Source organism: Hydra vulgaris, chromosome 05 (genome assembly GCF_038396675.1).
Source record: "Hydra vulgaris chromosome 05, alternate assembly HydraT2T_AEP".
NCBI classification, from domain to species: Eukaryota; Metazoa; Cnidaria; class Hydrozoa; order Anthoathecata; family Hydridae; genus Hydra; species Hydra vulgaris.
Window position 1 is genome coordinate 6,338,947 of NC_088924.1, and position 72,089 is coordinate 6,411,035.

General features: G+C 27.1%; 3 protein-coding genes and 2 long non-coding RNA genes across 6 annotated transcripts; 2 read left to right on the forward strand and 3 right to left on the reverse strand.

Moving 5' to 3' along the window:
• The first annotated feature begins 2,484 nt into the window (after positions 1 to 2,484).
• LOC136080495 (uncharacterized) lies at positions 2,485 to 17,629 on the forward strand. Of its 2 annotated transcripts, none has more exons than XM_065797226.1 (2): positions 2,485 to 2,811; positions 10,040 to 17,629. In XM_065797226.1, exon 2 carries the CDS (start codon positions 10,183 to 10,185, stop codon positions 11,068 to 11,070), a length of 888 nt encoding a protein of 295 aa, XP_065653298.1. In that variant the 5' UTR covers positions 2,485 to 2,811; positions 10,040 to 10,182; the 3' UTR covers positions 11,071 to 17,629. The 2 variants fall into 2 exon arrangements, with proteins under 2 accessions (XP_065653298.1, XP_065653296.1); XM_065797224.1 differs by lacking the exon at positions 2,485 to 2,811 and adding an exon at positions 9,557 to 9,847.
• LOC136080494 (uncharacterized) lies at positions 11,117 to 14,495 on the reverse strand. The gene is made up of 3 exons (XM_065797223.1): positions 14,034 to 14,495; positions 12,283 to 13,904; positions 11,117 to 12,051 (listed from the first exon to the last, which is right to left on the reverse strand). Exons 1-2 carry the CDS (start codon positions 14,272 to 14,274, stop codon positions 12,904 to 12,906), a joined length of 1,242 nt encoding a protein of 413 aa, XP_065653295.1. The 5' UTR covers positions 14,275 to 14,495; the 3' UTR covers positions 11,117 to 12,051; positions 12,283 to 12,903.
• Positions 17,630 to 23,693: 6,064 nt separating the features above from the next.
• Positions 23,694 to 26,914, reverse strand: LOC136080496 (uncharacterized). Its single transcript, XR_010638494.1, has 2 exons — positions 24,061 to 26,914; positions 23,694 to 23,790 (listed from the first exon to the last, which is right to left on the reverse strand). It is a non-coding gene; the product is annotated as an uncharacterized LOC136080496 (long non-coding RNA).
• Positions 26,915 to 36,143: 9,229 nt separating this feature from the next.
• LOC136080497 (L-rhamnose-binding lectin CSL3-like) lies at positions 36,144 to 39,692 on the reverse strand. The gene is made up of 4 exons (XM_065797227.1): positions 39,389 to 39,692; positions 39,155 to 39,241; positions 38,538 to 38,621; positions 36,144 to 36,587 (listed from the first exon to the last, which is right to left on the reverse strand). The coding sequence occupies exons 1-4, from the start codon at positions 39,438 to 39,440 to the stop codon at positions 36,262 to 36,264; spliced, it is 549 nt and encodes a 182-aa protein (XP_065653299.1). The 5' UTR covers positions 39,441 to 39,692; the 3' UTR covers positions 36,144 to 36,261.
• Positions 39,693 to 67,977: 28,285 nt separating this feature from the next.
• On the forward strand, positions 67,978 to 71,600 carry LOC136079949 (uncharacterized). Its single transcript, XR_010638335.1, has 4 exons — positions 67,978 to 68,138; positions 69,727 to 69,813; positions 70,625 to 70,708; positions 71,164 to 71,600. It is a non-coding gene; the product is annotated as an uncharacterized LOC136079949 (long non-coding RNA).
• The last annotated feature ends 489 nt before the right edge of the window (positions 71,601 to 72,089 follow it).

Below are 72,089 nucleotides of genomic sequence, written 5' to 3' on the forward strand. Positions count from 1 at the left end.
TAAAAAATATTTTACATTCACGCATGCGTAAAAGTAGCTCACAGAGAAGGGAAATAACTCCTTTAGATGTGTATGTCCAATGGATGCCTCAGGACATACTATTTTGGACTTAGACGTTTTCGGACCCCCATTAGCTGTCCCAAGACGTACAGTTTTGGACTTTGACGAATAGATCTAAACGGTACGCCCTATGGGCGTTATGGACGTCCTGTGCCCATTGGGGTATAGTTACTATAAAAATAAATAATAAAAATAATAATAATAAAAAAAAAAATACTATTTATAGTTTATTTGTTCAAAATGGATTTCGAAATGGACGAGGCAAACGTAACTGTGAGGAGTTTCCTGACCATTAAAATGATTGCAAAATAATATACTCCATTATCACTTTTATATCACCTTCATAAAGTTGAAAATTTCAAAAATTTTAATTTTTCTTTAGGTTTTTTTAAGTGAAATAAGATGATCCGACTGTCTGGTTTTGTGACGTGACGAATGTGAAGAGAATTTGAAAAATGCGACATTATTGTTACTCCTAAATAACTTATAAATGTAATTAAGCATGTGATATAAACTAAGATTTTTCTTTTACATAACGCTTTAAACGCCTAATTTGAGCTGACAATAAACATCCTTTATAATGTGACAACAAACATCCTTGCCCGTTTATTTAGCACATCAAATTTCTAATATTTCGGCGTTTCTGATTTATGGACAACCACTTATAGAGAAAAAAAATGATTATTTGTTAAAAATACTCTATTTTAAATCACTTTTTCAATTGATATTTTCTAGAGATGATGATTTCTCTGTGATGGTTTTTAGAGATTTCTATTGACGCTTATACGCTTTTTTTTTTCAATTTGTCAATTTGTTTGTTTTATTGCTGAAATATTGTAGTTATTTAAATACTAATTTTTCTATTTTATTTTTACACAAACTTTTTAAATATATATAACAATTTAAATAAAAACTCTTAAATAGTTATAAATAACTTGCTGATAAGTGCAAAGTTTTAATACAAGACAAAAGAAATTTTGAAGAAAGTTTAAAATAATAGAGTGGGTTGTTAATTTCAGCCATTATTTTTGATTATGAGATGTCAAAAAAAAGCAATATAATTAGCACATTAAATAATATTTTTATGAATATCTATAATTATTTGAAAAAAAATAGGATGCTCATCAAATTACACTTTTTACATTTAAAGAGTCAAAAAATCATTGATTTAATATCAATCAATGTCGAATGATATTAAAAAAAAAACATGCTGGGTTCCCAGTAAACACACCAACATCTATGAAACGTCAAAACAACGTTTCGACAAAGCGTTTAGGTTTGGTCGATTATCCGTTTAGAATGAAATCCAGAATAACGTTCAGAACAAACGCCCATAAAACGTCTATATTTAAACGTTTTTTAGACGTCTATTATAGGATTATTATACGTATATAAAGCGTTTAGATTTTGTCTAATTTACGTTTAATACTAGTCTAATTAACTTATATAAAGCGTTTAGATTTAGTCTAAGTAAACGTATATTAAACTTTTAGATCTTGTCTAATGGTTTCTTTAATTTTTATGGTAATTTCAATTTATTTAAGTTTTAAAACTAATATAAATTAAAATTACGTTATAACTTTTTAACTTTATTAAGTAACAAGAGTTATATAAGTCTTGAAATTTATAAATAAGATATAGTTATAAAAGTTATGAAATTTACAAAGATGTAGTTATAAAAGACCTGGTCTTATTTTTTATATTTTTCATAACTATTATAATATGTTTGTGAACTTTTATACTGAACTACTTATACTAGACTTATATTTTATAAAACAATATATGAAAGTAGTATAAACAACGGGTCCCAAGCCAAATAAGTGGATTTTCAAAAAATATGTCTATGGCGTGGAAAGTATGGTATTATTTCAATCATTTTTAAAAAGTGTATGATCTCTACCTATTATGGAGATTAATCATACTTTCTAAGAAAGTATGATGAATCTCTAATATTTTTCAGCATGTATATTATGAGATCTCTTCAACTGGAATGACATGGTATTTATTTAAATATTATTTCAACGAAGAAACAATAATTGTAAGGTGCCCAGTAAACACAGATTGGTTCAGAATTGGTCAATATTTAATCGAAATCGGTTGAAATAAGGTTAGACGTTGAGCGACCTATTATTGACTAAAAATTGACGCTTGATTTGAAATGCATATTTTAAACTTTTTTATATATACGTTTACTAAACGTCGATCTAACGTCTAGAATATCGACTTACATTAGTCAATATGGTAAACATTTAATCGACCTTAATTAAACATAAACATTTATAGATTTAAAATCTACGCTTTAAATCCTTCAATTTACACGCTTATTAAACGCCAATCAAACGTTTACAATATTGACTAATATAAGTTGTTATTTTAAACGTTTGATTATAGCCATTGGTCAGAAGACTCACATTACAGCTTAAGTCACGCGGTTTAAATAGGCATAATTAAAACGAAATAAAAAAGATTATTAGAAAATTACTTTTTATTGGCTAAATAATAAAATTAAATGCGTTTGCAAGGTTCACTTCCTCACAACAACTGAAAGCAAAACGACTGATTAATAAATAATAAACGAGTGTCGGGAGCTAAAAAGTTAAAAGTCTCTTATCGCGACAATCTACCTTCCTAAATGCCAACAGCTTAATGGACTCAGATGTTTTAGAAATTATTGATTGCAACATTGACACAGTTAAAAAATATGAGTTGCTAGTCTCTCGTTATAAAAGTCCTGCTGCAAGAACTTTTTTTGTAAGTATATATATATAACTTTCATAAAACGAATTTAAACTGTTTATATATATAAACAGTTAAAATTCATTTTGTAAGCGCTAGTATGATAGTGTAACAGTAGGTATTCATCTTTGCATTAATCAAGAGGTTTAATAAATGAATTTTGTTATGTTTTTATTTTAAATGCATTTTATCTAAGTTTAGTTACATTTGCTAAAGAAAATTGGTAGAGCAGTGCTGGTAAAAGTCATTGCAATTAATATGGCGCAACTTACGAAACTTTCCATGTTTATTTTGTACAAAAATAAACATGGATGGTACAGGAATTTTTGAAAACTTCCATTCAGAAAATCCTCTATATGTAAAGTTATTCTGTGTAATTCCACTTTTAATTTATAAATGTACATTTAAATTACTTAAATTAGAATAGTTTTTTGCGGTTACAAATCAGGTTAAGAAATCAAACGATCAGGATAAGAATGCAGAAGATGATGTTGCACAAACAGGTGCATGATAAACAAGTGGGGTAGACGGTATTCTAGGAAGATTTTTGATAATGCATAAACCAGTGATCCAAAATATTTGTTTATGAGTTTATTGGTTTTATAAGTAATCTTTGGCTTAATCTTAATGTAAACTTTTATTTTCTGCTGAGATTATATTTATAAACATTTGATAGAAAATTTTTAATATGATATTTCCACTACCAAAAGCTTGATCATTTAATTTTTTTTAATTATCAAAACATAAACAAGCATAGTGCACAAACATTTTTTCTCTAAACCCCCACTATATGAAAATGTTTTATATAAGTTTATAACTTTATATATAGTTTTATAAAATAAAAGTCTAGTATAAGTAGTTCAGTATAAAAGTTTATAAACATATTATAATAGTTATGAAAAATATAAAAAATAGGACCAGGTCCTTTATAACTATATCTTATTTATAAATTTCATTACTTTTGCAACTATATCTTATTTATAAATTTCACGACCTATATTGCTCTTATTATTTATATAAGATTAAAAAGTTATAACGTAATTTTAACTTATATTATATTTAAAACTTAAATATATTACCTAAATCAAAGAAACAATTAGACAAGTTTAATATACGTTTATTTAGACTAAATCTAAACGCTTTATATACGTTCATTAGACTAGATTTAAATGTAAATTAGACAAAATCTAAACGCTTTTTAAACGTCTAATAATCCTATAATAGACGTCTAAAATACGTTTGAATATAGACGTTTTATGGACGTTTGTTCTAAACGTTAATCTGGATTTCATTCTAAACGGATAATTGACCAAATCTGAACGTTTTGTTGAAACGTTGTTTTGACGTTTAGTAGACTTTGTGTGTTTACTGGGTGAAATCTAGCTCATGCATAAAATAAAACATATTCTATTACAATTTTTTAAGACTTATCGATTCTTTATTATTAATCCATGAGTTGAACGAATCATGATTTTTATACCACTTTACTAATGATTTGTTTTTGAGTTTACAAATAACTTTTTCAATACTAAATATGTTTTGGTCAGTTTTTTGCAGTTCTTGTTCATAAAAAGTACCTTGTATTTCTTCACCATTATTTTCAGTTATTTTATACGTTGGTGGATCTGTGATCTGATCCTGTGACACTGTAAAAACCTCCTCAGTCCATCTCGGTGTGTAGGTGTGTATCCTTTATCAAACGTTCCCTTCTTTTTAGTTATCTTAACTCTATCACTAATTGAAAACTTTGGTATAACAGACTCCGATCGTACATTTCCATTTAGATTTAACCAAACAATATTTTCATTCTTTTTATCACTAGCTTCAACTGGTGTCATTTTAATTGAGGAATGCTTAGTGTTGTTGTATTTTTTACCATTTCATCTAAAACGTCGATATATCTTCGAGTAGAATTAGCTGAAAAGTACTTAAACATTTTATCTTTCATTGTTCTATTCCAACGTTCAACTACGCAACTTTTTTCTTCATTTTTAGTTGAATATAACTGATTACCTAGCGCTTTAACATGCTTATTATAAAATTTTAGGCTTTTATCCACCCATATTTTATCACACTTTCTTTCTTCAAAGATTTTATTTAATACATCAGCAATATCAACTCCAATTTTACTCCTGAAAGGAACAATTCATCCATACTTTGAAAAAACATCTATCACTATTAATAAGTATTTTATATCATCTTTGAATTTGGAAAAAGATTTCATTTCAACTAAATCAGCAGTTCATATTTCATCGATTCCATTTACAATAACTTTTCTTTTTCTGAAATGATTTAAAACTCGTCTTTAAAGTTCGTTTGCAAGTTTGTCAGTCCATTTCAATACATTATCTTTGTTTTTTTTACTTGATTGTTGGTAGGTTTATTTGACAACTAATTTATATGAGTTCAAAGAGCCTAATCCAAACTTTGCTTGAGATGATATAATAGGTTTTATAATACCTCGTTCAATTCTTTCACGTATTGTAGGATATTTTATAGCATCCATTTCATCGATCATAATTTTATCAGCTAAATTTCTTTATGAAGTATCATCGAAGTATTTATAAGCAAGTTTGTGATGGAAAGCTGCATTATCAACTCTATCTACAGGTTTACTCCATTCTTTATATGCGCCAATAGAAGTTAATCGTTCATCTAAATTAGTGCCAGGGCCTGCAAAGTTCATACCAAGTAAGTGCATTTCACCAGGAAAATGTGACCATGGTAGTTTTATTTTACTTGTTACTGAATTATTTGAGCTTACTAAATCACCTTCTTCTTTTGCTGATACGAGTTTAGTTTTTATTTTTCCGCAAACAACACAATTTCCACGTTGCATATTTTTATAGCTTTTACTAACAATATTTTGTAAGTTTAGTGTAGCAGTTTTGTTTCTACATTTGAGACAGTACATTTTTATATATATAGAAAATAAAATAAATAAATGTATTTTTTAGAAAAACTTTTAAATATATAAAAATAGATATTGTAGATTTGTCATGGAATGCGAATAACAATAAGAGAAATAATAATAAGTTGTTTCCTAAGAGTATAAGGGGAATTATAGTTGAAAGGTCAGGTTGCGGAAAAACTACTTTATTATTAAATTTACTTTTGAGACCTGGTTAGTTAGACTATAATAATTTACAAGTTTTTGGAAAATCTCTTTTTCAACCAGAATACAAAATATTAAAACAATCTTTTGAAAAAAGACAAAATAGAAAAATTTAATACAAACCCTGAGCTTTTAATTGAAGACATTTCAAACAATTTAAATGAGAAAACGGATATGGAGTGCAAGTTTTTTGAAACAGCAGAAGTTGAACCTCATCCTGAAAATCTTGATACTCATAAGAATAATTTGATGATACTTGATGGTTTACAATTAACAAAGCAAAATAAGTGAGAAAATATTATATAAGAAATTTATATTTATAAAAAATTTATATTTATATTTATATTTAATAATAATATTTATATTTATAATAATAATATTTTTTAATTATTTAATAATAATATAATATTTTATAATATTTATATTTATATTTAATAATAAAATTTATATTACATTAAAAAAATTATATTTATAAAAAAAATTATATAAGAAATGAGTTTGAAAATATTATATAAGAGGAAGACATAGTAATGTAGATTGTTTCTATCTTGCACAGAATTATTTACCTAGGCAAACTATACGAGATAATACAAATTTTATTGGTTTATTTCCACAAGACACAAAAAATTTAAATCACTTTTATAATGATCATATTGTAAGTGATATGCCAAAAGATGAGCTTAAAGATTTTTGTAAGAAAGCTTGGTCAGAGCCTCATAGATTTGTTATTATAGATCTATCTTCTAAAAAAGATTATGGAAAATATATAAGTGGATTAAACTGTTTTATATACCAACTTGTGAATTTAAAAAAATATAAAAAAACAAAATATTATCTTATATATAAAAAAACAAAAACGACATATTATTTATCAGTAAGCGGAAATAGCAATATCTTAAAAACTAAGTTTTCCTCAATCATTACACTTAGAGAAGATAGAGAATATGAAATGGCTCTAGTTAGATTAGAGACATATTACAGTTTTCCTAATATTAATTCTTTAAACAACGATTTTAGATATAGCGCAAATATTGTTTTTTAGATATAACTTGGAAGGATATAAACATTCCAGATGGATGTTATGAGATTAATGATATAAATAAATTTATTCATTTGATTATGATAGAAAACTGTGATGCAAGTTTAGGAGTTACAAATATTACAATTGATGGAAATATTAATACATTAAGAATAGCTTTAACTATTGCAACTAGTTTTTAAGTTGATTTTACAACTACAAATTCATTTAGAACTGTTTTTGGTTTTGACAGTGGAATATATTCACCAGGCTAAAATATATCAACTAATAAAGTAAACCTATTAAATGTTAACCCAGTGGGCACATGACCTAAAAATGACGTCTTTTGAACGTTTAAAAGACGTCCAAAACATTTAAAAAACGTTTAAAAGACGTCTTTTTTACGTACCGTGTCCGCGGGGAATAGTATACGAGTAATAAGTAATATAATAGGATCATCGTATGTAAACGGAGGAACTGATAACGTTGTATATTCATTTTTTGCAACTGTAGGTCCTGGTTATAAAATTGTTCAAGAGCCGTATAGCTTAATTTATTTACCAGTAACACTAAAAACATTATCAAAAATGAAAAATAAATTGCTTGATTAAAATGCAAATCTTTTGAATTTATGAGGAGAAGAAGTAACTATTACATTTTATATAAAAGAAGTAAAGTAGTATTTATTATTAAAATAAATCGTTAAAATTATATTTTTCTATTTTTTTTTAAATTATTTTAATTTATATATAAAAATAAGTAAATATACTAATATTAAATTAAATGTTTCGCAAGGGCAATTAGAAAAACTTAAAAAAGCAATTAAAGATGGTTATGGAGGTAGTATTAAGTTATCACATTCAGATCTTAATGGTGAGCATGTATTTGCTGTAACAGATTATCAATTGAATAGAATTAAAAGAGCATATGAAAAAGGTAAAGGCTTAATAGTTACTCTAAGTAAAGCACAACTAGCTCACAATTCTCAAATAGAGTAAAGATTTATTGGAGCACTGTTACCTTTCCTTGGTGCAGCTGGAAAATTTTTATTATGAGGCGTTGCTCCAGCACTTGCAATAGGATTATTACCAGGAGTAGATTCAGTAGCTGGATCAGCTATGGTTGATAAAATAGCTGGAAGGGGTGTTATGTACTTAAAAAAGAATGGAAAAGAAATTAAAATGACAGCTGCAGGAAATGGTTTATATTTGAGACCATGGAGTAAAGGAAGTTCTGTAGGTGATGGATTGTACTTACGTGACTGAAATGGATATACATCAACAGGATCATGTTTATTATTAGGACCAAATTCACCATTTGCTAATATTCCAACTTTGAATATGATTCTGTGATTTCTTGAAATTTTTTATATATTGCATATGAAAAGAAATGCTAAGAAATAATCCGCATACACATAAATTTATAAACAAATATGTACCAGATGAACCTCTAAAAATACTTCTACATTCTAAGGCACACAAAGATTTAAAGCACCCTTCAGTATTAATAAGTGAGAATAAATATGAAATATTTGCACAACATGACATTTCAATAAAATCTCTATCACATCAATAATTCTTTTAAAGTTTGGTGTAGTATTTAATGAAGGTGTTGCGTTAGTTTCACTAAAACAAGAACTTGAATTAAAAATGTTAAGTTTACAAAATTCTGTAATATCAGAGTCTGTTGATGATATTGTAGTAAACGTTGTTAATAACTCTGATTCTGATGTATTTGTTAAAAGAGGAGTTTATGTTTTTTGAATTTATTGTAAATATTAAAAAAAAATATTTTTACTTAATAAAATGTATAATATATATTCAAATATCCATGCAAAGAGTGAAAATGATGATAAAACTTTCAATAAAATATATCCAAATCTTTCAAGTGCACCTAATGAAGATAATAAGATTATTAGTGCTCATATATATCGCCTAAACACAATTTGTGAGATTCATAAAGAATAAGAGCGTAAGAGAGAGAAGAGAAATATGCTAAGTAAAAAGAGCTGTAAAAATAATTTCAGCAATTGATAATTCATTACTAGAAAGCACTATGGCACTTGGAACTATTGGAATTGGCTTTTTAGCAACAATAATTGCAGCACCAGTAGCTATTGCATTTGAAGGTGCAGTATTAGGAGCAGGTGTTTTATCATTATTAGGAGGGCAAGTTAATAAAAAATTGAGTTTAAAAGCAGAAAAGCATGAAAAAGTTAAAGTTCTTGCTGATTCAAAACTAAATACAATAAATGACTATATTTCTTAAGCTTTTGTCGATGAAAGTATAAATGACAATGAATTTAAACTAATACTTAGTGAACTTGAAAAATTTATAGCCATGCTTGAGCAAGTTAGGACAAATTCAAAAGAATTAATTAATAAACAAACTAAAGAATCATTAATTAAACAAGGAAGAGATGATGCAATTAATATACTTAAAAGCAAATTTAGATGTAAAAGCACAAAAAAAGTTATTAAAATAATTTAATCATAAAAAATAAAACATAAAATACAACATAAATTCTTATGTTGTATTTTTTTTATTTTTTTTATAAAAAAACGAAAGGTAATTTCTAAAAAATGAAGATCCTGAAAAAAGAGACAAAATTGTTAAAGATTTCTTAGATATTAAAAAAAAGAATACAAAATAATAGTTTACATGAAAAGATGGGTGAAACCATAGTCTATAGAAATAAACCCTAGTCTGGCAATCTATTGTTTTCCACTATTGTTATGTTTCTCCACTTAAAAAAATAAAAACATTAGTCACGTGATTAATGTAGATGCAAGAAAATTTTTTAAATGGCGAATTCTGAAGCGACTCAAGAGAATCTTAATTTAGTTAATCTTGATAATTTAGATGAAGATCTCTTAGATAAAATATTTGAAGTGGATATCAATAAAGCATTTGAAAAGGTGTACAATTCTTTCTTGTTATATAAATTTAATCGCAAAGTTTTTCAAAGAAAACAAATATCCAATATAATTGGTGTTAATATATATATATATATATATATATATATATATATATATATATATATATATATATATATATATATATATATATATATATATATATTTACTGATAAAATTACTTTTACTTTCCAGGTGATTTCTTCTGAGGAAATTTCATGTATTACATGTGGACAAATTTGCAAGTCTAAAGGAGGTTTAAAAAGACACATAAATTCATCACACCCTTGCCTATTAATGCACCAAAGGAGGAAAAATTTGATCATTTAACAACTATTATGTTTTCTGGTATTGTTAAGGAGGTGCAAAATACTTTATCTTATGACACTTGCTATCCAGAAAAGATGAGACAGGCAATTAAAGATTATAATTTTGAATTCAATGATAACCTGTACAATGAAGTAACCAAGTTAACAGCTGAATTCAGATCATCGGGAAATGCTGAGATTTTTTTATCAAAGTTTTATTCAAGCATTGTTCTATCTGCCCATAATTATATTTTAAATTTAGATAAACGTTTAGGTGCTTTACTAGTCCTTCAAATTGGAAACCATATTTTGAGTTTTTGTAAAAAACAGCAAAACACTGCTCATGAAGAAAACATAACAAAACCAATAAGTGCACAAGAGCTAGATGGATTGCAGTATTTAGCTGGTTATGTTGTACACAAATTTATAAAAAAAACAAGAAACAATAAATACTATAATTCAAAAATTAATCAGGACACAATGGAAATACTTAAAAAATTTACAACAGATGCATTCATTGATCAAAAATTAATTTGTACCCAGAATAGAGGGGGTTTAACTGTTGCAACAAAAGAATGTCAAAGTATTTTTATTTTAACTGAAGGTATGTTTCGGAGAGAAACTAGCCAAAGCAACCTTAAAAGAATTGATGTTGCTAAAATGGTTAGCTCATTGATGGAAGACAGAAAAATTATAAGTTTGTATAGTAACATTGTTGAAACATTTGAAAATGAAAACTCAGTTTCTTATAGTGATCTGGCTAATAACATTTTAGAAAATATGCTTAAGCTTTATTTTCGCATACGCTCATTTTCATTAACTAAAGATATTGTTCAGTTGCACAAAGAGAAGAAAAAAGTAAAATCTTTGCGCAAAACAATCAAAAAAGCATCTCAGAAACTTTGTTTACAAGAATAAAGAATATTTAACACGCAAAGTAAAGCAAGTTTTATAACAAAAAAAAAAGTTTTATGTATTTTTATTAAGAAAATCTCTTTATTTATTATAAATAAATTTATTTAATGTCCAAACACTACCTAAGAAGTCTTATAATAAAAAGTTTGTGTCAGTTTAATGTTCTTCAGAATTTTTCATACATGCAAAACAACTTATTTATCTTAACGTTTCTTAAGTGGAGTTTCATCAACAATTGTCCAAGATGGTACGCGTTTTGTTTTATGAGCACCTTTTGTGTTACCAGTAACAGGCACAACTGAGCGCTGCATTCTCAATGTATTTGACTGATAACCAAACTGATGTATGGTAGGATTATCATTTCTTCTTCCTAAACTACGATGTCTTCCAAAATGTTCCTCTAAAACATCTTGATTGAAACGCTCACTAAGAACATAAGGCATTCCAGTATTTAATAAGTATTTTGTTACCTCAATAAGAGAATATGAAGTAATTCTAAGGCCTTCATATGTTTGGGAAGACAAAAACATTCTCTCTCGTTCATCATTTGAGAAGTCACCAACACGTTTAGAAACATTTTCTTTTCAAAGTTTTAAATTAGAAAATTTTCTTTTAACCATGTAAATCGCTCATCGTTAACATTTTTATATGGTTCTAAAAATGGCTTACGCTTTGTTAAACATTCTGAATGGTTTCGTACATTCATACAATCAAAAAATTTATCAGCAAACTTGCACAACTCTGCAGTTTTATGCATATAAGCAGGGTAATAACTTTCAATGACATTAGACACTGTTTCACCTAATACTTGGGTAGCCAATCGAACATTCATTACAGAAAATGGTGTCAAGTTAAAATGATCAGACGTAAGTTTTGGAATAAGTTTTAAATTACGCTCAAGTTCATCGTTATATAGTTTTTTAAAATGATACCAAATAATATCATTTCCATTCCACATATGGCGTGTAAAAGTTCCACTTAAGCCTAATAAAGAAAAAAATAAAATCATTGTAAGTCTTCCAAATGATATTAATGATTCAGTATAAATATTTTAATAAATTTTTTTAAAAATTTTTACATTCTAATATGCGATTAATTCATGTATGCATTTATAAAAAAAAGTTTTGAAATATACTAACATAAACATTCTCACAAAAAAAATATTAACACAAGGACATATTTACACAAACATTTAAAAAATAGGCAAAATTTTACCTGAATGGTAAAGGCAATTTCTAAAAGTTTTATAAGGTAAGGTGCATCAGCAAAAAAGCAAATAAATCTATCATTTGCAAATAGATTTATTGTACGATATGTTACTTCATTATCAACCAACCCATCCATCATTTTATGCATTCGATAAAACTTTCGGTTGGTAGATGCCCCATCTGAAACTGCTGCAATGACATAAAGATCACATGTTAACTCAAGAATTGAAACAGCTTTCCAAAAGTTCATCATAAGCTGATTTGATGTAACACCTTTTGTAGCAAAATATGCTAGACTAAATTTTAAATCAGATGCTATGCCTCTTAGATAATAAATAAGAGCATGAGTTGCAAGTGCACTTGAATTTGGAAAAGTACTGTAGTTGATATTTGGATCGCCAAGGTCTACATATCCAATAAGTTCATTTGTAAATTTGTCAAAAACTAAGTCCTCTTGAATCTTGATTTCAGCAAAAGAAAGACAAACAAATCTCTGGTAACCAATTAGAGTAGAAGTTTTATGCAGAAGTTCATCTATGACTGAAGTATTAAAACCCACACAAGGTTTTATGGCATTTTTGTAATCTCTAAGTGTTCTGAGACTTGGAAATTTTAATATTTTGGCAGATCACAATTCATCGTAAGCAGATGCAGACTTCATTGCTAATGATAAACAAAACCTAATTATCATTGGATGATATCTCATCTTTGAAGTTGGATTAGAAAAAAATTTTTGTTGTTGTTTCCATAACATTTTCATAAATGGGGATACTTCATTATTATCTAATCTCATAATTTCAAAAACTTCATCACTAATGTTAGATGGCACAGCTATTGATTTTGATACAATTTCATTTTTTATTTTTTCTATTATTTTTGTTAATTCCTTGCATTCAAGTCTTTTTTCTTTTAAGGCTAATATAATTTTGTTTGGATGAGTGCTTTTTAAAGGAGCATTCTTTTTTGCAGGAACAGTTGAGGTTTTGTTTTTTTGTGCTAACTGTTTGTAAACCTTTTTTTCAAAGTTAGAACATTTGCTACAAATATTATTTTCTGACAATAAAGAACAAAGGATGTCACAATTTTTAGGTCTTAAATAATGCTTGTGGACTGAGAGTCCTGCTTGCAAGCCAGTTGAACTAATTTCAGTTGAAACATAATGACATATAAGTTCACTTGAGGTAATATTTGTTAATCCAAGGCATACTTTAAAATTCTCTATTTCAGTTATTAAGTCAGAGATAAAGACATTTTTTACACTTCCTAAATATTGTTTTATAAAATAATGGTCACTCTGAAGGACCCAACCAAGGACAACGCAACTATAAACTAAAGATTCATCAACAATGATTTCATAAGTAGGAACCAAGAAAGGCTTTGTAAATTTTTTGAATGATATTGTTTTCTCATGATGAGTTACCATCCAATTATCTGTTAATTTGAGTTTATTTGCTCTATTTTTAAATTCCAAGAAACTTTTGTAGCATTTTGAGTTTAAAATTTTATCACTTGCCCTGTCTTGTACAATGTGTTGATGTTTACGTCCTGGATGTTGTGATTTCTCGTGAGATTTTTTCGGTAAGTTTTTAGTTGGTATTGCAAGTAGCTTTAAAGTTTTTCTTTTGTTCTCTAAAATATAAAAAACCAAAGGTTTTGTTAATTGTGGATTTTTTTCTGTATGATAGGTAATGAAGATATTTGTATTAATTTTTAGACTTGTATTAATTGTGACAATTTTTTATTTATTTAAATGCTTACTTGTTAATTCAATATGATCTGTAGAAAAATGTCTTTCGCAAATGTAAATTTTTCCTAAAGCTACTCGATCTTTCAACTCTTTATCTGCAACACGATATTTAAACAAAACATTAACTATTTCTTTTCTCCAGTTTGAATGAAATTCATCATTTCTCATTGGAATTTGAAATATGCTAATTCCTTTATATTTACAAGAACAAAAAACTCCGCATCCAGGGAAAGCACAGTTCTTTGCTGGCATAATAATAGAGTTTTTAAAAAACTTTCTTTTGATACCATAAATAAATAGTAGTAAACACAACAAGGTCGAAGGTTTCAAGATTTTATTCTAAAATGTAAAAAGTTTTGTTTGTTTTGCATCTACATTGATCACGTGATGCAAATTTACGGAATTTTAAGTTCAAACAAAGACATTGCCAGACCAGGGTTTAATTCTATAGACTATGGTGAAACTAATTTACAGTTAGACTTAGAAAAATTGTATGAGGCATTAGTTGATATTCAAGATGGAATAACATAAAGAAATTGAAAGATCAAGCTAATAAAGTTGCACTCACTTTTTCAAATTCTTATCATGAAGCAAATAGAGAGATAATGATAACTGATTCTAAAGAACTATTGCGTTTTCATGAAGAATATAAAGGTATGAGGCTAGGAAAAGTTGCGGCAAATCATCTAAAAATGTATGCTACTAGTAAAAAATCTACAGATACTACATTTGGAATATATAAAAAAAGTGGTATATTCTATATTGGAAAAAAACTTATTATTTATGAAAACACATATTATTTATGATGATACAATTATTGATGATGAAACATATTATGGTACTCCTGGACTTTTGGAGTTGATGACAGAGTTTAATCCTGATAAAAGAATATATAATGAAGATGACCTTAAAAATTATAGAAGTATATTAATACAAAAAGATGCTATAACTACTGAAAACCCTAACAAACCAAAGTCATCTCGTAGTGGAAAATACAAAGAAATAATAGCCCCCATTTGAAAAGATTTAAAATAAAATATGAAGCGTGAATTGAGAGGAACAGGAGTAGGAACAGGAGGAGGAACAAAAATACAAACTATAATTCTTCCTAACGACCCTAATGCGTTAATTGAAATGCTTGAGTTACGTATAGCTGCATGGAAAGCAGGTAACACTGGAGCAAGAAATGAAGCTGTTGCAATTTGTGATGAATTATTATGACAAGGTATAATAGATAGTTTACAGTATAAAGCAATACAAAATAATTTATAATTATATATCAGCGCATATAAAAAAAATATATATAGCACATAAAAAATGATAGCTGTTCATAATAAAAGATATATAAAGAAACATGCTATTGGAGGAAGTGGTATATTCGAAAGTATAAGAGATTTATTTAAACGAATAAAAACGTCAAATGTAACAAGAGTATCATCAGCTATCTTGAAGAAGCTGGCTGCTAGTGATTAAGGAAAAACTGCAATAACTGCTGCTAAATCAGCAGGAAAAGAACTTTCAACATCAGCGATAGAAGCGATAGAAGAACTTTCAACATCAGCTGCTAGAAATGCTGCAGTTGAAAAAGGAAAACAAATAATTGATAAAGCATGTTCAAAAATATTTTCGCAACCTGTTATTGATAAAAGAATTGATGAAATAATTTCAAATTTGGTTGGATCTAATGATCAGATTAATAATGGATCTGAAAGATCTAAAAAATATAATGCAGATGCTATATCAACAAATATAAATAAAATGATGATGGGTTCTGCAATAAGATCATCAAAAAAATTATCAAATGAAAATGCTTTAAGAATAGAAGATCTAGTTAAAAAATGACGCGGCTTTCGACTTGCATAGTTTACTTGCTTAGTAGACTTGCATAGACTTGCTTAGTAGACTTTAGATTTAACTTGTTAAATCAATGAGCTACGCTTAGACTTGGGAAATTTTTTATGCACTTATTAGTTTTTTAAGAATTGTCAATCAAAAATTGTTTTTTTATATTGTATATAAAAAAAACAAAATGACGACTTCTGAAGTATTAAATTTTACAGAAATCCCAATTGTAGATAATGGAATTGGAAGAATTGAATTCCATGAATATGAGCCAGTGGCTCGTACAAATCTAAATATTGCTAGAGAGATAAGAATCAACATTGAACAACAACATTTGTTCACACTTCCATCTAAAGTTTATCTGTTATTTGAAGGACAACTTGTTAAACTTGCAGATGGAATAGCTTATGCTAATACAGATGCAGTGACGCTTTTACTAATGGTATTATGCATTTATTCAGTCAAATATCATACCAATTATCAAACCAAGATATAGAATCTATTTATCATCCAGGTCAAGCAACTACAATGTTAGGAATGCTTAAATACCCAATTGACTTTCAATTAGCGCAAGGATTAAATTATTTGTGATATAGAGATATTATAATAACAGCAGTACTTGCTGATAACTTAGGGTTTGCATTAAGAAAAGCATACATAACTCAGAAACCAACTACAAAAGGAAAATTTTCATTTTGCATACCTTTAAGACACATTTTTGGATTCTGTGATGATTATGACAAAGTTATTTATGGGTTTAACATACAATATTTCTTGTAAGAAAAAGTGATGATGACGCAATTTTTAAGATTGCTGCTGCAGCTTTAGGAAAAGTTAATCTTAATAAAGTATTATTGCTTATACCACATGTGATCCCATCACATGTAGAAAAGATTAGTCTTTATAAATCTATTGAATCAAAAGTGACACTTCCAGTAAGTTTTCGTCAGTGTGATAATATATCTGTTGCTAAATCTACTATATTTTCTTGGAGATTGAGCATAAAGACATCTCCTGAAAAACCAAGAAACATTATTGTCGCATTTCAAACAAGTAAGGATGGAGATCAAAATGATAATACTTCAATATTTGATCATTGCGAACTGAAAAATATGTACATTATGCTTAATCAAGAAAGATATCCTGCTGCTGATTAAAACTTGTCATTCCCAAATCAGCAATTTTCAAGAGCTTATAGAGATGCGTTTAATGAAAAATTTTATGGAATGTATGAATTGATCACACACAGCAATACAACTCCTTCTGACTATAAAGATTTATACCCAACTTTTGTTTTTGATGTTAGTAAACAATCAAAAAGATTAAAATCATCAACAATAGATGTACAAATTAAAGCAACAATTAATACGGCTGTTCCAGCAGATACTGAAGCTATTGCTGTTGTAATATCTGATAGAATGATAGAAGTTCAATCAGACGGGAATGAAATGAATGTTGTTTATTAAATTTTTTGAAAATTAATCAAAATTTTTTTTCATTATATATTAAAAAGAATGAAATACACAAAGAAAAGTTTGAAAAATCTATTAGAAGAAAATAGCATTTCAAAAACATCTGACAATATCGCTTCATTGCTAATGATTGCTATAGATAATGGGTTGTTAGATAAAGAATCAATTATAACTGAAGTGAAAGATGTAAATGATAAAAGACCAGTTAGGAGACCTAGAATACATCGAATGAAAGAATCAAATGAGAAAAAAACAATTAAGCTTAAAATAAATCCTAAAAAACAAGAAAAAAACGAAATAGATCCAAAATATGAAAGAATAAAAACGATTAAGAAAAAACCAGTCACTGTTAAAATTACAAACATGGAAACTGGAGAAGTTAAAATATATAAATCATTATATAGTGCTTTGCAAAATACTAAGCATGGACGGAGATATCTTGAATTACGTGATGGAAAAATTGATAATGAATTTAAGATTGAAATATTTAAATCTGAAAATTCTGAGAGAGAGCTAGAGGGTGGAGACGTATAGAATATTTATAATAGGTATATGCTTAAAAAATATTTGCATGTGCTTTGTAAATATTTTTAATAAATAACATCTTGTTATATAGAAAAATGGAAAATATACTAGATGAATCCCCAGTCGGCATATCTAGTATTGTAAATACTCGGAGTATTGATCACGTATAACATACCGCCGTTGAAAAAATACGCATTTAGTTTTAAGTTTCGAATTCGAGTTTAATACCACTTAATTATCAAAAATACGTATTATTTAATACTTGATCCAAATCGGATACGATATCGTACCCGATCTTGATCAAATATCAACATAAAACGGAAAAACGAAAATCTTTGCTTTAAAGCGCATGGTTAAACTGAGATTGTGAAAGCAAGATTTAAATTAAAAAGCTTTCTCTTAAGAAATTTAGTAAAAAGTTTGTCTGCAATGAAAAGGAATAGTCAGGAATACATGAAAAGTTGTGTAAAGAGATATCGTTCTGCTAAAGCAGTATCGCATATCTCCAATACAGTTACAGTACTTTTTTGTACTAAAAAATTTACTAAAACTTTATCATAAAAATATTTATTACTACTTTTAAATTTATTTAGTTTTATGAAGTCCTAAATTAATATAATTCAAATATATTTTGCATCCTATCATTTCATACCTTGCTTATTTTATTATGTTAATTATTATTTTATTGACATTTCTGTTATGCTATGACCTTTTTTTTGTTCTGATTTAGAAAATTTAAAAAAATAAATTTAAATTTCGAGCCAACACTGACATTTTATTGTTGCTAAACGTTAAATTTTGTTTTAAGGATTGCAGTTCTTCTATCTGTTTTTTGCTCTTTATTCAATAAGTATTTGATTTAAATTAAATATAATTATAATTTGATAATTTATTACGAGATATATGTTTTTATATATGAATATATATATGAATCTTTTTAGATTTTTTCATGTTATTTTTAAGTTTTTTGTTCGCGCAATTCAAGTTACATATGTTTATAGTTTGCATATATGTTTATATTATGTTCAAAGTTAAAAAGTTTTTGATAAATATATGTATGTGGTAATATGTGTTATGTAATTGTTTTATAAATGTGTCATTAAAATAGTATAAAATGTATCAATTGTGTATATAAATATTATATGAGGTGTTTATATATGTTATATAAAGTTAAATAAATGTATTGTGTTTTATAGTTATTATATATGTTTATATTATGTTGTTTCCATGTTTTCAAAGTGTGCAACTTGGCAAACGTGTTGAGCAAGATTTTGCGTAAAGTTGTTATTTATGTTACTAATGTTGTTACATTTGGCTTACCTTTATGTTGTTGTCTATTGTTAAAAATTATAAGTGGTTTTATCATTGAAACTCACTGCTTTTAATCATTCACTAAAAGCCTCTCAAGAAAAATCATTTTGCCGTATATGCATTTTGTTTATATCTCAACTTGAATATTTAGAACCATGAAGTACCAACATAATTTGTTTTCTAAAAGCTAACATGAAATAACAATATTTAACAACTACTACTCTCTTATTAATTTTCGATTCATATTTGATATTTTTCTTTGTATTTACTTATTAATTACATTTTTTCATTTCACATTTATCATATGATGGATTTATGCGATATAAAAGAACAAATGTATGTAAATTTTTATGAATTTTTTCTAGGCTTTTCTAAATGTGTTTCTTATTCACATGGTTTTACAAGCAAGGTCTGCAAGCAAATTTGAGCTGAAAATTTTTTTCAGCTTTTAAGGAGAATTGGCGTTATTCTTTGTTTTATTTAATTTGTTTGAATATAGTAGTTCTAACAAATAAAGGTTTGTTTGTTCTTGGTTTTTTACTTATCTATTTTCAGATTCTTATAAACTAGGCAACTCAGCTAAGCAAGTTTTGTTCTATTTTTTAGTGCTATTGGAACGAGCTGAAAGTTATTTTTTAGAGTGATTGAAAAGAACAGGATGAAATTAATTGTTGTTGAAATGTAAGAAATGTAACTCGAAGTGCAGAAAACTTACTTGACAGAATTCAGCAAGCAGTGTTAATGTCTGTTAATTTGATTTTACTTTAGACACTTCAGAACAAAGCAAAGTATGAGTTTAACTATTTATAGTAACAAATAACACTTTTAAATCTAAATAGTTTTATTTATTTTTTATAATTTCTATCATAATTATGTTCTTTTTTTTCTTTTTTTTTTTACTTTGTCTACCCTTTGTCATCTTTTGATTAGTTAGCTAACTGTTGAAACATGGTTTTAATTTTGTAAAATTAGTATGATGTGAAATTTACTCTATTAATCATTAGTCAACAGTTAGAGAGAAGCAGGAGCTTAATTAAGAAATGCTGGAAATAAGCTTTTAATCAAGGTAAAAATAATTTTGTTTACTGGTAACATAATTAAACCAGTTACTTCTATTTATTCCGTGCTTTTTTACATTTGTTAACATGCTGCTTTGGAAACACTTTCTCTCTCTCTCTCTTAGATGAGTGGGAGATTTAATAAAACTTATGTAATTACTGAGCTCTTACGTATTTCTTAATACCACAAATGATAATGACCATTTATAAGAAATATCTTACGAGTTGCTTGCTATTTTATGATATAGTTGCTCAAATTGTTTAACTATAATTTTCCTTTGATTGTTCAAATATTGTAATAAATAAAATCTTTTTAGTCCAAGTATTTAAGTTAATAAAATATCTTTTTAAGTTGTGGTGTTATTTGCCAGCGTTACTATAGTAAGAATGTATACATTGTGTTGTCTAACCTTTTTATAATCTTTTTTAATTATTCTGTAGACAGAATATATGAACCTGTCATTTCGAAAAGATCACAAGTCCAAAACTTTTAGCAGTTAGTTTATAAGCTTGAATTAAAAATTTCTGTATGATTTATGTTTTTTTATAAAAAATAAAAAATACATAAGTTATATACGTTCTTTATTTATCTACTTCTATGTTTAATTTCTTTAGCAACCTAGACATTATTTTAATAAAAATCATATTTTTGTTAATTTTGAAAAGTTTTTGTAATCGGACTTGTGCCCTTTTCGAAAAGACAGGTTCATATATTTTCTGTTATTATTATCCTAATTCTATTAACAATAAAATGCAAATAGTACTTTTGCTATTACCCAGTCGGCAAATTTAGTTGTAAATGCGCATTAGAAACTCGTTTAAATACGTATCGATGTGGTATGTATGTTAGCCATTTTATCGTGTCGAACACGCTTTAGAACTACGCATTAGTTGCGTATAAAGACAGGTATACAATACGACGCCCACTGAGTATCAGACTCGCATTTGAAACTCTTGTAAACACGTATAAAACAAGATAACCAGAGAATATTCAATACGATATTTTCCTGGTATTACATGCGCATTTAAAATTTCCAGAATAAGCATTATTTACGAATATATGTTAGCCATTTTATCGTATCAAACGCGAATTAAAAATAGACATTAGATGCGTATAAAGGTATACAATACGACGTCTACTGAGTATCAAACTCGGATTTAAACACGTATAAAACGCGATAACCAGAGAATATTCAATACAATTTTATTAACTAATATGAATTCATAACATAATGATAATGACTAGCAGTAAGCAACCCATAATACGGGTTATGAGTTATTAAATCATTAATAACAATAAAAACACATTATTAACTTAATATATTATCTAAAATATTAAATACAAATTTATCTAAAATATTTTAACTTTGACTCCGCATCAGCAACGTCATTGCTTATAGGTAATGACATAAAGACCACATTAACATCAGTTGAGATCTCTTTAAAATCTGTCACAACACAAGTACCAGAAAAGGAAAGTCAAGTAAAGCCCGCAAATACCTAAAAAAAGACATAAAAAAAAAATTACAATTTTCTATTACAAAAGCACTATTTGCATTTTATTGTTAGCAGAATTAGGATAACAATAACAGAAAATATATAAACCTGTCATTTCGAAAAGGGCACAAGTCCATTTACCAAAACTTTTCAAAATCAACAAAAATATGATTTTTATTAAAATAATGTCTAGGTTGCTAAAGAAATTAAACATAGAAGTAGATAAATAAAGAACGTATATAACTTATGTATTTTTTATTTTTTATAAAAAAAACATAAATCATACAGAAATTTTTAATTCAAACTTATAAACTAACTGCTAAAAGTTTTGGACTTATGTCCTTTTCGAAATGACAGGTTCATATATTCTGTCTACAGAATAATTATAAAAAGATTATAAAAAGGCTTGACAACACAATGTATACATTCTTACTATAGTAACGCTGGCAAATAACACCGCAACTTAACAAGATATTTTATTAACTTAAATACTTGGACTAAAAAGATTTTATTTATTACAAAATTTGAACAATCAAAGGAAAATTATAGTTAAGCAATTTGAGCAACTATATCATAAAATAGCAAGCAACTCGTAAAATATTTCTTATAAATGGTCATTATCATTTGTGGTATTAAGAAATACGTAAGAACTCAGTAATGACATAAGCTTTATTAAATCTCCCTCTTGTCTAAGAGAGAGAGAGAGAGAGAGAGAGAGAGAGAGAGAGAGAGAAAGAGAGAGAGAGAGAGAGAGAGAGAGAGAGAGAGAAATAAAGTGTTTCCAAAGCAGCATGTTAACAAATGTAAAAAAGCACGGAATAAATAGTAGAATCTGGTTTTATTATGTTACCAGTAAACAAAATTATTTTTACCTTGATTAAAAGCTTATTTCCAGCATTTCTTAATTAAGCTCCTGCTTCTCTCTAACTGTTGACTAATGATTAATAGAGTAAATTTCGCATCATACTAAATTTACAAAATTAAAACCATGTTTCAACAGTTAGCTAACTAATCAAATGACAAAGGGAAGACAAACTAAAAAAAAAAAATGAAAAAAAGAACATAATTATGATAGAAATTATAAAAAAAAAAAAAATTATTTAGATTTGAAAGTGTTAATTGTTACTATAAAAAGTTAAACTCATACTTTGCTTAGTTCTGAAGTGTCTAAAGTAAAATCAAACTAACAGACATTAACACTGCTTGACGCGGAATTCTGTCAAGTAAGTTTTCTGCACGTCGAGTTGCATTTCTTACATTTCAACAACAATTAATTTCATCCTGCCTAGATCTATTTTTTTCATTTGACAACTATTTTCAAGTTGCCTTTTAGCATTTTATATTAAAAACTTCGTTGAGCCTAATACTATCTATTTCAATTTCACTGTTATCATTAAACATATTACTAGTAATCTTACTATTGTTACTATTGAATAAATGAACGTAAAAGAATCTTACAAATTGTGATCTTTTCTCATCAAAGACTTTATTTAAACGTAAGATTTATTGAAATCCATATCTTTTTATATGTTTATATACTTAAGTCATTTATCAAAAATGTTAAACAATATTTATTTACATCAATTATTTTTAATTTAACAAAGAATCTACAATGCACAAAATTATTTTTACCTTAATGAACAAAAATAATAAATGCACAATCTTGTATAAAAAATTGAAGCAATGTCAGTCAGTATATTTACTCTAAAGTAATTATTATAATTATAATAATAATAATTATTATATATATATATATATATATATATATATATATATATATATATATATATGTATATATATATATATATAAATATACTGAAATATAGGCAGATTTAAGTTTATAAACTTTCGTGTCAACAAATTACAGTCAGTTTTCCATGTTAAATACACAAAATATATATCTAATATAATATATATCAAATATAAAATAAATCCAATATAAAATAAAACAAAATAGTAAACTTACTCAAACCAGTATCACTTACACCGTGTGAAGTAACTAAAAAACACTTCAGTTCTTTTCAATCACTCTAAAAAATAACTTTCAGCTCTTTCCAATAGCACTAAAAAATAGAACAAAACTTGCTTAGCTGAGTTGCCAAGTTTATAAGAATCTGAAAACAGATAAATAAAAAACCAAGAACAAACAAACATTTATTTGTTAGAACTACTATATTTAAACAAATTAAAATAAACAAAGAATAACGCCAATTCTCCTTAAAAGCTGAAAAAAATTTTCAGCTCAAATTTGCTTGCAGACCTTGCTTGTAAAACCATGTGAATAAGAAACACATTTAGAAAAGCCTAGAAAAAATTCATAAAAATTTACATACATTTGTTCTTTTATATCGCATAAATCCATCATATGATAAATCTGATATGAAAAAATGTAATTGATAAGTAAATACAAAGTAAAACATCAAATATGAATCGAAAATCATTATATCTGATAGAGATAAGATGTCATGATAAGAGAGTGGTAGTTGTTAAATATTGTTATTTCATGTTAGCTTTTGGAAAACAAATCATGTTGGTACTTCATGGTTCTAAATATTCAAGTTGAGATATAAACAAAATGCATATACGGCAAAATGATTTTTCTTGAGAGGCTTTTAGTGAATGATTAAAAGCAGTGAGTTTCAATGATAAAACCACTTATAATTTTTAACAATAGACAACAACATAAAGGTAAGCCAAATGTAACAACATTAGTAACATAAATAACAACTTTACGTAAAATCTTGCTCAACACTTTTGCCAAGTCGCACACTTTGAAAACATGGAAACAACATGATATAAACATATATAATAACTATAAAACACAATACATTTATTTAACTTTATATAACATATATAAATACCTCATATAATATTTATATACAGAATAGATACATTTTATACTATTTTAATGACACATTTATAAAACAATTACATAACACATATTACAACTTTTTAACTTTGAACATAATATAAACATATATGCAAACTGTAAACATATACAACTTGAATTGCAGGAACAAAAAACTTAAAAATAACATGAAAAAATCTAAAAAGATTCATATATATTCATATATAAAAACAAATATCTCGTAATAAAATATCAAATTATAATCATATTTAATTTAAATCAAATACTTATTGAATAAAGAGCAAAAAACAGATAAAAGCAATCCTTATAACAAAATTTAACGTTTAGCAACAATAAAATGTCAGTGTTGGCTCGAAATTTTAATTTATTTTTCTAAATTTTCTAAAACAGTACAAAAAAAAGGTAATAGCATAACAGAAATGTCAATAAAATAATAATCAACATAATAAAATAAGCAAGGTATGAAATGATAGGATTTATAATATATTTGAATTATATTAATTTAGGACTTCATAAAGCTAAATAAATTTAAAAGTAGTAATAAATATTTTTATGATAAAGTTTTAGTAACTTTTTAAGTATAAACAAGTACTGTAACTGTATTGGAGATATGTGATACTGCTTTAGCAGTACGATTTCTCTTCATACAACTTTTCATGTATTCCTGACTATTCCTTTTCATTCCAGACAAACTTTTTACTAAATTTCTCCAGAGAAAACTTTTTAATTTAAATCTTGCTTTCACAATTTCAGATTTAGCGTGCGCTTTAAAGCAAAGATTTTCGATTTTTCGTTACATGTTGATATTTGATCAAGCTCGGGTATGATATCGTATCGGATTTTGATCAAATATTAAATAATACGTATTTTTGATTAATAAGTGGTACAGAACTCGAATTCGAAACTTAAAACTAAATGCGTATTTTTTCGGTATCAACGGCGGTATGTTAAACGTGATCAATACTCCGAGTATTTACAATACTAGATATGCCGACTGGGTAAAAATTGTAATTTTTTATTTTTATGTCTTTTTTTAGGTATTTGCAGGCTTTCCTTGACTTTCCTTTTATGGTATTTGTGCTATGGCAGATTTTAAAAAGAACTCAACTGATCTTAATGCGATCTTTATGTCGTTAACTATAAGCAAAGACGTTGCTGATAGGGTGTCAAAGTTAAAATACTTATATATAAATTTGTATTTAATTTTTTAGATAATAGATAATCAAGTTACTAATGTGTTTTTATTGTTATTAATGATTTAATAACTCATAACCCGTATTACGGGTTGCTTACTGCTAGTCATTATCATTATATTATGAATTCATATTAGTTAATAAAATTGTATCGAATATTCTCTGGTTATCGTGTGTTAGACGTGTTTAAATGCGAGTTTGATTCTCAGTAGGCGTCGTATTGTATACCTGTCTTTATACGCATTTGATATCTATTTTTAATGCGCGTTTGGCTCGATAAAATGGCTAACATATATTCGTAAATAATGCGTATTCTGGAAAGTTTTTAATGCGCATGTAATACCAGGAAAATATCGTATTGAATATTCTCTGGTTATCGTGTTTTATACGTGTTTACAAGAGTTTCAAATGCGAGTCTGATACCCAGTAGGCCTCGTATTGTATACTTGTCTTTTTGCGCATCAAATGCGTATTTCTAATGCGTATTCGACACGATAAAATGGCTAACATACATACCACATCGATACCTATTTAAACGAGTTTCTAATGCGCATTTACAATTAAATTTGCCGACTGGGTCTATTCCAGATATAGTATCTTCAGAAGTTTTAACTCCTACACCGTTTGTATATAGAACATTGACAATTACAAAAGAGCAGGAGACTTCAAAATATAAAAATATTAATTATTATTGTAGAATACAAGGATTTGGATATGTTTGAAAATCAGGATAAAGGTAAAACAATAAAAAATATGACAAGATATTTTTTTGAAAAAATTATTTAAATAAAATAAAAATTAAAAAAAAATATCTTGTCATATAAAAATGGAAAATAAAAACGTAAAAGAACTAAAACAAACCACACAAGAGCAAAAAATTAAACATTGTTATAGGATGAGAAAAAGTGAATTATTAGAAGTGTTAGCGCACACACCTGTTGACCGCACACCTTTAATTATAGCACAATCTACATAAGTTAGGAACACACTGATTTAACAAATACCATTGCAATCTACAACAGGTTGGCTAATGTCATATGTGTCTGATGCAATTAAAAATACAGTGAATACATTGACAGCAAAAAAAGAATCAACTGAAAAAAGTAAATTTAATTCTATTGCAGATTGAATTGTGTCATACGTACCTGATACAATTAAGAATAAAGTCAATCAAAAAGTCAACACAATAACAAATTTATACAATAAATTGGAAGTTAAAAATAAAGTTGAACCTCAAAATAAAGTTGAACCTAAAAATAAAGTTGAAGAAATAAATGCAATAAAATTTAAATTAAATCAATCATCTATTTAAAATGTGACAAAACAATTTACAGCTAAAGGATTAGAAAGATATGATGCTTTATCATTCATAAATGCTGCTAAAAAAAGTGCAATTAAAATAATAAATGAAAATAAAAATTCAAAGTTTTATATCGCTCTCATTTGTGTAATGGAGCGTACTTCTATTCTAACAGGAGAAACTATAACCACAACTGCTATATTTAGAACTAATAATCAAGTTGTTTTAGAAACAACAGATTTGAATGAATTATACGAAAGTGTTAAGCATGAAATTTTGGAGTCATTATCATCTTTTCAACAGTTAGGATCAGGTTGGAGGTTTGTTTCTGTTAAAAAGACGGAAATAAATATTATTGAGTATAATCCTATTAAAGCTAAATACATTCCACTTGATAAAAATTTAGCAAATAAAAATGCGAAAATTAATATAAAATATGAAGATAATCAATGTTTCAAGTAGTGTGTTGCAAGCGCATTAAATCAAAAACATAATCATCCTGAAAGAGTAGATAAGGAGCTTAAAAATCAAGCAGAAAATATAAACTGGGATAAAATAGAATTTCCACTATCATTAAATCAAATCACACAATTTGGGAATAATAATCAAGATATCAGTGTTTATGTATTTGGTAATGAAAACTCAGAAGTTCATATTTTGTGCGTGTCAGATAATAATGAACGTAAACATCTAATAGATTTATTATTATTCTCAAATCGTGAAACTAATCACTATTGTTTAATAAAAAGTTTAAGCAGACTCTATCTTCACAAACATCTAAGAATAAATGTACTATACACTATTGTAGGAATTGTTTACTTGGGTTTAATTCTGAAGAATCTTTGTATAATCATAAACCGTATTGTGAAACACATGATTCAGTACGCATTGAACTTCCACCACCAAATTCAACAATGCAATTTACTAATCACAATAAATCAATGAGAGTTCCATTTGTAGTATATGCTGACTTTGAAAGTTTTATCAAACCAATTGACACTTATGAACCAAATCCAAATAAATCTTATACTAAACATTATTAAAAATATATTCCAAGTTCATTCTGTTTTAATATTAAATGTTTGGACGAAAGTATTTATCAAAGTAGTCCAGTCACATTTACTTCAACTAATGAAACTGATGATGTTGCACAAATTTTTGCTGATAGCTTAGAAAAAGATATTAGGAAAATTTATTATAAGATTAAATTTCAAAAAAGGATGATATTTACTGATGAGAAACAAGCATGATTTTAATGCAGCAATATCATGTCACATTTGTGGGAAAGATCTTGAAAATGATAAAGTACGTGACCATTGCCATATTACTGGAAAATATAGAGTTTATTTATAAAGAAACTATGAGGAGGAAAGTTGAATTGTATACCAAACAATGAAGAAAAGTAAATTAGCTTTTCTGGAGAAATTAAAGTTGATGAGTTTGTTTATAAAGAGGGTAAGAAAGTTGAAGTTAAACGTGAAATTCGTTTCTTAGATAATTATAAATTTATGTCTGATAGTTTAGATGCTTTATCAAAGAATTTAGCAAAAGACCAGTGCAAAAATATATGTGCTTTTACTCGCTGATAAATTTAAAAATTTTCGAGATATTTGTATTAGAAATTATGATTTAGATCCTGCTTGGTACTATACAGCTCCAGGATTAGCTTGGGATGTTGCATTGAAGATGACCGAAATAAAATTAGAATTGCCAAGTAATTAAAATGTAGTATTATTGATAAAGAAAGGTATAAGAGGTGGAATTAGTATGATATCTAATAGATTTTGAACTTCTAATAATAAGTATATGGGTGATGCGTATGATCAAAACAAACCATCAACCTATATACAGTATCTAGAGGCTAATAACTTATATGATTGGGCAATGACTAAACCACTTCCAACACATGGTTTTAAATAGAGGGATGAAAATGTAATAGAAAACTAGATATCAATTCCATGTGTACTAGAAGTCGATTTAGAATATTCTGAATATCTACATGATGAACATAATGATTATCCGCTCGCACCTAAAAGGATAACCATTAACTGTGTTGAAAAATTAGTTCCTAATTTAAATAATACAAAAAATTATGTCATTCATTATGAAAATCTTAAATTGTATAAAAGATTAGGATTAAAGATTACTAAAATTCATAGATGTGTAAAGTTTCAAGAAAGAGCGTGGTTAAGTGCCCAGTAAACACACAAACGTCTACTAAACGTCAAAACAACGTTTCAACAAAACGTTCAGATTTGGTCAATTATCCGTTTAGAATGAAATCCAGATTAACGTTTAGAACAAACGTCCATAAAACGTCTATATTCAAACGTATTTTAGACGTCTATTATAGGATTATTAGACGTTTAAAAAGCGTTTAGATTTTGTCTAATTTACATTTAAATCTAGTCTAATGAACGTATATAAAGCGTTTAGATTTAGTCTAAATAAACGTATATTAAACTTGTCTAATTGTTTCTTTGATTTAGGTAATATATTTAAGTTTTAAATATAATATAAGTTAAAATTACGTTATAACTTTTTAATCTTATATAAATAATAAGAGCAATATAGGTCGTGAAATTTATAAATAAGATATAGTTGCAAAAGTAATGAAATTTATAAATAAGATATAGTTATAAAGGACCTGGTCCTATTTTTTATATTTTTCATAACTATTATAATATGTTTATAAACTTTTATACTGAACTACTTATACTAGACTTTTATTTTATAAAACTATATATAAAGTTATAAACTTATATAAAACATTTTCATATAGTGGGGGTTTAGAGAAAAAATGTTTGTGCACTATGCTTGTTTATGTTTTGATAATTAAAAAAAATTAAATGATCAAGCTTTTGGTAGTGGAAATATCATATTAAAAATTTTCTATCAAATGTTTATAAATATAATCTCAGCAGAAAATAAAAGTTTACATTAAGATTAAGCCAAAGATTACTTATAAAACCAATAAACTCATAAACAAATATTTTGGATCACTGGTTTATGCATTATCAAAAATCTTCCTAGAATACCGTCTACCCCACTTGTTTATCATGCACCTGTTTGTGCAACATCATCTTCTGCATTCTTATCCTGATCGTTTGATTTCTTAACCTGATTTGTAACCGCAAAAAACTATTCTAATTTAAGTAATTTAAATGTACATTTATAAATTAAAAGTGGAATTACACAGAATAACTTTACATATAGAGGATTTTCTGAATGGAAGTTTTCAAAAATTCCTGTACCATCCATGTTTATTTTTGTACAAAATAAACATGGAAAGTTTCGTAAGTTGCGCCATATTAATTGCAATGACTTTTACCAGCACTGCTCTACCAATTTTCTTTAGCAAATGTAACTAAACTTAGATAAAATGCATTTAAAATAAAAACATAACAAAATTCATTTATTAAACCTCTTGATTAATGCAAAGATGAATACCTACTGTTACACTATCATACTAGCGCTTACAAAATGAATTTTAACTGTTTATATATATAAACAGTTTAAATTCGTTTTATGAAAGTTATATATATATACTTACAAAAAAAGTTCTTGCAGCAGGACTTTTATAACGAGAGACTAGCAACTCATATTTTTTAACTGTGTCAATGTTGCAATCAATAATTTCTAAAACATCTGAGTCCATTAAGCTGTTGGCATTTAGGAAGGTAGATTGTCGCGATAAGAGACTTTTAACTTTTTAGCTTCCGACACTCGTTTATTATTTATTAATCAGTCGTTTTGCTTTCAGTTGTTGTGAGGAAGTGAATCTTGCAAACGCATTTAATTTTATTATTTAGCCAATAAAAAGTAATTTTCTAATAATCTTTTTTATTTCGTTTTAATTATGCCTATTTAAACCGCGTGACTTAAGCTGTAATGTGAGTCTTCTGACCAATGGCTATAATCAAACGTTTAAAATAACAACTTATATTAGTCAATATTGTAAACGTTTGATTGGCGTTTAATAAGCGTGTAAATTGAAGGATTTAAAGCGTAGATTTTAAATCTATAAATGTTTATGTTTAATTAAGGTCGATTAAATGTTTACCATATTGACTAATGTAAGTCGATATTCTAGACGTTAGATCGACGTTTAGTAAACGTATATATAAAAAAGTTTAAAATATGCATTTCAAATCAAGCGTCAATTTTTAGTCAATAATAGGTCGCTCAACGTCTAACCTTATTTCAACCGATTTCGATTAAATATTGACCAATTCTGAACCAATCTGTGTTCACTGGGTAAATATATCAATATATATACAATTACTTAGAACTAAATTACCAATAGGTTTGAAAAAGATTTTTTAAACTCATGAACAATTTATTTTTTGGAAAAACAATGAAAAATATTGAAAACAGAGTTGATATCAGATTAGTAACAAACAGAAATGGAGCTATTTAATGTATATATAATATAAAATAATATTTTATATTATATATACATTAATAAAATATTTGATGAAAACTTAATAGCAGTACATATAAAAAAAACAAAATTAAAATATACTAAATCAATTTACTTTGGAATGTGCATATTAGATTTGAGCAAAGCACTAATATACGAATTTCAATATGATTACATAAAGAAAAAATATACTGATCGAGCAGAACTATTATTCACAGATAGAGATTCTTTAGCATACGAAATAAAAACAGAAGACGCTCATGCAGATATAGCCAGTGATATTGAAAGCGAATTTGATACAAGTGAATTTGATGAGAATCATCCAGCCATTATTAAAATAGGTCTTAAAATTGGAGTAAATGATAAAGTATTAGGAATGTTTAAAGATGAATCAAAAGGAGCACAAATTGAAGAATTTGTAGGACTTAGATCCAAGTTCTATTCTTACAAAGCGCTCGGAGAAGAGAAAAAAAAATGTAAAGGAGTAAAGACAAATGTTGTTAAAAAATATATAACACACGAATATTACAAAGATTGTTTATTAAATAAAAGGAACATATTAGGAAAATGAATATAATAAAATCCTATAAACATGAAGTTTGCTCAGAAGAGGTAAATAAAATAGCATTAAGCGCAAAAGATGATAAAAGAGTTATTTTAGAAGATGGTATACACACATTAGCATATGGGCACTACAAATTAAAATAAAATAATTTATAGGTCAAAGAGCCCAGAGCCCAAGAAGGTAAATAATCCCAGAGCCCAAATAGGTCAAATTATTTTTTTAAGAAAAAAAAACAAGTTATAAGTAAAAATGGAAAAAATTAATAGCAATTATCATAAATTTATTAATGTTGAAGGAATAATTTTACCAACTGAACCACTTACAAATTTTCAATTGATCAAAGCAGCAAAAAAACCAAAAATAAAACATTTTAAACGTGTATTTGTAAAAGATGAATCGCCTAAAAATACACAAATAGAAGAATGTGGAAACTTAAATACAGGAGATTCAAGTACTAACTATTTTCAAGCTACTTACTTGTTCCTTAGAAGAGATGGATATAATAATGCAACTAGTAATATTATTATGAACTCTAATAAAATAATAAATGTAGCATAGCCTACTAGATCACATGGTGCTGCTACAAAAAACTATGTTGATAATAAAACACTTAATCTTAATGAATTAGGGATAACACCAAATTCAAGTTTTACATGCTTTGGATTAAAGCAACAGACTATTCCACCAAATGCAGGTATTGATGCAAGAACAGTTTTTGTTCAACTTTCTGGTCCTGGTATTCTCAGAAAACTATGGTTAGCATTAGAAGGATTAGATCCTAATAATATGCCAGGTAGTGTGTATGTTAAAACATACGCATATCATTCAATTTGCTTAGGAGATTATTCTACTTCTACAGATAGTGTTGGAGATAATAATATTCCTTTAGTCTGTGATTTTTTATTTTTACAACTTGACCCACTTGGCCACTCATTTTATGCAAACTCTTTACAAGGTTGTAATGTACACATTGATAATGCATTAGGAGGATACTTTACACTAAATTTACCATTTACTACTAGTCTAGTAACTCAATTATACAATAAAACTAGTCAAAACGTTGCATATTGGATACAACCTTTTGTTACAAGAACTACCTCAATACCTCAATCATTGCCATTTATTAAATTATACTCAGAAACATTTAGATTTATTAACACAACTTATGGTAAAGAATATATATTATTAGACACTACAGACAACTCTGGTCAAAGTGTTTATCTTAAATATATTTTAATGCATGTTATTGGAGTATCTGGAAATTGGTGGGAATCTAGAGTACGTAGTTTGATGCATACAATTCTCCAGTAAATACTAACTCTGTTATACAACCTTGAACACCATATAACGATACTAATTATACTGTATTTCAAGGACTTGATTCGAATAGTGTATGTATATACCGCTCATCTTGTTTAGAAGACTTATATCTTCCTTCGTGGAACGGTGCTAATATTAGTTCATTTATTAATGAACCATCTGGAATATTGTATCCAACAAGTGCATTAATTGGTTCTACAACTACTATCTCATTTTACAGAATTTTTTCTGATTCGATGCCTAGTGTTGCTCCTGGAAGAAGATTAGTAGCTACATTAAACTCTGGGGATGCGCAAGTTGGACAATCGGGAAGTTTTACTGTAATAGGATATGCTTTATTTTATGCATGAGCTAGATTTCACCTTATAATCATTATTTCTTTGTTGAAATAATAATTTAATTATTACCATGTCAATCTAGTTGAAGAGATCTCATAATATACATGTTGAAAAATGTTAGAGATTCATCATACTTTCGCAGAAAGTATGATTCATCTCTATAATAGGTAGAGATCATACACTTTTTAGAAATGTTTGAAATAATACCATACTTTCCAAGCTATAGACTTATTGAAAATGGTTGAAATAATACCATACTTTCAGAGCCATAGACATACTTTTTGAAAAACCACTTATTTGGCTTGGAACCCGTAGTTTATTCTACTTATGACGTAATGAACTTATATAAAACGTTTTTATAAAGTAGAAATTTAGAGAAAAAAATGTTTGTGCACTATACTTGTTTATGCCTCGATAATTAAAAAAAAAATTTAATGATCAAGCTTTTTCCAGTTTTATAGTAACAATCTCTATCAAATATTTTTAAAATTTAATCTCATTAGCAGAAAACAAGTTTACATTAAGATTAAGTCAAAGATTTCTAATAAAATTAATAAACTCAATTAAAATTAATAAACTCGAACAAATATTTTGGATCACTGTTTTCTCTGGTTTATGCATTATCAAAAATTATCCTAGAATACTGACTACATCTTGTTCATAATGCACCTGTTTGTGCAACATCATCTTCTACATTCGTATTCTGATCGCCTGACTTCGTAACCTGATTTGTGACCGCAAAAAACTATGGTAAAATAGTTAGCATTTTAAATGTACATTTATAAATCAAAATTGGAATTACACAGAACAACTTTACTTATAGAGAGGTTTCCTAATGGAAGTTTCCGAAATTTTCTGTACTATCCATGTTTATTTTTGAAATTAAAAAATTAGTAACGTTGCGACATAAGATATGCAGTGGTTTTTACCAGCTCTGGTCCACCAATTTTCTTTAGTGTAACTAAATTAAGCTTAAATGCATTTAAAATAAAAAAATTTAGTTATTGAATCTCTTGATTATAGCAAAGATGCATACCTACTGTTACAAAATTATACTAGCGTTTACAAAATGAATTTAAACTGTTTATAAAACTTAAAAAAAAAAGTTCTTGCAGCAGGACTTTCATAACGAGAGACCAGCAGCTCATATTTTTTGACTGTGTCAATGTCACCATGAATAATTTTTGAAACATCGGAGTCCATAAATTTGTTGGCATTCAGGAAGGGAGATTGTTGCGATATGAGCTTTTTAAGTTCCATGAATTGCAATGGCGCACTGGACACTCGTTTATTACAAGTCGTTTTGCTTTCAGTTGTAGTAAGGAGGTGAATCTTGAAAACGCATTTAAGTCTAATTTAATTATTTAGCCTATAAAAAATAAAGTTTTAATACGTTTTTTATTTTGTTTTATTTATGCCTATTTAAACCGCGTGATTTAAGCTGTTATGTGACTCTTCTGACCAAATGGCTGTATTACTATATTATAATATAATAAACGTTTATTAAACGTTGATCAAACGTTTAGAATAACGACTTATAATAGTCAATATTGTAAACGTATATATTAAAAGATTTAAAGCATAGATTTTAAATCTATAAATGTTCACAAAATCTATAAATGTTTTATCAAACGTCGATTTTTATTCAATAATAGTTCGCTAAACGTTTATTCCACTTTTCGACCAATTTCGACTAAATATTGACCAATTCTGAACCAATCTGTTTTTCCTGAGTTATTATTAATGGCGAATACTGTAATATATAATTGTCCTTAAGTTGTTCAAAAATAGTCTTTATAAAAGTCCTAATACCTGTATAATTAAAAAAAACTCTTCTTTTGTTTTAATTTTTTTTTTTTAACAAAAGAAGAGGTTTTTATATTCAGGGCCTATTGTACAAGGTTGTGAGATATAACACCCCATACCCGAACCTTCCTATAAAGGTGGTTTTCAAGTTAAAGATTTTTAGTCACTTCTCTCGGTTTGATTATTAGTTTTAATATCTTATTTTTTCAGCAAGCAATCGTTACTTTTTAAGAATTCGTCTTCATTCCTTTCCCCTTCCACCTTGGTATATTCCTAAAATCGCCACTGGTTGTAAAACAAAAACAAATTTTTATTTAGTTTATTTTATTTAAAACCCAAACTATAGATTGTAAAAGATTAAGCTATTACAAAAAATGTTTTACTAATTTTACTAATTACGCCTTAAAAAAGTTGGGAAAAAAATACTTTACACGAGTTTTGCCAAACGAAAAACTCTAAATCATCCACTTAAATTAATTTGGTAAATATAAAAGGTAAATATTTAGGTATATATAAGGTACGCTTTAACTAGATAATATAATGGTAATATATGCTTTGTGGAAAGTTACAAAAGATTATTACAACACAAAAAACAACGTCAGTACTAGCGATAATAATTGTTTTAAAAGAATTATAAAATCATGTTTATATATAAGTAAAATAAATCATGAATTAATTAAATTTTTTTTCTACACTGTCAATAAAAAACGTTTTACTGGTTTAAGTATGAATAAAATGGTGTTTCTTTTGACAATAAAAACGCACTTCAAGATATTTATATGTTCCAAAACATGGGTCGCCAAATACTCCATTCGATGCTTCAACAACGCAAGATGACCTGCCTGAACACTTGTTACGAACTTCTTTCAGAGACCTTTTTTGATTGTTACATTTCTTAGACAAATCCGTATTAAAATCTTTAGAGCATATACGAGACGAGGTTCTTCCGTAGTTTGCATAAATTACTTTAATTTTTCTTCGACCGTAGCAATTGATTATCAGATTGTTTCCTTCGCATGCTCGTGCAGTTCGTTTTAACCATTTAGCTATATATATATTTTAATTATTTTTAACCATTTAGCTATATACGTATTAGAATTAGATTTTTAAAAATAACTTTTTTAAACACAAATCTGAAACTTTCATACTTTTTTAAACCATTAATGCTATTTTATAACGGAAAAAAAACAAAAACTTGTTGAACAATTGAGTAATGAAAACACCTCTAAAGAGCAATATAATATAACTTCTTTAAACACTAATCTGAAACTTTATCAAACCATTAATGCTATTTTATAGCAAAAAAAACAAAAACTTGTTGAATAGTTGAGTAATGAAGACACTTATAAAGAGCAATATAATATTGTTTTAATATGTAATACATAAATGCATATCTTTTGAAATATAAACTACGATATCAGCTGCAATCGTTGGGTCAAATAGTTATTTAATTTAAAAGGTAAAGATTTTATGAAAATCTTTAAAAATAGTTAGGCTTTATCACTTTGAGAATTAATAAAATCAGAGTTGTTCTTGTGAAAAGTACGAAAATCATGATTACGATTAAAAATAGCAGTTGCACAAGAAGAAGAAATATTGAAAACAGTGAAAAGGTTAAAAGTTTTCATGCTTGTCCAAATCTAATCAAAAATATATAAGTGCTTGAGTGGAAAAGCGTGATTAACGCAAAAATCAATCACGAAGAAAATCTCAAAATTGGAATCTTTAAAAATCTATAAAAATCTTATCACCATAGGGTAATAGCAAATTGTGCAATTTTAGATAATGGATATGAGATCTAATAAAAAAGAAGTTTGAGCTAAAACATTTCCTGAGATTATAGCATAGCCCGAACCACTTGAAGGAGAACAAGAAAAACAAGTTAAAAATGAACAAGGGACGCTGATAATGTTTAAATCAAAGTGAAAGTTAAATCAATCGAGTTGCCAACAAAATGACTGAAAAAGTTAACTATTTAAAAATTGTTTTGAACTTTAATGCCAGCAGGCTCAACGGTAATAGAGCAAAGCCATTTAGGGTTTTAAAATATTTAATAATTATTCAAGACTTAAGAAATGATTTTTAAATACTGTTTTATACTAGAAGTTTAAATGATTCTTTTCACATTTTAAAGACCAATTAATATTAGTTCAAGGTATAAATAATTTAATATATTCAACATATAAAATATGGAACTTTTGCATTAGTATGATATCGCATATGCTAAATGTAAGTATATGAAATATTGCTGCACCTTAAAATCTCCATAAACTTATAGAAAAATGGTCATTTTCAAAAATTTAAATTTCTTACATATCCTAAATATGTTATTTTTACAAATTCTAAATATGATAACAGGAAAAAAGTCATAAGGTTTTATCATAATTATTGCATATGCACAGTTTTATAAGATTTAATTGTTTTTTCTGTAATTCACGGACCCAATTAACCACTAACGTCATGAAGGCTATTTACGATTTACAAATTTTAATTTAAATATTTTTGTAATCATATAGTTACAAAAGAGTAACATAAGCAGATATTTTTTTGTGAAACTATTTCATGGGTAGCATCGATCTCGTTAGTCAACATGTTATTAATGAGGTTTCTTTACTTTTTTAATCTCAAGACATTTCAAGAGAAATTTCAAAACTAAGTAGAAAATATAAATAAAGCCTTTTTTGTTTTGAAAATTGTTTGAGATGCATACACAATTTAATTATCACTTTAAATTGCATTATCACTTTATATTGATATCATAAAACTCTACGTCATCATTTAGCACAGTTTGTTTAATGCTTAAAAATAAATTCTATGGAAAAATCTAGTGAAAATAAAAAAACGAGTTATGCATTTAATTTTCCATTAAAGGTTATAACTGTATCCAGCCTTCAAGTTTGTGTTATTTTAAATTACAAAGAATAACTAAAAATAGATATTAGTAATAATAATAAACGTGTTTTAATTTTGTTTAAAACTTAAAAAAACAATATTACTTTTAATATAGCTTTGTGAGGGATCATTATTTTCGTAATTTTCTGATTCTTCTTTGTCGTTGTCTTCATTATCATCCTTTGTCTCTACATAACAAATATTTGAAATTGAACATATAAACTTAAGAATTATCTTTTATGACGTTAAGTTCTAAGATCGGCTAATTATTTATTAGTCACAATTAAAAAAAAAAAAATTCTAAATTTTTTATATATGTAATAAGTATTAACTATAATAAAAAACAATTATATGGTAATTCAAGCATATGACATATCAGTATTTTAATACATTAAAATCTTATGAAGCAGTTTAAAAGTTTTTACTGATTTATTATTGCGATTACTTTTTGTACTTTAATCTAAGTTAAGTATTCAAATAAAAACGAGTTTTTTTTAGATATTAGGCTTTTCGACTGTATTTAAGCTAGCAATAAAAACTGTATTTGAACAAGTAAAAATAGGTTGTGTGTTGATATGTCTAGTTAAAGCGATGACTTTAATCATTATATACTCTACCTGACTTGATTAGCTCACTTGAATGTTAAAACTTTTATTATAATTTTTTTTTTCCTTAAATTGAAAATTTATATTAAAATATAAGTAATAACGTCAGTAATTACCTATGAAATCATTTAATTCGCTATCCTCAAGATTATCTAGAAAATCGTTTTCATAATCGTTGCTATTTTCTTCGTTAACTTCGTAGCCTATATAATAATTACTATAATTAAGATTTATTGCTAAAAATAAAAAGTATTTAATATTAAAAGAAGTAGATACTTTGTATTTAAAAAAAGTAGATATTTAAAAAAGTAGATATTTTGTATAAAAAAGTAGATATAATATATACTAACTTATTGCAAATGTCAAAGCAAACAACGCGAACAGAATTCCGAGTTTTGACATAATAGCAGATTTCCCAAAAAATGTGTTGACTTGTTGATGATGAATAAAGTAACAACTGCAACAGCTTGAGTTATTTTTTGATTTGAACTAGCTTTTATAGTTGAAAGTAACTCTGTTTATTTTGCAGATCATCTTACTTTCAGTTTCAAAATTTATTGTTTCACCATTAAATATATTTATAAAAGCATTCCTGTTTTAAACATAAAATGTTTTTCTTAATTTATGTGTGGGTGTAAAAAATTTTGAAAGTATGAAAGTATGTCAAAGTTTGGTTATTTTTGTATTTAAAAAATAATTTTTTAAATGGGTTGGTTCACAATCCTAACAAAAATATTATTCAACCCACACAAAACATTTGCTTAAGGATTGTTTGACAGCCCAAACAAAAAATATTTTTCATTAAGCATATTTAAAAAACTTCTACCATATTAAATGAAATATACAAAAGGCCAAAATATTTTTAATAAAATGTTTTGTAAGGGTCGACGTGTGCAGACTTTCGATATAATGAATATGGATTTACTGGTTCGCGCGCAATATCTAAAAATAAATATACATACAAATTATGTAATGTAAAAACCAGATTCTCAAGAGGAAATGGATTCAGTATTGGCACGTTTGAAGGTTTTTTTTCTCTAACCATACCACATTTTGAATATTTTAAATACCAACATATAAAAACGTACCGTAGGAATAATATCCACAAAAACAACATTGAGTTCTGTGTAAAACCGTGGTATGTTAAAACATTGAAAGAACACGCTATTACAGCCAAATATCCTATACTTGTCGCATTAGAATGTAATCACTAAAATATTTTTAACTAAAAACAATAGTAAATACTGCCAATAAGATAAATTTAAAAGCCTAATCAGGAAATTTAAATCATTATGCATAAGACCTTTGTTCATCTTGCACGTATGCATGATGCATAATGATCTCTTATTAATAATTATTTATGCGCCTGAATTATCATAGAAGTTTTAAATTAAATTAATAGTAAATACTGTCTAAAAGGTAAACTTAAAAACTGAAACGGGAAAGCTTAATCTAGCACGTGTGCACAATGCATAACAATCTCATAATAATAAAAAGTTTTATATGCGCCCAAATCTTCATACAAATTTTGTGAATTAATGTTATGATTACATTTAAAAAAAAGTGTAGTATAAAGGAATAATGCTGTTAAAGAATGTTTATCAACTAAAAGGTACTTTAAAAGTGTATTCTTTGAATCAAAATATATAGCCATTAAGTCCGGGATACTTCTTGTAAAGTATTCTAGGGTTTAATGAAAGCTATATTTGTCATTCTAAATTAAAAATAAAAACATGCATTAAATGAGGCAGTGTTCATAATAAATTGATTAAGTTCATCCATTGCACCAAGTGCGTCTAACTTGACTTGACTCCTTCCATACGTACCCTGTAGATATACATGTTTATACATGATTTAAATACAAAAGTTCTTTTCTTTGAATTAAATGCTTTCGAACCAGGCATATGTCTAATATTTTTAGTAAATTCTCACTGAACACTTTTTTAAATATAATCTAGTAAAGTTTGCTCTTTTTCCTTGAGAGTTTACGGCTTGCAGGCGTATTCACTTCTCTTTGTTATTTTATTTGAGTTTCTCCTAAAAAATTGTTGACGGAACAACAAAACAAAAGGAAATAAAAGACAAGCTGATTATTTTGTTAATTGAGCGTTTATATATAGTTTTGTTAATTTTTTTTTTTAGTAACCTTTTTATTGTAAGCATACTCTCTAAATATCTTTCATGCTTTTTATTACACCGATTTACAGCATTTTTGTATGGCAAATATAAAACTGTATGTAACCTCTTGTAAACTGTGTTTCCTATAAAGGAGGATAAACTTTAAAGCTTTACCCATAAAATATTTTCATTGAGCTTGGTGAAGTTTTAATATGTTTTTAGGATTTTATAAGAGAGTAAAAAAATTTTTTTTTTCCATGTTACTTTTATTTTCTAAATCTAAATTGTCTGTCGTTATTTTTTATTAAGAGCATTATACATAAAAATTAATGTTATATAAAATATAAGCTTTATGAAAAAACAACGCTCAGTGGATTTTTATTGTTAATGAAGTTTTCTATAATCTCTTTTTTTTTATAAGAAACTTCATTTTTGTTGAAATCATTTTATTCGATATACTCTCTTCAATGATATATTAATATTCTGAGAGAGTATTTCAATTTATACTTAATCTATTCTATAAACTACATAAAGAACTGAGCAGTAAAATGACACCTAAAGAAAAAAGTGATCAGTTTTTTCTTAAAAATTTACATAGATATTTAATGTAAAAAAAGCAAACAAACAACAATTATGAAATTTAAGTTTATATAGCTTTATATTATATAATTTTTTAATATAGTTATATAACTTCGATGAAATTGATGGATGTGTTTTTTTTACGTATATAAAAACAATAACGATTGTAAACAAAAAATCTACAACTTAAATAAACAAACACGGTCAGTATCAGATAACTTTAATTTTTTAGGGATTTTCTTTAGGCTGAAAGTTTCCATCATCATATGTGGCTTTTAATCTAATCAAAACAATAAGTATTTTGTTTGTTTTTACATCATGTCAAGGATTTTGCAACTCTCATCCCATTGCGAGGAAATATAATAAAATTTTTAGGATAATTATTCGTTCTGATACATGAATAATCTTTTTCCTCAGCTCTAGTACTATATACATATATTATGTTCTAAGTGATGGCTCTAAAAAATAAAGCACAAATATCTTACAAGTTATGCGAATAAAATTATATTAAAGCTAAAATTTACATCGAAGCCACTACGGTTTCTATCACAGCTAGATGACCCCAATTGTGAAGTATAATAATCAGAAACAATATCAAAACGCCTGCAAACATAAATAATTTTAAATCAAAACTTAAAGAATTTTAATAAATCAAATCATAGGAGACTTCTAGAGCTATATCTATATTGTTGGTCTTTAAAATATTAAAATGTATTTTCATTTTCTTTGCAACAATTTGAAAAATTCGGTTCTTTAAAAAACTTTGGTTTTTTAATTTGTACCTTCTCTTTATATACAGATACAAATTGTTTTAAAATAAAATTCTTTTTTCTGTATTAATTAATAACTGCATTATATAATTTTGAATATTTTTTTGTTTGTTTTTATATTGTGTTAATTTATTATTAAAAATAAATTTTGGAATTTATTATTTTCATTTTCTTTCAACCTTTTTGTATTATTTTTGATAACATTTTTAAAGACAAGTTTTTAATCACTATATATTTTTTACGAATTATTAGGGACTTGGTGATAAGACTATTTTGTCCTCTCCTTTCCCCCGCTATTTGTATATTTTGCAAATACGAAAACTTTAATTATCATTAATGGCAAACTTATAAAAAAAATAATAAAATATAAAATAAAAAAAAAAGATCAATAAATGCATATTAAACAGCTACATTTTAATACTCCCATTATAGCACTTGAATAATTTTTTACTCTCGCTTTAACACAATTTAAAATATTTATGTTCTGACTTGTGACTCTATAGTAATCCATATTAGACAGCTGCCTAAGGAGAGTTATTTTTTTACTATTAATAGGTATCTTGCTTTACATTTCAAAAATGACAAGATCCTGGCAGGTTTTTTAATAACTTTGCTGCAGTAGAACAGAAGGTAACTTAATTGCAATAAGGAGATAAACACTTGAAGTTTGCTTTGTTCAATCTGATCGTGGTACTAGATGGTGAATAAAATAATTTTTGATAAAAGAGTTTTTTAAAAAAAAAAAAAATCTTACTATTTATTTACCTTCAAAAAATAAATTTTTATAAAAGTTATTGCTTTGAAATTGAAAGATTGCCTGCCCAAACCAATACCCTTAGTCAATGTAGCGGCACTCTAATTGTCGATGTTTGTACACTCCTTGCATTTTCTACCTATTTGTCAGTTGATATATGTAGACTCCTTGTATAATCTACCTATTTGTTAGTCGATTTAAGAAAAATGAAGGATTAATGTTCTGTTTGTATTATAGTATGTATGTATAAAATGTTTATATTATAAACAACTATTATATTGATATATCGTTTATTTTATGCGGTGTTTTCCGGGTTTTTTTTCCTGCAGCCATAAAATTGCTGTTTTTTTTGTTAAATATTTTTTTAAAAGCAATTAAAACATAAAATATTAGGGCTTAAAAACCATTTTTATTTATTTATTCAACTTCATTGCTAATTTGAAGCAAAAGTTATAAAGTTATGATTAATTGAACTTGGTAAATTAAAATTTATTACATATAGTGCTAAAGATATTAGTTCAACAAGAGTTTTAAACTTTTAACGATAATATTACAAAAGTTATCTAATTTTAAAGCATAGAGCAATTTTTTTTTATTTCAAACTTTTTTACTTACAAAAACTATTATAAAGATAAAAATTAACACACAAAAAGGTAAATGACAATTTAGAATTGGCAATTTTACTTCAATATAATAGTTTTATATTTTAGTTTAAATGCTACCAATAATAATAAACATTATTAAACAAAGATACTAGTTTTAACTTTACATTACTTTATATTTAAATTTTCGGAACAAATACTTTTTATAAAATTAAAGGTGACCTAAATAGTACCTAATTGCTACTCACTTGCAAAGTAAAAAATCCTTTATGGGGTTATCTCAAAGTGAGTCATGAAGTGTTGGCAAAGAAATTTGGATACTTTTTAAAAAGACATTGTCTGGAGGCAGAAAAGACACATACAAAATGTTCACAACAATCTTACAAAACCATTTCAAAAAAGTGTCTCACAATGTCCATAGCATGATAATTCTTTGGCTAAGATTGTTAACAGTAAAGCTACAACAGATCCGAGTCAAATCTATGTCAGACAGTTTTGCACTACTCAAACAATATGCTCAGAAAAGAGAAGTTCTGTTAAATTAGTGCAAATTAGAAGTGGCAGAGCAACAGAGGAAACTCAAGAAAGGTTGCATGTGTTTATTAACTCTATTGCTTCTATTAAAGGCTCATTAAGGCAGGTAAGTGAGTAACTCAAACTAAATGTAGTTAGTATTAAATATCAGCTTATTAGTAATCGTTAATTAAAAATTTAGCAAATTAGTACAAGTTAGTTAGTAGTTAATAATTTTTTGTGGCAAATACAAAGAGGGTTACAAGTAGAAGGGATAAGGAGTAAAGGAGTTGTTACTCCCTAAGAAATAACAAATTTTTTAAAAATAATTAGTTAATATTATATTTTTTATTTTAATTCTAAATAGTAATTGTTTAGAATTTGATAATGGATTCCCTCCTCTTTTAAGAACAATGATCTGGATCCATCAATAGTTTTATTAGTTTATTGCATTTAGTTTATTGCTTGAATTTGTTTTAGGCATCTCTTAACCAGAAGGCTCAAGAACTTATTGGTCAGTAGACTTATTGATGTTTTACCAGACTATTTTGGTATTACCAGACTTATTGATAAGACGATATGTTTGTGGGGTATAAAAGTTTTACTAGACTTTTAAACAATTTTTTTAAACAAGTTATACAATCCCTTGTCGAAAGCGTTTCTCCACAAAAGTGATTACACTGATGTATGAAACAGTGAAAGTCATAATAAATTACGAGTTAGATAGAGCAGATATTTTCAGATTAACTTGTGATGGCTGGAAATGCCAGCACACAACCCAATTGATTCATATTTTTATTGCTAGATTTGTGGCATCTGATTATGAAATTAGATATGTCGTCTTACAAGTCACACATTTCCCAGAGTCTCACACAGAGCCTAATATAAGCGAATTCCTTAATGAATCGATTCTTAAAGAATCCAACAGAATATCAATAGAAATGAATAAAAATTTGTTGAAAGCTTGTATGCATTCTGAAACACAGTTGCTCCAAAAGATATGAGTGCAAACACTGCACATACAAAAAAAAATTATACCATTTGTTTATGCAAAGGTTTCCAGACACAGTGCTTATCACACAGCGACTGTAATTAGACTGTTGTTCATAAACTTAAAAAATATTTTAATAGTCGTTTTCAAAATTTAAGAATGTATTGCTCTAAAAATTGATGCTTGATCAACGTTTAAAATTAAAAGTTGTTGAAAAAACGAATAATTATATGTAAAAATAAAATCTCCATCAAGAGTATTAACGTTTTTATTAGTGTTCTTATCAACTTCGATTAAATTGACTAAAAGTCGACTAGTCGAAAGTCGAAATTAGTCGACTAGTCGAAATTAGTCGAAAAATCGAATTCAATTTAAACGACAACGGACTTTCTACTAATCAACTAATTTCAATTTTCTTTCCAATCAACTAATTTTGATTTTTTTACTTATCGACTAATTTCGATTTTTACTTGACTGAATCAAAAAAGTCGATTTAGTCAAGTAAAAATCTTAAAATAATTTTATCTTTTCATTCGATTAAACTTTTTAACTTTAACTTTTGTTTCTTCATTTAATACCAATAATATATACTATTATAACGATTACCTAGTTTTTTTTTACTCTCTTTAAGTTTTATCTAAATCATGGCATGTTAGCATTATTTCGTGGAGAGGGGGAATGAGCCATTTGGATTAAAAGTTGTGGAACAACCTCTAAATGGTATCTCTACAATCATATATATACATTTATAAATGTATATAAATAAATAAATATATATATATATATATTATTTATTTATAACAGAATAATATGTGTGTATATATATATATATATATATATATATATATATATATATATATATATATATATATATATATATATATATATATATATATATATATATATATATATATATATATACATATTATTTTGCTATTTGTAAAAATGACAAAAAATATGTAGCTAATATTGTGGAAGCCATTTCTAATTAGGGCAAAAGAGGCTTCACTATTCGGATTGAAGTTAGGCATCCAATGTATATAATCTAATGTATAATATATCAATTTAGCAAGTATTTAACGCGGTCCCATTGTTATTGGGGTGTGGGAATAGATTATTCCGTTATCTGAAAGGCCCTTCTCTCATATTGTCTTGCTTCATTATTATTTAAATAATATGATATTAGAAAATAGAAAACAAATATGAATTACTTTATTAATTTAATTACAATTTATATCAAAAAAGCAGTTTGTTCCCATTCTTTGACTAAATGGACTTTTAGTTGATTTCAAAAATATATCTGTCAATTTTTATCGACTTTAGGAAATATATTATTCAAATTAATTAACAGTTGAATTATATATTAGTCGTAACAACACTACTTTTTTTATTTAGAGTTTCATTTACAATAAGCAATAGAAGTAGACAGTACTGATTTAGATGGCAATAAATCAGACATAGAAGAATCATGTAATTCTTAACCAGGTTTACATCTTCAAAAGTCCGACTCTGACCTTGATGTTTATGATAATCAAGTTAAAAAGATGAAAATAATGAAAACTTCTCATTAATTATTGCTTGTCACAAATTTTTGTCAATTATCGATCTTTAATATTTAGAGTTTAAAAGTCAAATAAAAGATGTAGTTAAATTAGATTAATGATTCAAAACTTCAATTTAAATTTTAAATTATGATTTATAATTTGTTATAGCATGAATAAAGTAAACTTTTATTATTCCATAATTTATTTAGTATAGATTAATAGCTTGTATCATAAAACTCACTCATTTATGCTATGTTTTTTTACCATACTTTAAAGTTCAAATTTATGTTTTGTTTATAGTTTTGTACAAACTAAAAATTTTTTACCTAATGGTTGGATATGTGATTTACTCTTGAAAAAGTATAATTATATATTAAACTAATGGGATGAAGTTTAACGGATTCAATGTTCAAATAAAAAAACCAATAAATAAATACAAGTTAAAGGAAAGGTTCAAAACGAAGTCTGGATACATATTCGTGTCACGGTAAAGAAGGAGGCGTGAACTTCCTAGTTAAATGCACTACCTAGGTGCTCTGTGACAAGACCGTTAGGTCTTCTTGGGGCACCTAAATAACAAAATTAAAAAAAAATAATAATAACTGATAAGTTTCCAATTAGTAATCAATTTAAGTAGTAAATTAGTTCCAAGTAATTTCTAACTACTTACATAAACAATTGATGTTCATATGCAACTGTTTTCTTAATTGTTTTCTTTATATAACTATAATTTTGTATCTTTTTTTAAAAAAAAAATTATATAAAAAAATAAATAGCAAAAATGTAAAACCTAAAACCCTTTTACGACACAAAGCGATTATAAAATATATTGTGCATTTGATATAAGTGTAAATGTAATATCACAATTAATACTTAATACTTATTTAGCGTGCATTTGGTGTGAAAAAAACTACTTTTGAACTTTCGAAAGATGTTCAGAGCGTTCTAAAAACGTTTAATAGTTGTAAATTTGGGACCAAATGCAGGTTGGGTAGAAATATTGTTTATCAAAAATTAGTACTATAAAATTTAGGTACGCAAGTTAGTAAACTTTAGCACTTTAAATAAAAAACTTTGACTTCGGTAAAGTGGCTTTGGTAAATTCTTGGCTTCATTAAAATCTTAATATTTACTCTTAATACTTTTGCCGAAAAATTTTTCATATTCCTGAATAAATTCTGAAAATTCATTGATTCGTAAAGTTTGACAAAATAGCCACAAAATAGAAAATTTTCGGAAATGCAGTCACTACAGTTCCAATTAGTTAGCTGCCGTAGCGCATTGGTCAAGCGGCTGCAACGCTGTGACTAGGGCGCTTGTCTCAAAAGCTAGAGATCTGTGGTTCAACGCCATTTCTGGGAAAGTTTTATAACATTGGTAAGGAAGTAAGCTTCTTTTCAAAGACTCTTCCGTGGTTCTCTGTGATAAAACTGTAAAGAATTCTTGGGGCTCCTAATATAAAAATAAATAAAAAAGTCAGTCGAGACTTTGATGATAAGTGTGTTTGCTGAAATCGTTACATTTAGCATGTATTCAAGAAAAGCAACAAGTACATAGAATTCCTTCATGGTTATCAAGTACAGTTTTATTGCAGAATTTATAAAACTTTCTTATTACCATGACCTATTATTCTCAAACATAGTACATATAAAAAATAAATATAAATACATTGTATGTATAAAAAAAAGTATATATAAAGTAATACAAACATAGTATATATAAAAATTATTTATAGATGCGTCAGTTATATTTATAACAAAACGGATAAATTAATACTGAGAATTGTTGATTTAAAAACTGATTGATGATTTAATAAACGAGTAATTATTTAAAAACTGATAACAAAACACAGAGTTTACTCTGTGTTTTGTTATCATAAAGCTACATGATATAAATTAAAATTACTAATAACTTAATTAAAATTAAAATTTTTATATAATAATACCCCTAACTGTTTTAGATTAACTTGATAATTATGTTGAATTTTTATTTAGCTTGACTTGATAATTATGATAAAGTAGTTGATGAAATAACTAATTCTAAGAAAATATAATTTAAGTAAAATAAAGTATATAATTAAACTACTTAATATAAAGTATGTAATAACTAAAATAAATATTAACATGAATTAGTTTTATAAAAAGTATTTGTACTAATTTGATTTGTACTAAAGTACTAGAAGTCTTTCTGTATTTTCATCAATAGCACTATTGCAAATGTTATTATTATAATTTTGATGTATATAAAAAGTTATTTTATATAAATATTTATTGCAGTATTGAGTTACAACACTGCAATAAACCTGTAATTAACCAAAAAACACTGTACCGTTTGTTAGTCTCATATAAAGATTTTCAATAACCGAAATATTCGTAAAGACTATTCTTGCTACTTTATAATATGTATATTTTTATTCGTTATTTATAAATATTTCACAATGTTCTAGTTTTACAATTTTCATCAAAAAAATTTAGATCAAAATTAATAACGACGGGAGCAAGTAGAAGACTTGGTCTTGTCATCAAGCCCCTATACCGGTTTTTACATCCATTTAAAACAAACATGACATCCATTTAAAACGACCATGACATTCAAAACGTCGTGCCGATTAATTAAAACGATCGTGATTTTCAATTAAAACATTTAACGCATGCGCAATCTCAACATTCTCATGCGCAATTCGCAGCAGGGTTTATTTATTTAAATTTATTTTTTTATTAATTTTATATTAATTTATTTTAATTTCATGGAGTTTATTTTAATTTCATGGAGTTTATTTTAAATTTAAATGGATGTCATGTTTGTTTTAAATGGATGCAAAACCATATTTTTTTACATACTTTTTATACACATACTGTATTGGCAAAACAACCATGAAACTTTGATTAATTAATTGGACATCAGTTCAATTAAAGCATGTATGATGATAATTAAAACAACCATGATTTCCTAATAAAATATTTAGCGCATGTGGATATTAGATTTCTATTAAAACATGCAGCGAAAATCTGTTTGCCAAAATACGCGAAAATTTGTTTTGAGATTCGTCGTTGATCAAAGAAAGGTTCAATCTGAAACTTCATTGCCGCGAAAAATTCAATCTGAATCTTCATGCCGCGAAATTCCGTTTCCCAAAACATGCGAGACCTTGTTGTAAATCTAGTCCACGGTGCATAGGAACATCCTCTAAGACCTTGCAACAAATCCCCAGAGATTTTATTTTTGATTATTATTAGAAAACATTTCCTCGTTCAAAAAATGTAAACGACAACTTTTTTTAGTGGTGGCCTGGGGAGAAAACACACATTTTAGGGCAGTGCCCAGGAATTTTGTTGTTCAAGATAGGTAGCTAATAAGCATGGGGCATACTTAAATTTTTAGTATGTTGATACTGGTAGCAAATGAGGATGACTTGCAAAAAATTAAGGTAATTGAAGCTAAACCAACCCTGCCCCGATCCCTAACTGCCCCCTTCCTAGAACTACGTCTCCTTTAATCGTAAATTTTCTTTTTGTTCTATCATAAAGTAGATCAAAATTCATCGACAGATTTCAAATTTTATCAAAAAATCTGTTTTCGTTTAAGATTTATAATAATGCAGAGCCTAAAATTACCCCCTGAAATAACCTTGAATGGTGTCAACTTTTAAACAAAAAAAATTTTTTTGATGTTATTTGAAATCTGTCGATGAAGTTTGATCTAGTTTAATATAAAACAAGCAAAAAGTTGAAAAGTGTTTTTTGGAACCATACCCTGGGGAGGGCTATAAGCGGTCGAGGAGGATTTGCTACAATTATTTATTACAGTAAAAAAAATAACTCTGATTTTTATGGTTACATTATGATTGATATTTTACATTTCAAAGTCATACTAAACGTTTGTTCATAGGAGATTTAACACTTTACTTTTTACATACTACATTCCTGCAAATAGAAAGCTACTTTAAAAGTGCTTGTAGTTGTAAGCAACAACCGCGTTTTTTAGCGCCTCTATATAGTTTGGGCTGTGCTCTCCAACTTTTTTCATTCGCCAAAACTGATTGAAATCCTGATGAATGGATTCGAGAGCTTGTTCAGTCCAGTAACCTAAGCCTATAGAACAGTATAAGTACAAAAGAAATGCAAGTTTATTTAATAAATATTCGTCGAAAATTATGCAAATTTTATGAATCAACTGTTGAAATAGAGTATTTAATTACTAAGATTATAAATTATTTTTAATCAAATTTAAAAGTTATTTATCATACCAAAGGCTCCACCTTTCATGTTGATAGATTCAATAACATGTTGCTCAATTATGTGTACCTTCAAAGGAATTGTAGCCCTTAGATTTCTACAGCTTGTAGAGAACTCCTCTAGATCTTTAACATACATGGAGCTTAATGATTTTCCAAAACAACCATGGACTATTTTTTCAAAATCTCTAAGTACCTTAATATATTTGGCAGCGGAAACTCCAAGACTAAACTCTTGAAAAAACAGTTCAAAGCTATCTATGTTTTTAAGCAATTTATGACAAGCATTGCCTTCCAAACGATGCCGCCCTTGGTAGGACACTCTGCAGATGTTTATTTTAGACAGATATTGATTAACAAACTGTAACCCACACTCCTTGTTTTCAAATAAATTTTTTTCAATCTCTTTTAAAATTTTGTCTACAACACCTAGCAGTATATGTAGTCCAGGAATATTTACAAGTTCTTGTATTTTTTTGTTTTTGTTGCCTGATAATAAAGGGGAGTTAACAACATTAGTGTATTTTTTAGCTTTTTTTAAATTTGCACCATCAGCCATCCATTGGTCGTACAATGTACACAAAGACTCTAGAGTATAATGATCAGCTTTTTGAAAGTCAGGAGATGACGTCATGCAATACGGACAAGGGTGTTTTGATGTTGCAGTTTGTTTTCCAACCATTTGAAGCAAAATCTTTAGATCTTCAGATACTGTGTAATCTAAGGATGAAATGTTTAGCTTCTCCAATATTAACCGCAATTTATGGTATTTTTCGTTCAATGAAGGCAAAATGGCCAATATAATAGTTTTGTGGACGCTTGAATCTTTTAAATCTTTGCACGCATATCCGTCACTCTTGCTCAGTTTCTCTGGAATTTTATTATTTTTTATCTCTGGTTTTAGGGTTATTGACAGTGTAACTTTTAGGAATCCCTGCCCTCAATCTACACCTAATTTGATATCAACATCATTTGTTTCTTGACTTCTGTGATGAAGTACCATTGCTACGAGTTCTTCAATGTCATTGCAATACACAATAGGAGTATCTTTTTCTACCAACTATACATTCATAAAAAATCAAAATGAATAATACAAATTGCAACCTAGCTATAAAATAATTTTTTTGGAAATAGTTTACTTACCTCTTCGCTTTCTTTTAATTTTAATAGCAATGGGAGTTTATCACAATTGAATAAATTTCCAATTATTTCGTTGTTCTCAATCAGATTAATATTGAAACCGGATTCCACACTTTTTCGTCCTGCCTCACTTCTTAGAAATCGTGCAACTTCAATCATGTTGCGATTACTTATAAATCATAATAAAGTTATTACAAAAATTGGCTTTAAACTCATAACAAATTTATTTTTAAAAGAATTTTTAAGCAACAAAAATTTACCTGGAATGTAGTTTTAATTGAAGGTTGTTCAATTTATCTAAAGAAAAGAAAGGTTTCTTAACCTCAGTCTTTCCGAAAGAGACAGTGAGTTGCTTCGGACCAAAGGTTTTCAAAACTAAGGTGTTCTCTGAGTCATTTGTGCTGAAATCTTTGATAGAGCTGGACAAAACTTTTCCTTGCGTTGTTGGGGATGTTGATTTTACAATGGCAGTCAAATTCTTTTGTCTTTCTAATTTCGTACAGGGATGTGGAATTCCCTGTCCCACTTGGGCATAACAATGTTGACAAACTAGTCTTTCTGCAGGTTTATTTGAAACATCTTCAGCGCCTTCATAAACAAGCTTTCCCGAAACACAATCAACCATTGGGGCCAATATTTTTTCCATTTTTGATTTGCGCCCATTTTCACAAATAAAACATTTACATTTTTTCCCTCTAATAACTCTGGTATTCAGGTCTAAATTTTATAGCACTTGTATGACAACTATAATAACTAGCGAAACTAAATTTTAAATGAAGTGAATTAAACATCAATATAGTTATAATTACCTTCATAACACGGCCGCATAATGAAGTAAGGATCAGTCCCTGCAAGCTTTTTTTTACATTTTGAGCAAAGCATGGTAGGAAGGTCAGGATTATCCGCTAAATAATCTTTCCAGAATATAGTTTTGATAACGTTTGAGTAGTCATTTTTCTTTTTATTTAGATTTAAATAAGTTGTTTCAGGGTTATTTATTGGTCTCAAATCCGTGCCTTTCCTGAAGCAGCAAATGCAAAATTTTTTTACAAAATCACTATGTTCGTTTGCATGTTTAGGCATTTTAAATGAATGCTTCAAATAAAAACTTCTGATATGGATTGGTAATATTGGCATGATATATCGGTTATATCAATCAAATGTCAATATAATGCCTATAAACACATGTCAATATAATGGCTAAAAACATGCTTTCAGTTCGTATATCAACGCGTGCAAAGAGTTATTATGCAACTGTTAACAATTAGCAACTGCTAACTTTTACTAATCGTTAATAATTAAAGGTTGCTTTGCTTTGTTTTTATTTTAATAAAAATGTAAATAGAAAGTAATAAAAATTACTTATCCGTCTGTAAATTTTAATGTGAAACAAAAATTTTTAAAAACTTTAAAAAATAAAATTGATAAATCTATCACAAATATTTCTGAAAATCTAAATATGGGGCGTGGGCATGATTTTGTGGTGTTCGAGAAGATTCCCCAAATCCCCTTAGGGTATGGTTCCAAAAAACACTTTTCAACTTTTTGCTTGTTTTATATTAAACTAGATCAAAGTTCATCGACAGATTTCAAATTACATCAAAAAAGTTTTTTTTGTTTAAAAGTTGACACCATTCAAGGTTATTTCAGGGGGTAATTTTAGGCTTTGCATTGTTATAAATCTTAAACGAAAAGAGATTTTTTGATGAAATTTGAAATCTGTCGATGAATTTTGATCTACTTTATGATAGAACAAAAAAAAAATTTACGATTAAAGGAGACGTAGTTCTAGGAAGGGGGCAGTTAGGGATCGGGGCAGGGTTGGTTTAGCTTCAATTACCTTAATTTTTTGCAAGTCATCCTCATTTGCTACCAGTATCAACATACTAAAAATTTAAGTATGCCCCATGCGTATTAGCTACCTATCTTGAACAACAAAATTCCTGGGCACTGCCCTAAAATGTGTGTTTTCTTACCAGGCCCCCACTAAAAAAAGTTGTCGTTTACATTTTTTGAATGAGGAAATGTTTTCTAATGATAATCAAAAATAAAATCTCTGGGGATGTGTTGCAAGGTCTTAGAGTATGTTCCTATGCACCGTGTGTTACTTATCTTTTACTTAAAGTTTTGTTTACTTAGATTAATTAATAAAAAAGTTATCCAAATATGAAGTCGACTACATTAATTGAACAAGTGTACAACTATTGTAATTTGCATCCTAACGCTAAAACGAAGAGCACCGTAGAGTATTTTGTTGCCTCTAATCACCCCGAAAGAACCATTAAACGTTATATGGCAAAGTGGAAGAACAATGAGCCAAAGTCTCGTAAGCCTGGATCAGGCAGAAAACCAAAAATTATGACTACTGGGAACATCAATCGCCTGAAAGGTCTTTTGAACAACCGGTCTGAAACTTCAACAAGAAAAATTGCAAATGAATTTAAGTATGATCATTCCTACATTGTAAAAACAATAAAAAACAAAACAAACATTTGTTATTTTCAGAAAAAACAAATCCCTGATCGCACTGAGAACAGTTAAAGCAGTTGCAACTGAAGTGTGGAAGAATTTGTCGCAAATTCAGAAACCGCGACTTTGTCATTGACGATGAGTCTTATTTTACATTTAAACATACAAATAAAAATTCGGATGTTGGATTTTACTCAGATGACGCAAAAAATTCACCAAAAAATGTAAAATATAAGCGCAAAAGCAAATTTGCAAAAAAAAATTCTTGTGTGGATTACCATATCCCCTCGTGGAATCTCGAAACCATTAATTGTTCCTGCGAGACAGGCAATTAACCAAACAGTGTACAAAAATGATTGCATCATCAAACGATTGATTCCTTTTATCAACAAACATCACAGTGATGATAATTATGTATTCTGGCCTGACTTGGCCTCTTCACATTATGCTAGAAGTGTGACCAATTACCTCGATGAGAAAAATATCCGCTATGTAACAACATTTGATAATCCAGCATGTGTCCCAGAATTACGACCTATTGAAGATTTCTGGTCAATCCCTAAAGGCTACGTGTATGAAAACAATAGGGAAGCTGAAAGTGAAGATCAGCTGCCAAAAAAAATCCATTCTTGTTTAAAAAAAATTGATAAAAAACTTGTACAAGACATGTGTGAACATGTATACAAAAAAGTTGATGCCGTACGTCGTAATGGCGAGAAATCATTATTGCAGTCCCGAAAATAAAAAACTAATACATTGTTTAATATTCTGTATAATATTTTTTGATCATTAATCTTTTAGTTGTACTATTACTGTCTGTGTTTATTTTGTGCCAAATTTTTGTCACCAGGGGTTATACAACTATTTATCTTTACCAACAACTTCAATTTCTCAACAAACTCCAATATCTTTATTTGACATAGAGTGTATAAAATAAATAGAGGATTTTTTCCTGTTTTAAGAAAATATGATATTGAATTCATTTCTAGAAGAAAAAGTAAGAGTAATATATCAATATTATTTAAATTTTGGTACACATGTGTGTGTGTGTGTGTGTGTGTGTGTGTGTGTGTGTGTGTGTGTGTGTGTGTGTGTGTGTGTGTGAGTGTGTGTTAGGGCACTTAAATCTGCTATTTAATGTGACTTTTACTTCATAGATTATAAAACGAAAGTCTATAGGAGGGCTTGATTACAAAGGTATGAGCAAGAACATAATCAAACAATTTTTCACCAATTTTTTTATGCATGAAATGAACATCAATAGTATTGGAAGCCAAAACGAATTAGCTCAATTTGGCGGAACCAAGACGTACAAAACAATATACAAAGTAACCCATGACGCTCAAGTACCTAAAGATGATGGAAAAAGATTTTATCAAGACGTTCAGAGCATCTTTAGAAATTCCCCTAAAAGAGCAAAGAAGATAGCAGTCATGTTAAAAATAATATTGATATTGTATGTTTTTTGCAGATATATTGTTCTTTTTACATTTTGGTTACTAATTATCTTAAACGTAGAAAAATATAAAACATGATTTTAAATATGAGTTAAGTGTGGAATCTGTTTTATTAGTCAATTCGGTATGTAATACTAAAAATGCTTAAAGAACGCCTAATGGACGTCTTGACTGGACGTTTTAATGGTGTTAGCAAATAGACGTCTAGAGACGTTCTTTAGACGCTCAGGCGAGTTTTCAAAGAGACGTCTATGAGACATCTACTAATAGACTTCTTACAGACGTCTGTCGCAATACGTCTTACAGACGTGTATACAAGACGTCTCAAAAGTGTTAACAGATAGACGTCTCAAGACGTACTTCAGACGCTTACTTAAGTTAACGTTAGACGTCTTATAGACGTCTTTGTGCCGGCAGGGAAGAAGAAACAAATAAAATCTGGTCGGAGATTAAAACAAAGAGCAAAACATTATCCGAATTAAATGTTGAAGTTGAAAAAAATTGAAAGAGCTGAAACAAATTGAACTCCGAAATAAAGTTGGTATTTTATCTTACTAGACAAAATTACCGAACCTTTTAGCGAATACACCAAAAAAGCGTGCGGTTGAATCTAAAATCACTTTTGATGGCGTGACTGACGCGATCCCATCATTTACAAAAAGGGAAAAAAGGGAAAAAAAAACTCTAATTTTTTAAACGTTTTAACAAAACAAGCCCCGAAACAAGATCAGTTAAAAAATGAAATTTTTATTTTACAAAAAGATATTGCATATTTTACTAAAAGAAGAAGTTGCAACTTGTTGTCACATGAAGATTACCAAATATTCGGATAAAAGCAAAAAACTTTAGGTAGAAAAAAACTGCAATCTTGTACTTTGTCAAAAAGCCACTGAACGTCAAACAGCAACCAGACTAAAAAGAAATAAAAGCATTAGATCCAGGTATTAGAAATAAGTTGTGTGAAATTTAAAATTCAGCATCAAAAGGTCGACCGCTAGCCTTTGATCAGTTTAATAAAAGCAATTGTAAATATTGCCATGAAAGAGTCTGCTTTTGATAAAAGGAGAAGAACTGAAGTGGTTCAAACTGTAAAAACATTAAATGACTTGAAAAATTGAAGAAAAAAAAGTTGAAGAATTGAAAAATCATGGTTACAACCTCTCCAGATCAGGAGTTTATTTAAGATTACTTCCAAGCAGATTATTGAGCACAGAAAGAAAAATACATGTTGAATCTGCACCTGTCCAGTTAATAAGAGCACAAAATTCTGAGCATAAATATCATGCAGACACAAAATTTGCTAATCATCTATTAGTGTCCTTGCGGCAGTCTTGGCAAACAAACTAGTACCAATGATAATACATATAGAGTACAAGGTGAAGTTAGCTGATCATGATTTTGTAATTGCTCCTCAACACAAATTTATTCTTTCAGTAATTGCAGCCATAGAAATTAAAAAAGATTGTATGAAAAAATAAGCAGTCATATACACTGACCCAAAAAACATAGTAATCAGAAGGGCAAAACAAAAGGGCAATTTATCAAAAGTACTTAATCACTTGAAAAAATGAACAGAATAAACAATTTACCTGCATTTAAAATCAGCTTATTTACTGAAGATGGAACTAGCAAACTAGTCATTATTATAACTGTTGATGGTGGGTCAGATGAAAATCCAAGATATGAAAAAACATTTCATTTGGCCAAGACTTATTTTAAAAAGCATGACCTTGATGGAATGTTTCTGGCAACTAATGGTCGTGGCAGAAGTACCTTTATCAGGGTAGAGAGAAGAATGACTCCGCTTAGCCGTGACTTAGCAAGAATTATACTTCCATTTGATCATTTTTAAAGCCATCTTAATTCAAGAGGAGAAGCAACAGACAAAGTTATGGGGGAGGCAAATTTTGCCAAAGCGGGTGAGGTTCTTGCACAAATTTGGTCTAGCACAGTCATTAATGCATTTGAAACAAAACCCGAATACATAAAACCAAACAACGAAAAATGTGTACAATTAAAACATTTTGGAGCAGAGTGGAATGCTAAAAATGTCAGAGATAGTTAATGTTTCCTTTAAATTGTAAAATGTAATGATCAAAACTGCTGTGGTCATCATAGCGCTCTGTTTTATCTTATTCTAACGGGTTTTCTTCTACCACCAATTTCTTTGTTCCGAGGAGAAAACTTTGCAAAAAAAATTTTCCCATGACATTTACAAAAAAAGTATACCAATAGATTGCCATATGACTACTTATGTCCAAGCATTCAAAATTCCAAAAAGAAAGTGTACCAATTGCAGTTTATATTTTGCCACTATCAAATCAATAAAACAACACAAAACAGTTTGCTCACGTATTGGATATTCAAATAAGGTTAAAAAAATTAGACCTCATCGCCATCGAGTTGCTTAACGTCTCATCTTAACTCATGTGCGTCTTTTTAAATTCGGTCAAAAAAACAATTGAGTGGTATAATTAGGATGATGTTGATACCTCTGACCTCAAATGGCTTTGAAAAATTATTGAAGAAAATGGAACTCCAATACCTGCAGGTCAAAGTCCGATTTGGGAACAAATTTAAGTTTTAAACAGGTATTCATCAATTGTATTTAAAAAAAAATTAAAAAAATATTACAACTAAAAAAGCCTCAGAATAATCTACTTCAACAAACGAAGAGTAATTGAGTTTTTTCATAAATGAAATAAAATAAAGATCAAAGTAATCGAGTTAGAAATGAGAGAAATGCGGGCAGATCGGTTTTTAAAAAAACACATCACATAAAAATCCATGTCGCGAGAATAAAAGTTTAGATGTGTTTTTTTTGTTTTTAATGCATTTCAGTTAAGATATTGTGGTTTATCTGCTCCGGCTAATTGCCATATGAAACCATTATACAAAGATCCCCAGTTGGCAAGTTTAGCTCCCTAAACAGCATTATTACCCGCTTCGACGAACCAAGATTTAGCGAGTGAGAACAAAAGAAATAAATTAAAGTACATAGTCAGAAAGAGTTGAATTAAAAAAAGTACATAAGAAAAGCGGATATAAACATGGCCGACGCACAGTGAGTCAGAAAGGCGAAAAACGGCAAAAATTATATAACTATCATATATAATTATGTGAGACATCAATATTATCGTATTTTGGATCAAAAAATTTAAATTTTCCATTAAAAATAACTTTTACGCGTACCTATAGCGTAAGGCGCGCGCATACGCGTGTAACTGTCTTTTACGCGCGTAAAATATAACCTAAATAAAAAAATCGAATTCATTGATCCAAAATACCATATAAAAGAATACCACATATTTTTTAATCTAAATATTTCTTGTGCCTAAGGCTCGTACTACTTACACGTATACGCGTTAGAGACTTTTACGCGCACAATGACTGACTTAATTTAAAAAAATTAAATTCCTCAAACCAAAACATTTATTAATTGAAAAGAAAAACTGGTTCGAAAAATATTTTAATATTATATAATATTAAAATATATTAAAAACAAAATAAATATTTATCTTATCTAATTTTTCTTTCAAGAAAACAAAAAAAGAAAACCTAATACTAATAAAAATGCTTTATTTCATTACTACAGCAATAAAAAAGATAAAACTACAGGGGTAAGTGTTTTTCCATTTTCAACCTTGTATTTTTTAAAACAAGTGTTTGATATTACAGGATCACTTCTAATCAACAAGTATTGGTACTGGTTTTTCATAACATTCTTTCTAGATATCTTGGCTGTATGGTTTAATCTAGCTTTGCGAATTTCTTTATTTAGAGCCTCTTGTGACTCTTCAGAGAAGTATTCAATTGGGAGTTCTAATGCCTCAGATATCTGCACACCATGTTCCAAGAGTTTATGAACAGTTGGGGGAATCACATACCAGCAATAGTTTTTGAGTATAAGAGCTGTAGTTTCATAGCAATACTGGCCAAAACTTTCAGAGTTCAACTCATAACAGGAGCATGCTGCTATTAGGATTGTCCTCAATCTAATAATTACATCTACTGCCACTCCCGTTATATCAGCGAAAGCTTCAGCATTTTCAAATGCTCTTCTGGCAGTGTTTCCATCGTTAGTGTTGCCAAAACTCTGTTTGGGCATATCAACTATAAGGCTCTTAACTATAAGCTTTTCTCTAAACCTCAGTTGAATGTTTGTTTTTTTACTTTTTACTAATGTTTTTTCAGCAGGGGATTTGGCAAAGTATTTTTTAATGTCTAATGTATATCCTAAATGTAAAATATATTCAAAACATCTGAGCCAGCAATGCAGAGTAGAAAGACCCAAAGATAAAGCTTTTTCATTGATTGGTTTAGATCTGATCAATGCTGGGTTATTAAGTTCACTGGGCTTAGCTCCGCAAACATTACATGACTGCGAGGACAGAGTGTTAGTGAGGGCATTAACCACTTTACTATCAAACATGGTTAAATCTAGTTTGAACTTAAATGTGATAGTCGTATCCGGTTTGCCTTCCTCTACTTCTAACTTTACTTCAAACTTGACTAGTCTCTTTATTTCTGCTTTTAAAAGTTCATATTCATTTCTTATCAATTCTTCCATTTCTTTTTGATATTGGAGATGGAGGGGTCTACAGTAATGTGTACTAGAGGGCATTTTATTTAACCATACATTTTTGTTCATGATGGTTAATTTAAGTGGAACAACAGCTGTCTGGAAAAGACTTTGTTCATTAACTTGGGCTTCACCAATATTTGTATCAGTGTATTTTTTTTATAGACACGTTGACTGGAGGCACCATCAAAACCACCTTTAAAATGAAGTAGACCTTTAAACCTCCCCCCAATTTCAGCAAACATTCTCATAGAGTCTTGGCATTCCGTAAAAGTTAATATCCTTGTCAGAGTATGATTAAACATACCTTGTAGAGAAGTTAAAGCAGATGTTTCTGTCACAATTAAACCCTCAGGATAACATTTGTGTCTCTCATTCTTAATTTCATGAAGTGAAGGATAAATATCTGCATTATGTATTATCGATGAATTTCTAATAATTTGATATTGTTCATCAGAAAGGTCACACTGAATTTTTAAGCTCAAGGCATCTTCGGTTTTCATTTTTATCGGAAAATTTATCTTTTTGATTTTATCTTTTTCAGAGTTTGTAGCACTTTTCACAAGATCAACGAAGTCTTTTTTGCTAGGATCTCTAGTGGCTTTTTTTATTGAAGCTAATGCCAATGCTTCTGCAGGATGTTCAGCCAATTTGGCAACCTTAAACAAGATAATATTTAATATTTAAGCTTGTAAACTATTTTTTTAACTGGGTTGAATTTAATTTATTTATTAATACCTTAGATCTTCTGCTTCTATCACCTAAATCTTCCCAGTTCTTGCACTTTCTACCTGAACCTGATGCAACATTATTTTTGTTAACGGTAATATCTTTGTTCAACCAAGTTCGCTCGTGTTCTAAAAGTCTAGAGAAGGTTCTTGCATACTTCCGCAACTTTGATCGGAATTTACATTTAAATATTATTAGAGTTTTCTTTAGATTTATCATTTCAGGTTTTTCAATACTTTCATATTATAGACTCTCCAGTCTACAAAACTCACGTAGAAGAGCCTCGAATAAGTTATCATGATTAATTCCTAACTCTTGAATTATAGGAACTAAATGTATTCTTTTCATGTTGAATGTAAGCAATGAACTATTTTAAGTTATTTTATACACAAGTTTTAATTTTAAAACATGCACTATGCCATCAAACGTTGCATATATTGGTTTTTGAGGTTTGATAATTAGCACCATCAGCATGAGCATGAGTTTTTTTACTAATAGGAACTAAATGTATAATTTGTGTAATGAATGAAAGCAATGAACTAATATTCGCTACTTTATACGGCAAGTTTTAATTAAAAACGAAAAAAAAAACACAAAAAAACCGAAGTATTTGAAAGGTCTTATTTTAATTGGGGCAAGTTTGGGCAAATGATTTTTATTTTTTCTGCTTTCATATATACCTATTAATGGGAAAATATTAAAACTACCATGGAATCTAGTGGAATCGTTTAGTCTTTAAACTAAACTCATAATTAAACTAATTTAATGGTATTTAGTAACATTATAACTAAATTAATTAATTTCCACCAATACTTTTTTTATGGGGTTTTTTTTGCCGTTTTTTATGGATTTTGACTCACTGTGCGACGATACGGGTTTCGAAGTGGGGAGGGGGGCATAAGCGTAAATTTTTGAAAAAATTCTTGTCCTAGGATTTTCTCAGAAAAAAAAATTTGGGGGGCCACGAGCCCCTCCTATCCCCCCGTTGTTGCCGGCCCTTTAAATGCATTGTAGTTTAAAATATGAAATTTATCAGATCATTCTATAACTTAGGTACAAAGTAACATAAGATTAGTGTTTCCATTTCGTAAAAATAACATTTGCTAATTATTAAAACACCAGTTAAGATATTATGGTAAATAATATCTTTTTATTATGAAAAGTAATAATACTCTTGATATTTGGATGACAGCTTAACTAACCTTTAAGTTGTTTCGATTAAAAAGTTTGTGAATAATAAAACTTAGTATTATTATATTATCGTAAATTTCCGTGAGGAAATGAAAGCAGTGATAAAAGCACGCGACACTTAAATTTGACTTTCAAACCTCAAAAAACACGAGTTATACTCAAGTACAACTGACTGTAAAATACATACTATACAGATTTTAAGTCCGAAAATAAAACTATATATGCCGGTTAAGAGGCTTGACAAAAATGGTTTTTGGTCGATAAATGATTGCTAAACATTGTATCTAGTTTCGACTAAATATTTACTTATTCTGGACGACTGTGTTTACTAGGTATTAAGGAAGATTTGAAAATTCAGCATTTAAAAAAAAAAAAAAAAAACGTTTACGAGTAAAATTGTTGATTTTATTAAAAAATTTCTCAGTAATCATTGTAGTGTTATTAATAAGGCACATATTTAACTAAACTTAATAATTACTTGTTAAAAAATACTTTATATCGTTATGTAGGAGAAAACTTCAATTCTTTTAAACCCCAAAATTTATTTTACAGCGTTTTGAAAATGTTAAATAAGTTAGTGTATTCAGCAAAAAGAGTGCTCAAGTTCTTAAAGAACAGAGCAATAATGAAGTATTTTAAGTAACAAAATATATATATATATATATATATATATATATATATATATATATATATATATTATATGTATATATATATATATATATATGTATATACTAGTAAAAATACTTATCTAATTTTTGATTTCTTCTACACTGTGTTTCACCATCAGTAGGTTAATCAGGAAGAATTTCTTCCTGATGAACCTACTGATGGTGAAACACAGTGTAGAAGAAATTAAAAATTAGATAAGTGTTTTTACTAATTTATTATTGCTCTGTTCTTTTAGAACATTGAGCACTCTGTTTGTAGAATACACTAACATAATTTATATATATATATATATATATATATATATATATATATATATATATATATGTATATATATGTATGTATATATATATATATATATATATATATATATATATATGTATATATATATATATATATATATATATATATATATATATATATATATATATATATATATATTCCAGGAATTGTGGTAACATTTCCAGTATGAGTGATCAATACCGAGTGTTATATAATTAGTAAAGCAAATAATATAGTGAAAACAAAATAATAATTGATATATAATTCAATTACATAACTAGAAGTTTCATGCAATAGCGATCATTAGAAGTAATAACAACAAAAAAGTAACGACAAAAATTATATACAAAAAATGCTATGTAGTGTAAGGCTTGATGACATTAAAGTTCTTTATTAGAAATTTATTTTCATAGCGGCATTTTGACGCAGGCTCGGTTTGTTTGGTAAGCAAATTTAATGGTAAATAATACAATAACATCGCTCCTTTAGGTTGAGCACTCTATAAAATCTTCTGTTATATTAAGTAATTACAGTTTTGAAAAATTATTATTTCAACTCTTCATTAAAGAACGTACCATTACCATCTAAAAAACAATACTTAAAATGCCTAACGGAGAAAGTCGAGTCACTAATAAAGCGAATGAGATGGAAAGCTTTGATGTACAAAAATAATCCTAATCAAGAGCCTGCCTATAATTCAATCTCAAGTCGAGAAAATCTCCACCGCAACATCCCGATTAATTAAGTTTTGAAAACGATTTAATTAAGCTAATAAAAACATTTCATTTTCTACAATTCAAAACAATTTTCAAAAGCAATTGCAAACTGACATAGTAAAAATAAAATCTTCTAGTAATGTTTTTGTCTTTGCTGATTAATCAAGAAACCTGGATGAGCTAGATAAACCTTCGTATCATAAACTTTATACCTAAAGTATTACTAAAACCAAAGAAAAATCTGAAATCACACAGTATAACATCATGAACACAAATGCTAAAATCATTGCAAAAGACTTGGGCATAAATGATAGCCTTGAGCGTCTAGCCATGAATTCAGCATTCATTACCTTAAAAGATTATAAGGATAAGGATGGTCTTTGCTGCTTCTGTAATATCAGTGGTCCTCAATCGGAAAAAAAAAAGAAAAATCTAAAAAAAATTTTTAAAGATAACTTTAATCTTAAAATTACTATCAGACCAAACTTAAAAACCGTAAATTTTCTAGATATCACATTTAACCTTTCTGAGAACTCTTTTAAACCTTATAGAAAACTAGTAGATAATCCTTTATATATTAACATTAATTCCAATCATCCACCAAGCATTATTAAATCGATACCAAAATGATTTCTAATCGCATCAGTAATATATCTTCAAGCAAAGAATCTTTTGACAGAGCCGCACCATTTTATAATAACGCTCTAAATTCTTGTGGATTTAAAGATTTCAATTTCATTCCAAATATCTAGAACTATAATACAAAATCTTGAAAAAGAGACATCTGGTTTAACCCACCTTATTTGCTCAACGTCAGAACAAACGTAGCCAAAACATTTTTGAGTACAATTGATATATGTCTCCCTAAAGGCCACAAATTTCACAAACTTTTTAATCGAAACCACTTAAAGGTTAGTTATAACTGCCTTCCAAATATCAAGAGTATTATTACTTCTCATAATAAAAAGGTATTATTTAATTCTCTAGAAAATGCCAATCGATTAGCAACTGTCGACAAATAACCTTACGCCTACTCAATTGAAAATGCCTTACAAAAAATCTAATTTATACTTGCAACTTGCGTCAAAATGCCGCCATGAAAATAAATTTCTAATAAAGAACTTTAATGTCATCAAGGCGGACACTACATAGCATTTTTTGTATATAATTTTTGTCGTTACTTTTTTGTTGTTGTTACATCTGACGATCGGTATTGCATGAAACTTTCAATTATGTAATTGAAATATATATTAATAACTATTTAGTTTTCACTATATATTTATAAATATATATATATACAAATAAATCTATAAATATATATATATATATATATATATATATACATATATATAAATATATATATATATATATATATAATATATATATATATATATATATATATATATATAATATATATATATATATATATATATATATATATATATATATATATATGTATGTATGCATGTATATGTATGTATATATATAAATATATATATATATATATATATATATATATATATATATATATATATATATATATATAATATATATATATTAGTAGTAGAAAATCACTTGACAAAAATTTTTTCCATTTAACACTGTGTTTCATCAACAAAGATTCATCAGAAATGGATGATCAAATTAATAAAACTTCAATTTATACCAAAAATTAAATTACAGGAAGTTGCAAATGTCTTAACTACTGTAAATTTTCACACATTTGTGGAATTTGCTGACACTATTATAGAAAGTATTCTTTATGTATGGCACGAAAATAAGTTTCTCCTAAAAAACTATAAAAATAAATGAGTTCAAATAATATTAACATTAACTACCTTTTTTAAAAAACATTTTAAAAAAATAGCATAAGTAATCATTTCTAAAGAATTCTTTTTATAATAGTGTCAGCAAATTCCACAAATGTTTGAAAATTTTCAGTAGTTAAGACATTTGCAACTTCCTGTAATTTAATTTTTGGTATAAATTGAAGTTTTATTAATTTGATCATCCATTTCTGATGAATCTTTGTTGATGAAACACAGTGTTAAATGGAAAAAATTTTTGTCAAGTGATTTTCTACTACTAATATATATATATATATATATATATATATATATATATATATATATATATATATATATATATATATATATATATATATATATATATATAAATACATATATATATACATATATATATATATATATATATATATATATATATATATATATATATATATATATATATATATATATATATATATATATATATATATATATATATATATATATATATATATATATACCTACATATATATATATATATATATATATATATATATATATATATATATATATATATATATATATATATATATATATATATATATATATATATATATATATATATATATATATATATATATACATATATATATATATATAGATAGATAGATAGACACCATATATATATATAGATAGATATATAACTCAGTGACGGATCCAGAAATTTTTGATGGAAAGAGGAGTGTTTAAATATTTTTGTATTTTGTACCACATTGGTGTCTCCTGAAAAAAAAAAAAGGGTCCTCAATTTCTATATTTATATATCAGGTTTCAATGTATATATATGTATTAACCCATCATTATCATTTGATAGCCCAACATTAAATGCTTAGCCCAAACAATAATACTATTAATTATATTATTCAATAGTTAAAATGGTAAAACAAATTGCTTAATGTTGTTTTGGGCCACGATTTGGGTTATCGTTAAATATAAAATTTATAATATAAAAAGATAAATATCCAAACTTTTTACTTTTTTTGGAAGTTTAAGGATAGCTGCTCTTGCAAAAATAAAATATTATTATTTGTAGGACTTTTTTTTGTTTCATTTAAGACGTTGGAACTTAAATCTTATATTATATACGTTTTTGAAAAATATTAAGATTTATGCGGATTTAAACAGGCAACGCAAAATACTTTGTGTAAGCCGAAAAACATTAAGTGTAAATTTGGAATTAACCCAGCCGGCACAACTCAGAAAAAAGTTACGTTAATTTTCTGTTGCGCGTTTAAAACCTTATAAAACAAAATGAATAAAGCGTGCTAAGAATGGTTTCCATTCCATGAAATAAACTATTACTGTTTATCAAAAACACCAGTTAAAATATTAATGGTTTCGCCGTTATGGAAACGTAATATTTTACCATACTAAATTTCCTAAAGGAATGTGAAAACACTGATAAAAGCAAACGTCATTTAAATTTGAACTAAACAAGAGTAAAACTGCACGTAATATACACAAAGATTTGGATTACGCCTGAATCGTGACAAAGAAAAATATTTAAAGGTTTTGAATTCCGAAAGTGAAACTAAATGTGCCGGCTGGGAACACATCAAAAAAAGTATATATATATATATTTTTTTTTGATGTAAAAAATTTGAAGTACTTTCATTTCTGAAAAAAATTATAACACCCACTTAAAAATCAATATAAATATTTTAAGTTTGTGACCGGAATGTATTCACAAAAAATTTTAATCGCAAAACAATGCATTTTGCAATTTAAAGTAAAATGATCTGTAGAATAAACACATTTACTTTTATCTATAAAATCAAGTTAGAAGTACCTTAAACTATCAAATAATATTTTTACCTTGTTCATAATAGATTAGGCAACAAAATAGCTTTGCAGGTCCACTAACATGACATATTTAAGATTTCTTTTGGCATTGTTTGCTTTGACTTGCGCAACAAGTAAGTGTTTGATACACTATATCTAATTTTTAATAAATTAAATACTTTTTATTTTTAGAAATATTTTTGAGTATTCTCTGTATATTTGTATAGACTCTAATAAATAATTCTTTATATATATTAAAGTAATTTATAACAAATCTATAGTTACTTAGAAGCAGAACAACTAAGGAAAGCTCGCTATGATAAAGCCAGTTCTTTTTATTTGTAATAAAAGTTCAGAAAAAAGTTTGTCCACATGATTTTAAAAGGTTTGGCTGATACGGCAGATAAAATGTATTTTTTCGAAGAAAATTTCCCTTAAGTAAAATACAATAGAAGAACTATTTTTGCGGTGATTTGATTACTGGTAGACGTCTAAGTTGATAATATTGCCACGGAGCCTCTGGCTAGTTCCTGCACACTCAGTGCAGGGGCTAGTTTACCAATATTCTTGGTCAATAAAATATATGTATACACATATATATATATATATGTATACATATATAAATATATATATATATATATATATATATATTATATATATATATATATATATATATATATATATATATATATATATATATATAAATATATATACACATATATATATATATATATATATATATATATATATATATATATATATAAATATATATATATATATATATATGTATATATATATATTTATGTATATATAGACATATATATATATATATATATAGAACCCTTAGATGTTGTCCGAAAGTTTTTTCGATATTTTGTTGACAAAAAGTAAAAATTAAAATGCAAGACCGGAATTTTTTTTTTTAATAATGATAGACTGCCTGCCCCAACCAAACCCTCAGTCGATGTAGCAGCACTCCCTTGCGGGTCAGGCTATTTGTCAGTCGATGTAGCAGCACTCCCTTGCGAGTCAGGCTATTTGTCAGTCGATGTAGCAGCACTCCCTTGCGAGTCAGGCTATTTGTCAGTCGATGTAGCAGCACTCCCTTGCGAGTCAGGCTATAAGATAGTCGATGTAGCAACACTCCGCGCATGATTTACAGTAAAAAAAATAAAAATAAAAACATTTTATTAAAAAAAATAAAAATAAAAACATTTTATTAAAAAAAATAAAAATAAAAACATTGTTTATATTGTTAAAAACATTCAAAATGTTATAAAAACATTCAGAATGTTTTTAAAAACATTCTGGTCAATTAAATTTGCGTTTTTGTGGTTTTTTTAAAAAACGATTAATTTGTAATTAAATTAATGGTTTTTACTTTCGTCCAACACGGAAATGTTGGACGAAAGTCAAAAGTAATTAAAAGTGACGTATGTGTTGGCGTAAGAATCACTTTTTTCCTTCCGCTCTTCCTAAAGCCAACAAACTATAGAACTATATATATATATATATATATATATATATATATATATATATATATACAGAGAGAGAGAGAGAGAGAGAGAGAGAGAGAGAGAGAGAGAGAGAGAGAGAGAGAGAGAGAGAGAGAGAGAGAGAGAGAGTATAGATATAGATATAGATATATATTTTCATTGACTAAGAATATTTATTTTAATAATCTGCATTGGAAATTATTTGTGTATTATAATTCTTATATAGGTTTCGATATAAACGAAGAGATTAAAAACAAATATCGAGAAGATGTCTTAAATAACCTTGAAGATAACATTTTAAAAGACAGTCGAGGTAATTATTGTAACTATCTCTTATTCTCATTTGTTATTTATATAGCTAAATATATATATATATGCATAATATATATATATATATATATATATATATATATATATATATATATATATATATATATATATATATATGAACATATATATATATATATATATATATATATATATATATATATATATATATATATATATATATATATATATACATACATAAATATATAAATACATATATATATATATATACACATATATATGTATATATATATTTATATATATATATATATATATATATATATATATATATATATATATATATATATATATATATATATATATATATATATATATGTATCTACACATTAAATTAAATATTGGAGGGCCTTTAGGGACCGCTTAAAATATTTTTTTATTCAAAACATTTTTAATCCTAGTGTTTTTGTATTAGATAGAACACATTTAGAATGTGGGAGCAGATTATTTTCAAAAATGTTATTTTTTGGGACACCTAATATATATATATATATATATATATATATATATATATATATATATATATATATATATATATATATATATATATATATATATATATATATATATATATATATATATATATATATATATATATAAATATATATATACATATATATATATATATATATATATATAATAACAATATCCTTCTCAATATATAATTGAGAAGGGTATTGTTTTAAGGTGTTGACCAATTGGAAATTGATATGGTTTTTTTACTTAGCTCATAAAAAGTAATTTTTAACTTAATCTATTTTCAAGGATTTGTTATTTAGTCTTTATGGATGAAAATGAAGAAAACAAAAAAGAAATCTCAGAAAGTTACGAAGATAGTCATCACTTACCAACCTATACCATAAGTAATAGATTTTTTTCATCTTTTACACAAAACTAATATAAGTTTATCATTTGTTTGTTATTTTTCAATTTATTTATTATTTATTTATTCAGCCGAAAAACACAATAAAATATTATATTACAAAACATGATGCAATTTTTAATTTAAACTTGTATTTATATATTTTTATATATATAGATATATATATATATATATATATATATATATATATATATATATATATATATATATATATAGAGAGAGAGAGAGAGAGAGAGAGAGAGAGAGAGAGAGAGAGAGTGCCGTATATATATATACATATATATATATATATATATATATATATATATATATATATATATATATATATATATATATATGAATATATATATATATATATATATATATATATATTTATAAATATATATATATATATATATATATATATATATATATATATATATATATATATATTAGCTAAATGCACAAAAATAAAAGTTCGAACTGCACGAGCATGCGAAAGAAACAATTTGGTAATCAGATGCCACAGTAATCAAAGCATAAAAGTGTTTCAATCAAACTATGGTAGAACATCCTCTCATATATGCAACCCAACAAGGAATTTTTATTTTTCTAATAAATGTAACAATCAAAAAAGGTCTTTAAATATTGTTAAAAACAGGTGTTCTGGCAGGTCGTATTGTGTTGTTCCAGCAATAAATGGTGTTTTTGGCGATCCATGTATCGGAACATATAAATATCTTGAAGTGCATTTTTCTTGTCAAAAGAAATGATTATATCTAAATTAAACAAAGTTTACTTCTGACTGATTTATTTTAAATTTAAATAAATAAGGTATTAGAGTTGATTTTATAAAAATTTTGGTTAGAAATAAATTGGTTTTGTATTTGTAATCATTTGAAATTTTATTGCAATTTTCTTGATGTTTACCTAAATATTAAAGCGGAGGATCTAGATTTTTCATTTGGATCGCAAAACATTTTTGCATAAAAATTTTTTTTTCCTCTTATGTTTCTAATGAGCTTATTTCAATACTTTATACAGGAACAGAATAAGCTAGATACGCGCAATTTGATTAATTGATTTTGAAGAATTAGTGTGCGCGCATTTGTTAAAAAATGAAAGAAAAATTAAAACCAATAATTCTTCGAAAAGCCTATAGAATAAAAAAAGGAAAATGGAAACTTATCATTATAAAATATTAAAAGTAAAAGTTCTAAAGAAAACTGGTGGACCCTTTTTATTCATCTTTATTTATTGACCACCATTTGGGAAGCATATTAACTTCTACACTTGCCATTAAACTATGATATCATAAACAGAGGCGATTCTAACAATAAAATAAGATGTAAGGGTGAGGGCGTTCATATTTCTACCGCTTC

Coding starts and splice junctions, on each gene's coding strand:
- LOC136080495 (XM_065797226.1), top strand. CDS start 10,183: ATGTTTTCTGGTATTGTTAAGGAGGTGCAAAATACTTTATCTTATGAC.
- LOC136080494 (XM_065797223.1), bottom strand. CDS start 14,274: ATGCCAGCAAAGAACTGTGCTTTCCCTGGATGCGGAGTTTTTTGTTCT. Junction 13,905..14,033: donor AGATCATATTGAATTAACAA/GTAAGCATTTAA, acceptor TTTATATTTTAG/AGAACAAAAGAAAAACTTTA.
- LOC136080497 (XM_065797227.1), bottom strand. CDS start 39,440: ATGTCAAAACTCGGAATTCTGTTCGCGTTGTTTGCTTTGACATTTGCA. Junction 38,622..39,154: donor CGAATTAAATGATTTCATAG/GTAATTACTGAC, acceptor TTTGTTATGTAG/AGACAAAGGATGATAATGAA. Junction 36,588..38,537: donor CTCACAAAGCTATATTAAAA/GTAATATTGTTT, acceptor ATATATATATAG/CTAAATGGTTAAAACGAACT.